This window comes from Nicotiana sylvestris, chromosome 5 (genome assembly GCF_000393655.2).
Source record: "Nicotiana sylvestris chromosome 5, ASM39365v2, whole genome shotgun sequence".
Taxonomy (NCBI): domain Eukaryota; kingdom Viridiplantae; phylum Streptophyta; class Magnoliopsida; order Solanales; family Solanaceae; genus Nicotiana; species Nicotiana sylvestris.
In genome coordinates, this window is record NC_091061.1 from 71,878,369 (window position 1) to 71,950,457 (window position 72,089).

The 72,089-nt window shown below is 39.5% G+C and overlaps 4 protein-coding genes across 4 annotated transcripts; 1 reads left to right on the plus strand and 3 right to left on the minus strand.

The window, feature by feature from the left end:
* Nucleotides 1–5,429: 5,429 nt before the first annotated feature.
* On the minus strand, nt 5,430–5,945 carry LOC138868813 (uncharacterized). The gene has a single exon (XM_070146384.1). The coding sequence runs from the start codon at nt 5,943–5,945 to the stop codon at nt 5,430–5,432; it is 516 nt and encodes a 171-aa protein (XP_070002485.1).
* A 7,386-nt stretch (nt 5,946–13,331) lies between these two features.
* On the plus strand, nt 13,332–17,941 carry LOC104231997 (uncharacterized). Its single transcript, XM_009785089.2, has 3 exons — nt 13,332–14,095; nt 16,058–16,304; nt 17,313–17,941. The coding sequence occupies exons 1-3, from the start codon at nt 13,757–13,759 to the stop codon at nt 17,690–17,692; spliced, it is 966 nt and encodes a 321-aa protein (XP_009783391.1). The 5' UTR covers nt 13,332–13,756; the 3' UTR covers nt 17,693–17,941.
* Nucleotides 17,942–36,684: 18,743 nt separating this feature from the next.
* LOC104231996 (glucan endo-1,3-beta-glucosidase 8-like) lies at nt 36,685–38,498 on the minus strand. The gene has a single exon (XM_009785088.2). It carries the CDS (start codon nt 38,268–38,270, stop codon nt 36,828–36,830), a length of 1,443 nt encoding a protein of 480 aa, XP_009783390.1. The 5' UTR covers nt 38,271–38,498; the 3' UTR covers nt 36,685–36,827.
* A 2,702-nt stretch (nt 38,499–41,200) lies between these two features.
* Nucleotides 41,201–58,061, minus strand: LOC104231995 (tRNA (guanine(37)-N1)-methyltransferase 2). Its single transcript, XM_009785084.2, has 11 exons — nt 57,704–58,061; nt 57,076–57,173; nt 55,885–55,989; nt 50,808–50,870; nt 50,566–50,639; nt 49,597–50,095; nt 49,414–49,533; nt 49,065–49,229; nt 48,213–48,319; nt 41,767–41,841; nt 41,201–41,652 (listed from the first exon to the last, which is right to left on the minus strand). Exons 1-11 carry the CDS (start codon nt 57,802–57,804, stop codon nt 41,599–41,601), a joined length of 1,461 nt encoding a protein of 486 aa, XP_009783386.1. The 5' UTR covers nt 57,805–58,061; the 3' UTR covers nt 41,201–41,598.
* Nucleotides 58,062–72,089: the final 14,028 nt, after the last annotated feature.

Consider the following 72,089-nt stretch of genomic DNA (forward strand, 5'->3'; position numbering starts at 1 on the left):
TTGCGCGGTCCGCACTAGGCCTTCTTTTCTTAAATTTCTTGGTCTTTGATACTTGAGCAGGTTTCCCTCTTTTTTTAGCCGATCTTTGACATTTTGTCACTTTGTCGATCAAACCTGCGATCAAGCACAACTTGTGAGCCTTTTAGGACTAGTTTGTAATAATATATGATCAAAGCATAGGCAAGTAGGGGCATAAAACATGTTAAAATCCTAACTTATCAACTCCCCCAAACTTAAACCTTTGCTTGTCCTCAAGCAAACAAAATAAGACCCACCCCTTAAAGAAAAATCCAAGTAATTCCAGCTGTCCTAAAGTAACCTCAACAAGCATCAATTGGGACTAACAATTGCCCTCAATACGAATGGATTGTTAACAAAATTTAAACTTTGAAAAACTATGGATCAAGTGTGACACAAGAGCATTAAGAATTGACTCATTAAATCAAAGAACTCTCTCAATTACTTTGGTCGTTGTGGACCCCAAACTCACACATCTTCAACTCTCCCTAAGCAAACCTCACATTTTTAGAGTATAAGCACGCAAACCAAGGTTAATGGGAAGTCACTCGTTTCTCTCAAGGAAAGGTCACAAGTGTGGCTCTAAGTACCATTAGCTTGACCCTCATATAAGTATCCACTAATGCGAGCGTCATCCAACTCAAGATCATATAAGGCTTTTGTGGAGTCAATGTGAAGGCTTTTGGTTCAGGATAGGAAAAGTTGTTGGTCTATATGGGTTTCATCTTCCCTTAAGCACTTTTTTTGATTCATTCTGGCACAATTCTCTTTGACTCTTTGAGTATTTCACTTCTTTTCAAGGGGTTAGAGAGACGCATTGTCACTCTTTCTTATGCAATTCAAAGCATTTCTCCTTTTTCTACTTTATTCCACACCTTTTTCACTTTTGTTTTTCTTGAATCCCGTTTTATTCTTTGTACATTGGGCTTTCTTTTTGTCTTTTTCTTTTCTTTCTTTTTCATCGCCTTCCCTTCCTTTTGCTTTTGTTCCTTTTACCACTTTGTTTCCTTTCTTGTCTCTCCCCCCAAACTTAGACTTTTTTAATTACTTAAGGGACGATTTGGGTGCCAAGAGAGGGTATAATTTAGAACGGGTATAGGCTTGTAGCATTGGTTCTTGAAAGAAAAAGATTTAAGGCTCAAAAGGGTTAGCTAAGGATTATATCATTGGTAGGCTATGGAATTGTTCGACTATTGTTTGGATCAAGGAGAGCCTATAATCACTTCTCAAATCGAATTTCACTCAAAATTTCGCCTCAACAAACATTCAGGGCAAGTTCTAGACCATTGGCTCGGGACTTGGACTCACAATTCGATTTCTCACCACACACACTCAAGGATTGCGAAAGACATAGAGTCGGAGGCCCACAACAACCTTAGACACGATTGAGTACACAATAGTCCCGAAAGACCACATGATGTTTGTTTGGTCAAAACAAGAGTCTCAAGGTCACTACTTTTACCATCCTAAACACAACCCCTTGTCTTTGACTATGGGATCAAAGGCAAATGTGTTAGGCCCAAGTGAAGCTTTGCTTGAGGTACCCTTAACTTTAAACTACTAAAAACAAGAGAAAAATCAAAAACGGACTCAAACCCTTAAGAAGGTTGTCACATCATCCATCATCGGGAAGAGCCACCCGGTTCGCATAATACTCCACCCTTGGAAAGAACCGTGGCATTAAGAAAACCAAGGGTTTATTGAAAGCGCCAAAACTAAAACAAAAAGGCTGCGAGCCTATCTACTAAGCTAAGAATGAAAAATTTGTAGGAAAATAGAAAATAGAATGAATATTTACAATAGGGGATTAGAATATACAACGGGGGATGAATATATATATATAAAAATGCAACTTTATATACAGACCAAAGAGAAGATAAAAAGTGCGATAAAAATAACTAAATGTAAAGTTATATACAGACCAAATAAAAAAGTTCAACAGAAACATAAACTAAGTCAACTAATATATACAATCATCCGGATAAAAAGTAGGGCGCACCCCCACAAATAAAAGCTGGCATTGTCCCCAATGCCAACTAAACAAATAAGCATCAAAAAATCAAGAGGAAAGGATATAAGAGCTCCCTAAGCCTCGTCCGTCTGCATGGGAACATGAATGATCCCCTGGTCCTCTGTATGTACGGGACTCAGACTGGTTCCCGATCTCCTGCTGCTCAGTTGCTGGGACTGGGTCCTGGACCTGTACAGGCTGAATATCAGGAACATTCTATGGCTGACTGGAGGAAGCCTCTGGTGGGTCCGCTAACTGGATGATCACCTCATCTGCATTAGGGAGCTTCATCTTCTTCTTTGGAAGCTGTTGTGTCTCTGCTACTTGTGATGCTACTGGGGCTGGATCCTCAAATAGCAAGTCTAAAGGCAGCTGGTCTGCCTTCAGTTTGTCAACATCCTCCCTCAGCGCCTTCACAGACTCCTTGGAAGCCCATGTTTTGCGCAGTTTCTTGTGCTCCCTGGCAAGCTCCTTCAGGGCCTTGCCATGTTAATCCTTGATAGACTAGGGCACCTACACTGGTTGTGGTACCGACTGAGCCGCAATGGTAGAAGTCGAGGTGGACAACTTGGATGAAGCAGTCGCCATCCAGTTGTTCAAGCTATGAAGTGTGTGGCTCAGCTGGTGGGCGGTGATAGGATGGGCCCGGGAAGATAGAATCCCCGGGCCAGCTGAAGTAGAGGGACCAGCAGTAGTGGAAGGTTCGGGAGGCATGTCAGCAACTGTGGAAGTAGGCTCAGTGGAGGGCTCTACCGCAACATGCTCTTCAGACTGGCAGGTTGGGGCAGAAGCAGGCGGCTTGTAATTTTTGTCCTTGGGGTTGTCTAACCCCTTCAAAATGTACCATGAGAACGGAGCCACAGGTTTGACCTTTATGTCAAAACGTCTCTTCTCCACCTCCAGGTCCTGGAAATATATAGTGAGGGTGCTGGGAAAAGGGTAGTTCCGGTCATGCTCAACCCCCACTGCAGAAATGATGCGGGACATCACATTGCCCACGTTGATAAGATATCCTGCCATAATAGAAGCAACAAGAACAACCCGGGCAAGCGGAATAGTCTGATCATGTTTTGTGGGGTCGAGCCGACTACACACAAAAGTATCTAGCCTCAAAGTTGAAAGTTCTCCGAAGTATTTTGGCCCCTGCTTGCAACCACTCTGGAACCGTACCCGGGATTGCCAGGTATGAAGCTAACCACGGACGAACCTCCTCGCCCGTTGCCAATTTTTCATTGTAAAGGGACTCATCTTCATCATAACCCCAGGTATTCATTTAGTGCCTTCCCAGTGAATACCACATTTTTGTTTCTCACTTTAGTCAGCTTAGTGGCCTTCAAGATGTGGGTCACATTGCTATAGAACTCCTTGACCATATGCTCATTCGCCTTCACACAATTATATTTAAAGAACTCCCAACCCACTTGAGCCTGAAACTGTCTATGTACATTGGGGTGTAGGGGTAGGAGGTCTCTGTCAATGAAACTCCGCTCAAGAATCAATTCCCGTACCGGCTACCATTCCCTAAACTTGTGGAACGCCACCTGGCTGATGAATCTATCCTCTCAAATAGCGGGATTCCTAGTCCGGTCAATACCCCCAACCTGCGGCACACCACCCCTCGGTAACTCCCTATCTCCCTCATCACCTCTAGCACCCTCTCCAGATATTGATGTTGTGGGAGAGGTAGAGCATTCATCCCCACTACCTGCCGCTGAGCCCTCAGACGACCCAGAAGAAATGTTGATTGAGGCTCGAGCATCGGGGGAAGATGGGGGAGTGTCTCTACGTATGGCATTCTCCGGATATGGGATGTATAGAGGGACTGAATCTGAAGAGATCTCCCAGGAGGGCTGGTACTCACTCCCCGAGGTGTCAAGGGCTCTATCAGCTGCTTTGATTGCTTTGCTCATGTCCTTTATGTTTTGTCTCGCCTGGGGAGTGAGTTTTACCATTCGTTGCTTCCCTCCCCGGGAGGAATTATCTCGGTCGGGTTGTTTGGCACCTTTACCTCATTGTTTGACCATTATCTGCAAGCATACACATCTAACATGGTTAGTATCAGCACAGGCAGTGAAACAAGTCTTGAAATTGAATTGCAGACAGCAGGTTAAATGTTGCAGAAACAGCTACAGAACATGGCACTGCGGCTCGCACAAACATGAGTGTGGCCGCACTGGGGGCACCGCGAACCGCGTAAAGGCGACTGTGGTCCGCATTGGGACAAGGCCCTGAACAATATCTCTCTGATTCTCCCCACCGTGGCTCACACAAAAAGTAGTGCGTCCGCATCGGGCACCGCGGACCGCATAAAAGTGACAGCGGTCCGCACTGATGTAAGGACTATAACACCACCTCTCTGAATCCAACCACTATGGCCCGCACAAAGTAGCACCGCGGCCGCGGTGGGCCAGCGTGGACCGCATAAAGTGCAATGCAGTCGTGCTAGGCATAGGTTCAATTTCAATTACATGGGCACCGCGGTCCGCGCAAAATGGTAATGCGGACCGCGTCAGGGCACTGCGGACCGCACAAAAGCGACCGCGGGCTGCGAAAAGTACTTTGAACAGGCACTAAGTTAGGGTTTAAGTTTTTGCTATTTTTGTTCAAGTTTTCCACCTAACATGTCCCTACTCATTTTACCCAGCTCACAAAGGTCTCTAAACACACAATATCCAACCATTACACTTTTCTAGGCTAACAAATGAAATAAAAACGAGAAGAAGAAGAGACTCTAGCTACTGAGCATGAAAAACAAAATGAAATTATAATATAAAACAAAGAAAGATGATGAAATGTTACCAGATTGTGATGATGAGATGCAATTAATCAGGCTAAGCAAGAATTACTATCAGAAGAGAGAGTGAACAGTAGCTTTTAGGTATTTAAGTGTTAAGATTTCAAAAAGTGTAAGTTGTGACCCTTGGGCTCTATTTATAGAAAAACAGTGGGACCCAGCTTTAACTACCAGCGCGGCCGCACAAAACCGACCGCGGACCGCGCTGGGTGTGTTCAAAATGAAGCTTGAGCAGGCAACCTTTGTGGTCCGCACAAAATAGACCGCGGCCGCGGAGGTCCACCGCGGTCCGCACTAAATGGAATGCGGCCACGGTGGCAAACTTCAGAGAGTACCACTTTTCACCATCACCAGTGCGGACCGCACAAAGTGCACTGCGGCCGCACTAGCAATCTTTAGAGACTGTTCAACCCTTTTTTCAAACTATTTTGCATTGCATCAACTCAATCCCTGCAACATCTCACAATCAGTTAGCTCAAAAATCAAACCTACACTACCAAGAAAACACAAAAAACAACAAAAAGGAAAAAGAAAAAAAAAAGACATGGGTTACCTCCCAAGCAGCGCCTGATTTAACGTTGCGGCACGACGCATGTTACCATCACATCACTTTAGATGGAGAAGTGCCACCACGTGGCTATCATCAAATTTCTCCAGATAATGTTTGACCCGATGTCCATTGACTCTGAATACTTCACCATTCTTGTTCCTTATATCAAGAGCACCAAATGGGGTCACGAACACAACTTCGAACGGTCCACTCCACTTTGACTTGAGCTTACCCGGAAACAGACGTAACCGGGAATTGAACAAGAGGACCATATCTCCAACCTTGAACTCCTTACCCCGAGCATATTTTTCGTGAAGGTACTTCATTTTGTCCTTGTACAAGGACGAGCTAGAGTAGGTATGGAATCTAAACTTATCAAGCTCATTAAGTTCTTCAACCAGCAGATTTGCCGCAACATCCCATTCTAAGTTCAACTTCCTCAAAGCCCACATGGCCTTGTGCTCTAATTCCACCGGAAGATGACAAGCTTTCCCAAACACTAACTGGTACAGTGACATACCAATCAGAGTTTTGTAGGCCGTCTGATAAGCCCAAAGAGCGTCATCCAACATTTTTGACCAATCGGTCCTATTAGCATTGACAGTTTTAGACAAGATACTCTTAATTTCTCTGTTGGAGACTTCTGCTTGGCCACTAGCTTGAGGATGATAGGGGGTCGAAACCTTATGAGTACAGTGACATACCAATCGGAGTTTTGTAGGCCATCTAATAAGCCCAAAGAGCGTCATCCAACGTTTTTGACCAATCGGTCCTATTAGCATTGACAGTTTTAGACAAGATACTCTTAATTTCTCTGTTGGAGACTTCTGCTTGGCCACTAGCTTGAGGATGATAGGGGGTCGAAACCTTATGATTGACACTGTACTTAGAAAGCAACGTGTCGAAAGCCTTGTTGCAAAAGTGAGACCCCCATCACTAATGATAGCACGAGGAGTGCCAAACCTTGTGAAGATACTCTTTTTCAAAATGCCACAACACTCCGGGCTTCATTGTTGGGCAAAGCCATGGATTCAACCCATTTTGAGACATAGTCCACTGCCACGAGAATGTAAGTGTTCCCACAAGAGCTCACAAAAGGACCCATGAAATCGATGCCCCAAACATCAAAAATATCCACTTCGAGAAATGTATTAAGGGGCATCTCATCCCTTTTAGAAATTCCACCGGCTCTTTGGCACTCATCACATCTCTTCACCAAATCGCCTGCATCTTTAAACAAGGTAGGCCAATAAAATCCACAACTAAGCACTTTAGAAGCCGTTCTCGCCCCGCCATGATGGCCACCATAGGGAGAGGAATGGCAAGCCTCCAAAATACCCAATTGTTCCTCCTCCGGGACACATCGTCGAATCACACCATCCGTGCAAATCTTGAACAAGTATGGCTCATCCCAATAGAAATCCAAACTATCCCGCTTGAGCTTCTTCCTTTGGTTAGAAGAGAGCTCACATGGGATTATTCCGGTCACAAAGTAATTGGCAACATCGGCAAACCATGGCATGTCCTTCATTGACACCGCAAGAAGTTGTTCGTCGGAAAATGAATCATTGATCTCAAGGTCATCACAAGGCCTCCCCTCCTCCTCCAAACGGGACAAGTGGTCCGCCACTTGATTCTCACTACCCTTCCGGTCAACAATTTCTAGATCAAACTCTTGAAGAAGTAACATCCATCTGATCAATCTCGCCTTGGAGTCTTTCTTGGTCATCAAATACCTAAAGGCGGCATGATCGGTGTGCACTATAACTTTGGCCCCCATAAGGTAAGGTTGAAACTTTTCCATAGCAAACACAATAGCCAACAATTCTTTCTTGGTGACTGTATAGTTTCTTTGAGCCTCATTCATGGTCTTGCTTGCGTAGTACACCGGATGAAATATCTTGTTGATTCTTTGGCCCAAAACAGCCCCAACCGCAACATCACTAGCATCACACATGAGCTCAAAAGGCAAGCTCCAACTTGGTGCGTTAATGATGGGGGTAGAAGTCAACTTGAGCTTAAGAAGCTCGAATGCGTGCATACAACTCTCATCGAACAAGAACTTTGCATCTTTCTCTAGCAACTTGCACAACGGATGTACCACTTTAGAAAAATCTTTTATGAACCTCCGGTAGAAACCTGTGTGTCCAAGGAAACTCCTCACCCCTTTGACAGAAGTAGGGGGAGGGAGCCTCGAAATAACCTCAATCTTGGCCTTATCAACTTCAATTCCTCGCTTCGAGATTTTGTGACCCAACACTATACCTTCTTCTACCATAAAATGGTACTTTCCCCATTGAGAACAAGGTTGGTGTCTTCACATCGGGCCAACACTCTATCCAAGTTTACCAAACACTCCTCAAAATAATCCCCAACCACGCTGAAATCATCGATGAAGACCTCCAAGATATCCTCCACCATGTCGGTGAAAATAGTCATCATGCAACGTTGGAAGGTCGCCGGAGCATTACACAATCCAAATGGCATTCTAGAGAAAGTGAATGTGCCATAAGGACATGTAAAGGTGGTCTTCTCTTGGTCCTCCGGGGCAATTAGAATTTGATTGTACCCCGAGTAACCATACAGAAAACAATAGAAAGCCCGGCCCGCAAGACGATCAAGCATTTGGTCAAGGAATGGCAATGAGAAATGATCTTTTCTAGTCACCTTATTCAGCTTCCGGTAATCCATACAAACTCTCCACCCGGTGACCGTTCTAGTAGGAATGAGCTCATTGTTGTCATTGGTCACCACGGTCATACCACCCTTTTTCGGCACACATTGCACCAGAAAAGTCCACGAACTGTCAGAAATAGGATAAACCACCCCAGCATCTAACCACTTGATAACCTCTTTCTTCACCACCTCTTGCATCGCCTCATTTTGTCTTCTTTGATGCTCCAAGGAAGGCTTTGCATCCTCCTCCAAGATGATTTTATGCATGCAAAATGCGGGGTTTATTCCCCGAATATCAGCTAGAGTCCATCCGATTGCCCTTTTCCGCTTTTGAAGAACCGCCAAGGTGGCCTCAACCTGCATGTTAGTAAGGCAAGAAGAAAGAATAACATGTAAAGTAGAATTTGAACCCAAGAATTCATACATGAGGTGTGGAGAAAGTGGCTTCAACTCCAACACCAATGGCTCCTCAATCGATGGCTTTGTTGGTGGAGTTTTGCGGTTTTCAAGATCCAAGGATAGCCTCCTAGGCTCATATGAATATGAACCCATACCATGCAATGCATTCACGCACTCCACTCTACTAGCATCATCATTGACATCCATATTAAGAAGCACGGCCTCAAGGGGATCTTCAACATGGATCATGGAACTTGTGTCATCCACTATCACAACTGTGACAATGTCTACAAATGAACACACCTCCGTGCTATTGGGTTGTTTTATTGATTTGCAAACATGGAATACCACCTTCTCATCCCCCACTCGGAAAGTCAACTCACCCGCTTCAACATCAACCAATGCCTTCCCCGTAGCTAGGAAAGGCCTACCAAGAATAATCGGCACTTCAAAGTCCACCTCACAATCCAATATGACAAAGTCGACCGACAATATAAACTTATCCACCCGGACAAGTACATCATCGATTATGCCCAAAGGTCGCTTCATCGATCGATCCACCATTTGAAGTCTCATTGAGGTGGGTCAAGGTTGTCCAATTCCCAAAGTCTTGAAGACCGAGTACGGCATCAAATTGCGCAGCTCTCTACTGATGTATCTAATTACCTAAAAAATGGTAAAATATTCTATTTATACTAGGCTGGAAAAATTAGACAAAAATACCCTTATGGGGTCAGTGCGGGCCGCATTAAATGGACCGTGGCCGCACTGGCTTACTTCTGCTTCTCTAAACTTGGACTCCGCGGACCGCGTAGAACGGATCGCGGCCGTGGAAGGTGCTAGCGCGGTCCATGCAACCACGACCACAGACCGCATGGCACTGGCTTTGCAAACTTCATCTCTCTGAATCTCATGACCGCGGACCGCACAAAAGAGTAGTGCGGCCGTGCAGCCTTCACCGCGGACCGCGAGATGTGTACCGCGGACCGCGAGATGTGTACCGCGGTCGCGCTTCTTCTAGCCTGATTCACCAACTTTCTGAACCACCTAGTGCGGCCGCATTCCACTTTGCGCGGTCTGCACTAGGCCTTCGTTTCTTAAATTTCTTGGTCTTTGATATTTGAGCAAGTTTCACACCTTTTTGAGCCGATCTTTGACATTTCGTCACTTTGTCGATCAAACCTGCGATCAAGCACAACTTGTGAGCCTTTTAGGACTAGTTTGTAACAATATATGATCAAAGCATAGGTAAGTAGGAGCATAAAACATGTTAAAATCCTAACTTATCACAGAGTCATTTATTAAACGCCTACAATTGATAGCAAGACTACTACTTGTGAAAACAACATTGCTCACTACTGTTTGGTGCCATGCTATCTTGCATGCAGCATCACTTATCCGTCTTAGACCGACACATTATGATAAATATTCTATGTCACAATTAGTTTTTGGTCATGAACCAAATATTGTCCATCTACGAATTTTCGGATGTGTTGTATATGTGCTAGTAGCATCACCATAGTGCAGTAAGATGGGACCACAGAGAAGGATAGGAATATATGTTGGGTTTGAATCACCCTCTATTATTCGCTATCTTGAACCATTGACAGGAGATTTATTTACTGCTCGATTTGTAGATTTTCGGTTTGATGAAACACATTTCCCACAATTAGGGGAGAGAAAATGGAAATCAAAAGAGAAATTGTGTGGAAAGTTTCATCATTATCTCACTTTGATCCCCGTACCCCTATATGTAGTTAGGAGGTCCAGAAGATCATTCATTTACAGAATATAGCAAATCAAATGCCAGACACATTTTACTGATTTGAAAAGGATAACTAAGTCACATATCCCAGCAGAGAATATGTCTATCTGAATTGATGTCCCAGTAGGACCATCTACTAGCATGAGAGCTAGTGAACCTAAAGCACGGCTGAAGCGTGGTAGGCCTTTGGTTTCTAAGGATTGAAATCCTCGAAAAAGAAAATCGACAAATGATCAAAACGATACTATGAAGGGATCTTTTGAAGAGACCCAAGATTTGATTACTTCTGAGATTCCTGAAGAAACCGGTGATGGGATTAATTTAAATCGATCTGAAATAGTGGTGGATAATATTTTTGCATATAATGTTGCACTTAATATTATGCAAGATAGTGACGATCTTGAACCTCGATCTGTCGAAGAATGTCGACAAAGATCAGATTGGCCAAAATGGCAAGAGGCAATTTAATCGGAATTAAAGTCACTTGCTAAAAGAGAGGTCTTTGGACCAGTAGTCCAAACACCTGCCGGTATAAAACCAGTTGGTCATAAATGGAGTTTTGTGTGAAAAAGGAATGATAAAAATGAAGTTGAAAGATACAAAGCTCGCCTTGTTGCACAAGGATTCTCACAACGACCTGGAGTCGATTTTGATTAAACATATTCACCTGTTATGGATGCCATAACATTTCGATATCTCATCAGTTTAGCACTGCATGAAAAGTTTGAAATACATCTAGTGGATGTAGTTACACCTTATTTGTACGGTTCACTTGATAATGAAATTTATATGAAAATTTAAAATGCCTGAAGCAAATTTTAAATCTCAGGAAATGTATTCAATCAGATTACGAAGATCTTTGTACGGTTTAAAGCAATCTGGGCGCATGTGAATCGCCTTAGTGAATATTTGCTGAAAGAAGGTTACATAAATGATGTTATTTGTCCATGAAATGGCATCAGAATTTGTTATACTTACTGTTTATGTTGATGACATAAATCTTGTTGGAACTCCAGAAGAGCTCCAAAAGGCAATTGAATATCTTAAGAAAGAATTTGTGATGAAAGATCTTGGAAAGACAAAACTTTATCTTGGTCTGCAAATTGAACATTTAGCAAACATGATCTTTATCCATCAATCTGCCTATAAAGAAAGGGTCTTAAAACGCTTTTACATGGACAACGCGCACCCATTGAGTACACCAATGATTGTTCGATCACTTGAAGTGAATAAGGATTTGTTCTGACCTCCAGAAGAGGACGAGGAACTCCTTGGTCCCGAAGTACCCTATCTTAGTGCAATTGGTGCACTAATGTATCTTGTTAATGCTACAAGGCCTGACATATCATTTTCTGTTAATTTACTAGCAAGATATAGTTCTTCTCCTACACGGAGACATTGAAACGGGATTAAGCATATATTGCAATATTTAAAGGGAACTATTAATATGGGTTTGTTTTATGCTAACAAAGATAGTGCAGATCTTGTTAGTTATGTAGATGCAGGTTATTTATCTGATCCACATAAAGCTCGATCTCAAACCGGGTACGTATTTACATATGGAGGTACTATCATATCATGACGCTCCACAAAGCAATTTATTGTTGTTACTTCTTCAAATCACGCTGAGATAATAGCTATTCATGAAGCAAGTAGGGAATGCATATGGTTGAGATCAATAATTCATTTTATTCGAGAAAAATGTGGTTTGGAATGTGAGAAAAGACCCAAAATTTTATACGAAAATAATGCTGCATGCATAGCCCAATTGAAGGGATGATTTATAAAAGGAGATAGAAAGAAGCACATTTCACCAAAATTATTCTACACACACGATCTTCAGAAAAGTGGTGACATTGATGTGCAACAAATCCGTTCAAGTGATAATCCAGCAGTTTTATTCAATAAATCTTTGCCAACTTCAACTTTTGAGAAGATGGTATACAAGATTGGAATGCGGAGACTCAAATATTTAAAATAAGGTTTTCATCAGGGGGAGTAAAATACGCGATGCACTCTTTTTTCCTTACTAAGGTTTTTTCCCATGAGGTTTTCCTTATAAGGTTTTTAATGAGGCACATAGCGATGCGTATTACTAAATATGTGTACTATTTTTCCTTCACTAGAATTTTTTCCTACGTGATTTTTCCTAGTAAGGTTTTAATGAGGCATATTATCTTTTAATGAACATCCAAGGGGGAGTATTATAATTATATTATGAATATTCATTTAATACTCCATTGTAAATAAGTATCCTGAAGAAGCTTATCCATATGGGAATCCGCTGTAAATATGTTTATCTATTTAGTACTCTATTGGAAATAAACCTCCTGAAGAAGCTTATCACTTCGGTACCTGATTATGGATAAACATTACCCCGGTAGAAGATTATCCATATCGGATACAATGAGCTTATCCTTTCAGTACTCCGTTATGGACAATCATTACCCCTAGTAGAAGATTATCCATATTTGGTATACTAGCAGCTTACACAGTAGCTTGTAGTAACAACTTACACAATAGCTTGCAGTAGCAACTTACACAACAACTTCTTTTTTTCTATAAATAGAAGTATCAGCACAACCGACCACATGTGCTGGTAAGTGTCTAGACTTCGGACCGCAGCGAGATTGTTGTTTCTTGTTCATCAGGCGACCCCAGGTAGTCCTGCAGGCGTCCGCAGGCCTTGGCGTTTCCTTCTATCTACTATTCCTATTTCTTTCATGTATTTCCAGAGACGGTGTTGTATTTATTTCTTTTAGACCTTTATTTGTAGTACTCCTAGATAGTCTGTGAAGTTGTGACACCAGTCTTGGGTAGATTTGTTATGGATTGGTATTAGCAGTATTATTAAATCTTTACAATGCAATCCTCCGCTTATTCAATTCTGTTGTTATCTAATTGTTGGCTCTTAACCGTTATCGGATTAAAAATAGAAATAAGGTAAATAGTTTAATTGGTCGGCTTGCCTAGCTTTCACTAGTATGCGCCATCACGATTCCCGAGAATAGAAAATCCGGGTCGTAACAAATACATTATATACGTCAATTTGAATTCGAATAATATATCAGTTTACTTTACCGTCTTTATTTGATAACATTTGTAATAATCTTCCACTGCTATATTTTATTAGTTATCAAACACAATCCTTAGTCCTCCCCTCTCTTGTTAGGTTCAGCCACACCCTTATGCTCTCAGCCAAACCCTAAATTAACCTTAACCGACCATCCCCTATAAATTTTGTTGGATCCACCATCTTCTCCAGAAAATCATTCTCGGAAAATTATCTTTAACCCGATCAGATCATATAAATCTTATCGATTTTTCGAAAATCCATCTGGGTCTTTTCTTAAATTTTCCCAAGAACCATCGATTTTAGTCGATCTTATCTGTCTGAAAGAACCTAGATATTTTTGCAATCTTCAGCATTTTATCTTCGCCCGATTTTGTGTATACATAGAGTGATAAACTTTTGGAACATAGCGACAAACGTACGTTGTTGGGTTTTTGCTTGTTTTTGAAATTGGAAGGAAAAAAAAAAAGATGGTGGGAGGTGGAAACAGGAAGGACGAACAGTTGGTGATAAGCAACAATAACGTATTTGCGGCACTTGGAACCCTAAGGAAGAAGAAGAAGTCTGATAAGGGGAAGAGCACTGAGGGTTCATCTTCCAAAAATGTGAAGAAGCAGGCTGATAAGGAATCTGAGGCCGTTTTCTGGGCTCCGGCACCATTGACTGTGAAATCATGGGCAGATGTTGATGATGAAGACGATGATGATTATTACGCTACTACGGCCCCTCCCCAGGCTGTTTGGGGAGCGGATTCTGCTGCTAACGAACAGCATGACAAGCCAAAGGAAACTGTAACTCTTGATGTGGAGGTGTGAATTCTTTGATCCACCCTTTTTGGTTTAAAGCTTTATCGTGTAAATATTTTATTGTTAGTGTTTTTTCTTATTTTAGAGTTATATGGTGCTTTCGGTGACTGTATGCTGGTAGTATTGAGTTGATTTGAACATTCTAATTTGCCCACATGGTCGTATAATTTGTATGCGTCTTGTGTATGAATTTATGTTTGTGTACACGATGGTTGTGCCTCAGATGGCTTTGGGAGTGTTCAGCTGCATGTATGAAGTCAAAATTATTTCCCTTGTCAGTAAGGTCAACTGGAATCACTGAAGGATAATGGCTTAGCTCTACTCATTTTCTTTTTTGTTTGGTATAGAGATGTTTACTGGCTTTGAATGCATTATTGATATTCCTCAATGCAGTTAATTTCATATCTCTTATCTTTTAGTTTTCTTTTACTCTATCTTAGTTTGTATGTTCGTTGCTAATGGTCCATGGACACTTTTTTCTTGTTCCTGCATTTATCTCTGGTGTATAATATTATCTTGTACTTTTTGATTTCACAGTTATCTTTCTTAGATCCACATTATGGAGTGTCTTCGGTCAATTTTACTTGTATCAGATGTGGTACCTATATCTCTCTGTATTCTGGTTTTTTCATTAATTATTTCTTGATAAGGTTAGATTCTTTAGCTGTATATCCAGATTATCGGCCTTAACTCGTCAGTTGAGATGGCAGTTACCCGTAAATCACAGGAAACAACTAGAAGCAGATGTTGGACAATAGGGCTTTTATGATGTTAACAATTGTACACTGATAACATGATGTTGACTGAAGACGATTTCAAGTCCAATTGTAATTTATGTTATACACCAATTACAAAAATGTATATGCACTAGTAACTATTTGAAAGCTATGTATTGTAATCTTGACTTGCAAACCAATATAACCCAGTGGGGTTGGATAGTTTCCACTGTACGGTGCTGAATATTAATAGCGTTTTCCTTATTAAAAAAAAAGCAGTTTCCACATTTCAATGTCACTTTCTTGGTTATATAGGCAATATATGATGGCCTTGAAAAAAAAAATCTAAAATCCATTTTCATTTGAAAGTCTGGTCAAGTTATCCTTCACCTAGAATATCTTTTATTTTCTCAATAATATAAATTGGATTTTATGGTACCCAAGGGTACGACCTAGCTGTCAAAGAAGGGGCTTCAAACCTTGGATATCAGGGTTCAGATCCCAGAAGTGACAAAAAACGCTGGGTTATTTGGTACTGTGCTAGTGCAAGGTAGCAGTTACTCTGTTGAATAGTCGAGGTGCAAGCAAGCTGGCTCGCTATCATCATTATAAAAAATTGGATTTTCTGTGTACAATTTTTGGAGCGTACTCTAGGCTTTTTGTGGGGGCCCAAGGATTTATGATTTTTGCCTCCATTCTTTTTCCTTGTCTTTCTTTCCTGTTGCTGTCTCCCTCACTCTTTGTTGCTCCTATTCTGTTCTTTTGATGGATTATTACTTCATATTATGTTTCCAAACGAGCTTTTGATTGATAAATTACTTTTCGTTGTATTTGCATTTTTGAATAAAATTCTTGTTCTTGCCTTATTCTTTCATGTTGCCAGTGGTTCATTTCCGGCTGAGACATTTTTGAAGGATTATCAATAACTAGTTAGTGTTTCTTTAACTGAAATATATTCCCTGACATCTCTTTAAAGATGGCCACACTTAGTTCTGCAGTTGCTTCACAAAACCAATTTCATGTCTTGCTTATTTTGTTATGTGTTTGGAACAACGAAAGAGTTTGGTATAACAGAACTTTTCTGCTCTCTCCCTATATGCTATTTTCCCTCTTTCTTTCTAAAAAAATATATTTTTATTTGTTGATGATCAAATTATAGTGTCTTAGAAATGTAGATTTATTTTTCATTCTTTTGTTTCACTAGTTTAACAGTTTATCTGCATTAAGTCTTGTAATCTGTTCATATCAGGAAAGTGAAAGTGAAGACGAAGGCGTCGATGAAGCAGATGATGATAATGAGGAAGAACATGAGCAAGAACCTGATGTTCCAGAGGAGAAAGAGCCAATTGTTAAGAAGCCTGCTGAAATAGTGGCACCCAAAGAGTCGGAAAGGCAGCTTTCAAAGAAGGAACTTAAGAAAAAGGAACTTGCTGAGCTTGAAGCTATGCTTGCTGAATTTGGATTAAACAAAACTGAGAGCAATGATGATTCACAAGGTAATTTGTTTATGTATATGCAACTAGAACTTTGCCTGTTTCACCAAAAGGGAAAGCTAGAGAGGCCATTGCATAGCAATTATTTTTCCATGAGAAATTCGTACAATTTCGTGAACTGCCTATATTTCTCTTTGTACTGTTATCCCTTCATGCTTTGCTTCCGCAAGAAAATCCGCACAATTTATCCACTTCTGATTTGTATTCATTGTACTGCTGTCTTTCCTGCATCTAAATTTATTAATAGTGAAATTACTATTATGTGTAGGAAGAACTGAGAGACATCTCTAGTGCTTTGACTCGTGTTTCCTGAAAAGTGGATCCTCTTCGGTTGAATTAAATATTAAATGCGAGCATTGTTATAAAAAGAGGAAAAAAAAATTAAATACGTGCATTAAGATATGAGAACAGAAAGGGATGGCATGAAAGTAAAGGGTATCCTTATTCTCGCAAATGGATTTGCAAGAAGCAAGTATAGTATGTGTTGTTCGACTTGTGTCCAATTAGGAGCTCATTTACAAAGCTCTGACTGTTCCAAAAAGATAGCAAAGGATGGACCTATATTTAAGGCTACTTGTATTTTCCTTTTCGCCTTCAAATATGCTGAGTTTTCTTTCAATGCATACAGCCAACCCTGTTCCAACTTTCTCCAATGTGGCTTGTGGCATTGCCCAGCAAATACCCTCTAGCCCCTGCATTAATTCCCCCTTTCATTTTTAAAAAATAATACAAGAAGGACTTGTTTTGTCCATGGTGAGCTTTATCGATTAAGTCATCTGGCGTTTGTTCTTTTCCTTCTCTCGTTCTTGCTTCCAACTCCCTGAATCAAAGAATGTTTATCTTCTGCTGAGCCTGAAAGTTGGAACTCTAATATTGTGGCAAATTTTCTATCTTAATAAAAATATATTATGGATTGGAATGTGTCTGTGTTTAGCTTTCGCTATTTCTCTACGCAGTTTGCATTATGCATTGACTATTCCAATGTGACTTGGTGCTCCATTCCACTTGCAGGTGCTGCACAGGATAAGAAGGTGGAAAAACCCAATGGGGAGATGGCTAAGAAGGATGATAATACTCCCGGGGAGAGCAAGAGTGCAAAGAAGAAGAAGAAGAAGGATAAATCATCAAAGGAGTCTAAGGAGCAACATGATCAACCCAATGGTGTTGAGGCTGGAAATGGGACCAATGAGACCGAGAAGGGAGAAGATGCATCTACTTCTCTTGTGAAGGACAAGATAAAGAAAGTGGCATCTCTCAAGAAGAAAAAATCAAGCAAGGAGGTAGATGCTGCCGCCAAAGCTGCGGCTAGTGAGGCTGCAGCAAGGAATGCAAGGCTGGCTGCTGCAAAGAAAAAGGAGAAGAGCCATTACAACCAGCAGCCCCTGCGGTGAAATGTTTCTCGAATTGGAAGTGAGCATGTATGTTCTTGTTCATTTGTTAAATGCGCAATAAACATCAGAATCTGGTTCAACGGAGATCGATTATTGGCATACTACTTTTTGTTTTACCAAAAAATAGGTCGTTAATCTCAAAATTTAGGTTTATTGAATGGTGATGGTCCTCTTTTATATGCTGCTACCGGATGGACAGTTTTTGTGATGTTGCTATCCAATAGAAATGAACCAAACTCAATTGTCTCCCGATAATTTTGCCAATGAGTTCAAATTCTACTGGAGCTTTGACGCAAGACGATAGCATTTCTGCAGGCCCATTTCAGTGTCCGTGTTTCAAAACGAATTTAAAAAAATGTCTATTCAAACTTCAAAAAAGCTACTAGCTGCAAATAAATGGTATGACACCAACACATGCTTCATAAACCAAAGCCCGTGGTTGCATTTGTATTAGCCAACAGAGATACTTGTGTCAAAAAGAATTCAATATTGCTATTTATAATCATGAATAAGTACGCTTTCAACTACCTCACCAACAAAAATTCTGAAAACTTCTCATGGTCTTTGCCTTGATATTTTCATGGCCATATCCCATAGTTTCTGATATTTTTACTGAATTTTCAGCAGATCCTCATGGAGTGCTAAGCTCATGGTTCCTAAACGTACTTTTACCGATCACAGGTGTCATGACGCAAAATTCCACAAATGTTGTGATGGAACCTAATCCAACTCGATAGGTAAGCCAAATAGCATATAACACAACTCGAGAGGAAAATCATCAAATGGATAATGAAAATAAGAATGCAAAAATCATTACAACTAATATTTAGATTCACAATGTTCGTACGAAGAAAATACAATATCTGTTTAGATATGCACAAATAGAAGTACAAGTCCTAAACTACCATGAACAGAATGGTAGCTTGCAACTGGAACACTGGTACATCTTAAAAGCTAGACTTCGTCTTCCACAACAACTCAGTTCCAAAATCTGCACGCAAGGTGCAGAAGTATAATATGACTACAACCGACCCGATTTTCTCAGTAAGTATCAACACTAACCTCAACGAAGTAGCGACGAGGTTTAGTCAAAAGATACACACTTTATATGACATGTATAGCTCGATAGCATGTATAATAACAGAGGAATATCCATGAAACAAACAAAGAAACAACGATTATCAATAATAACGTGCACAAATTGAGGAGAAGGCAATAGGCATGCTTTCAAATAACCAAATCAAGCATGTACAAATGCACCAAATCCACATATTAATACAATTTGCATCACGTAGCTTTTATTCAAGTACTTCTACATATATACGGTCAAATTGGGCTTGCCCTTTCCGTGTGATTGATCAATATTGGAGCGCAATAAGCCAAGGATCGACCTCGTATTATATCGAAATATGGTTCAAAGTTAAGTTGTCAAGCTCAAGGCCCTAAGACCGATGAAGGTTGAGATCGTCCAAGATCGAGATCGCCCAAGATCGAGACCGAGTAAGATGGAGATCGAGGGAAGCTTACTGAGTCGAATAACAGAAAGACAAAATATCCGCAATCGGGCGAGGATCACGACGCAAATCCCGGCACGTATCAAGAAGAGGCCGATTAATTAGCCAATCATGGGTTTTCTTACTGTATTTAGAATTGTATCAAGAATAGGACTCCCCTACTATATAAAGGGGGTCTGATCATTTGTAAACATCATCTATTCACGCAATACAAAGCAATATACTGCCTTTCTCTAGTTAACATTGTCTGGTTATTCTGTTCTTAATTCAATTGATACATATTCGGTTCAAGGGTGACCAAACTCGAGGGCCAAGACTGTTCAATTTGTGTGGTTTAAATTTATTCTTTAATTGTCTATTTCAATACTATCTTATTGTTCTTAATTTGTGCCAAGTTATATCACGTATTCTTAAAACGACATATAAATTCAATTATTATTCGATTTTAGGGTAAATACTTTGGCGCCCATCGTGGGGCTAAGGATAATAGTGGTTACATGGTACAACTTTTTATAACACATACTATTTTACACTTGATCTTTGAAATATCTTTGATTACAGAATTAAAAAATGTCAAACTCTCAGTCAGTACCTCAACACATTGACAATGATCTCGGCCACCACAGCGAAAATGAGGACATTACACCAGGAAACGTTGTACCCCCTGCTGGCCTCGATGGACTTCCAGCTATAGATCCAATCGACGTCAGTTCACATGTAGCCATCAATGGGAATTTGGTCGTTGATCTCGAAAGCAGCATCCACGGGGATGCCCGATTAGCTACTCAGAGCACATGTAACACCCCAGACTATAGACAGAGTCCCACATCGGCAAAACACAAGAGGGATGCTGGGTATATAAGTCAACAAGCCTTAGACCATAACGACACATTTTAAATCTGTGAGGGCCTAGGCCCTGAGTGGACAATATCACTAGCGGGCTGGGCTGTTACAGATGGTATCAGAGCCCTCTTGCTTCAGCCTTGCCGATGGTGGGTCAGTGTTCAACTGAGTTTAAGCAAATCCCGGTTAGGTGGGGCAAACCTCAGTGCTGAGTCTAGGCAAATTCCATGCGGTGGGGCAAACCTAAGCGAAGACGATGAGTCCATAAGAGGGTGTATGTAACACCCTAGACTATAGACAGAGTCTCACATCGGCAAAACACGAGAGGGATGCTGGGTATATAAGTTAACAAGCCTTAGACCCTAGTGACACGTTTTAAATCCGTGAGGGCCTAGGCCCTGAGCGGACAATATCACTAGCGGGCTGAGTTGTTATAGCACACATGGTGGTAAAGATGGTGGGATCAGCCAGCGGGTGATCTTCGAAATGTTGCAGGCTCAACAGGCAGCAACAACCCAGCTCCAAAATCAAAACCACACACCAAGCAGGTTCGAACCCGAGCCATCCCATAAAATCGTACATGGGGTCGAAACGGTTTTGAAGAGGTCGAACGAGAAGGAATCGAAGACTGACCCTGCTATTATAAAGATGCTCGAAAAACTAACAAAGCGAATCGAAACAGGCAAAAAGAAGATCGAGGAAAATGACAAGAAGGTGGAAACCTATAATTCCAGGGTCGATCAAATCCCGGGGGCACCACCAATATTGAAAGGACTAGATTCCAAAAAGTTTGTACAAAAACCTTCCCCCCCCCCCGAGTGCGGCTCCGAATCCAATCCTTAAGAAGTTCCGTATGCTCGAGATTCCTAAATATAATGGGACGACTGATCCAAACAATCACGTCACCTCCTACTCGTGTGCTATCAAAGGAAATGACTTGGAAGATGACGAGATCGAATCCGTGTTGCTGAAGAAATTCGGGAAGACTCTATCGAAGGGTGTTATGATATGGTATCATAATTTACCGCCTAATTCTATTGACTCGTTTGCCATGCTTGCAGATTCTTTCATAAAGGCACACGCCGGGGCCATTAAGATTGTAACCAGGAAGTCGGAGCTTTTCAAGGTAAGACAGTAGGACAACGAGATGCTTAGAGAATTCATATCTCTATTCCAAATGGAACGAATGGATTTGACACCGGTTACCGACGATTGGGCTGTTCAAGCTTTCACTTAAGGTCTCAACGTTCGAAGTTCTGTGGCTTCACAACAGTTGGAGCAGAATTTGATCGAATACTCAGCTATCACATGGGCCGATGTGCACAATCGGTATTAGTCGAAGATCAGGGTCGAGGATGATCAACTGGGGGCTCCTTCTGGGTCCATTTATCATGTCAGACTCGTAGATAGAATCAAGAGGGATATCAACCGAGAACCAAGATTGAATAGAGATCGATATCAACCGTATAATAGATACCGTAGAGGCAGTAGATCCGGGGAAAATTCTACACGGAATGAGAGGAGAAATGATCGAGGTCAAAGTTTATGAGGACTTATGAGTAAAAATGGATTCGATAGATCTATCGGTCCCAAAGAGGCACCACGATTGTCGGAGTACAACTTTAGTGTAGACGCAGTTGCAATCGTATCGGCCATTGGACGCATCAAGATACCAAGTGGCCTCGACCTTTGCAAACTGATCCAGCAGAAAGGGACCCTAACCAAATATGCAAATATCATGGCACATATAGCATGGGATGGAGGATTGTCGGCAACTGAGGGAGGAAGTAGCTTGTTTGTTCAACAACAGTCATCTTTGAGAATTCTTGAGTGACCGAGCTAAGAACCACTTAAGAAACAGAGATTCCAACAGGCAAAACGTGCAAGACGAACCCCAGCACATCATCTATATGATCATTGGACGGGTCGATGTTCCCCAAGGTCCGATGATGAAACGCACCAACATGTCAATCACAAGAGAAAAATATTCTCAAGATTACTTACTAGAAGGGACTCTATCTTTCAACGACGAGGACGTGGAAGGAATCATGTAGCCTCATAATGATGCACTGGTAATCTCTGTACTTATGAATAAAACTAAAGATAAGTGTGTGCTAATTGATCCAGGTAGCTCGGCCAACATATTACGATCGAGGGTCGTAGAACAACTCGGCCTGCAAGACCAGACCGTACTAGCAGCCCGAGTACTGAATGGATTCAACATGACTTGCGAAACTACTAAGAGAGAAATAACATTGCCGGTAAACGTTGCCAGTACTATACAGAAAACCAAGTTCTATGTAATCGAGGGGGACATGCGATACAACCCCTGTTCGGGAGACTATGGATCCACAAATGAGGGCAGTACCTTCGACCCTCCACCAGGTATAAAAATTTCCAACACCGGAGGGGAAAAGACGGTTTACGGGGAACAACCCGCTGCTGAGATGCTTGCGATCGATGAAGTAATTCCGATATCAACACTCTCATTAATTAAGGACTCAGGTTCAAAAGCGAAACAGGGAACCAAATAGCAATTATTGGTTCCACCTTCGACCCAATCAGATAAGCAAGGGATTGACGAAGATGATGACTTAGGGGTTCCTCGATCTTTTATTGCCCACGATGATTCCGATGCTACCAAGTCAACGATCAAAGAACTGGAGCAGGTTGTGCTGATCAAACATCTGCCTGATCGGAAAGTATATCTAGGCACGGGGTTAACTCCCGAGCTCAGGAAAAAACTTATTCAATTTCTTATAGCTAATATGGATTGTTTTGCTTGGTCCCATCTCGATATGACAGGGATCCCACCGGAGATCACTACTCGCAAATTGAGCTTGGACCCGAAGTTTTGCCCGGTGAAACAAAAAAGGAGACCCTAGTCCGAGATCAAACATGCCTTCGTCAAGGACGAGGTAACTAAGTTCTTTAAAATAGGGTCCATCTGGGAGGTCAAATACCCGAAATGGTTAGCGAACGTAGTCGTGGTTCTTAAGAAAGGGAAAAAACTAAGAATGTGTGGAGATTATAAAGACCTAAATAAAGCATGCCCCAAAGATTTTTTTCCCTTTGCCTAGCATCGATCGCATGATCGATGCCACGGCTGGCCACGAGACTCTAAATTTTCTCGCTGGCCATTACGGGTACAACCAAATACGGATAAACTCGGGCGACCAAGAAAAAACCTCTTTCATCACTAAATATGGCATGTACTACTATAACGTAATGCCATACGGATTAAAAAATGCCGGTGCTTCTTACCAACGACTAGTAAACCAAATGTTCGAAGAACAAATAGGAAAAACTATGGAAGTTTATATTGACGATATGCTAGTTAAGTCCCTACAAGCAGAGGACTATTTAAAGCATTTGCAGGGAACCTTCAGTATATTGAAGAAGTATAACATGAAGCTGAATCCAGAAAAATATGTATTCGAGGTCGGGTCCGGCAAGTTTCTCGGATTCATGGTGTCCAATCGGAAAATCGAGATCAACCCCAATAAGATCAAAGCTATCGAGGATATCACGGTACTAGATAATGTGAAGGGTGTACGAAGGCTAACCGAGCGTATTGCAGCCTTTGGTCGATTCATCTCGAGGTCATCCGATAGAAGTCATCGATTCTTCTTGTTGCTGAAAAAGAAGAACAATTTCAAATTGACCCCAGAATGTCAACGAGATTTAGAGGAACTTAAGTGATACTTATCGAGCCCACCATTGCTTCACACGCCTAGGGCGGATGAACGACTATACTTGTACCTAGCGGTATCGGAAGTAGCGGTAAATGGAGTCCTAGTCCGAGAAGAACAAGGTATGCAATTTTTGATTTATTATGTCAGTAGGACCTTAGGTGAGGCCGAAACTAAATATCCTCACCTAGAAAAGTTGGCACTCGCCTTGCTAAGTGCATAGGAAACTAAAATCATATTTTTAGTGCTATCATATATGTGTTGTGACAACCTACCCTTTACGAAATATAATGCATAAACCTAAACTCTCGGGAAGATTGGCCAAATGGGTCATCGAAATCAGCGAATACGATATCAAATATCAACCCTGAACGACCATTAAATTCCAAATATTGGCAAGCTCCGTAGCCGACTTTACACCGGCCCTAATACCCGAAGTCGAAAAGGAGTTGTTGGTAAACTCAAGAACATCTTCGAGAATCTGGCCCCTCTTTACGGATGGTGCCTCGAACGTAAAAGGGTCCAAACTTGGCATCGTACTAAAGCCTCCCACGGGCAATATAGTTAGACAATCTATTAGAACTGTAAAATTGACTAGTAACGAAGCCGAGTATTAGGCCATAATTGCAGGTCTCGAACTAGCCAAAGTCTTGGGAATGGAGGTGATCGAGGCAAAATGTGACTCCTGCCTGGTAGTAAACCAACTAAATGGAACATTCAAAGTTAGGGATGAACGAATGCATAGGTACTTGGGCAAGCTAAAAGTAACGTTGCATCGTTTCAAAAAATGGACTTTGCAGCACGTGCCCCGAGATCAAAATAGTAAAGTTGATGCCCTCACAAACTTAGGGTCGTCGGTCGAAGACAACAATCTCAACTTGGGGGAGATCGTACAGCTTATGAGGTCGGTAGTAGAAGAAGGTCACGCCGAAATAAACTCCACACGCTTGACTTGGTATTGGAGAAATAAAACATAGAATATTTGAAGACCGGAAAACTTCCCTTAAATCCAAAGGAATCGAGGGCTCTGTGCACAAAGGCAGCCCGATTTAGCTTGTCCGAAGATGGAACCTTACTCAGGAGGACATTCGACGGTCCGCTAGCGATATGCCTGGGACCGGGAGATACCGAGTATGTTTTGAGGGAAGTCCATGAAGACACATGCGGGAACCACTCAGGCGCCAAATCATTGGTTCGGATGTTACACCCCATGTTTTTGCACATGAAAGTACGCCATAAGTAAATTGATATAAGCTCGGAAATGAGATGTTACATCCCGCATTTTTGTATGTTGAAGTTTTGTCCTAAGTTAACCGACGTAAGTTCGGGAATGAGATTATTTTGAGATTATAAGCACTATGCTATTTTAAAAAAGCGATAAGTAAATTCATGAAGGTGAGAGGGTAAGCGAATCGAAGAAAATAAGTTTCGTCGAGGTTTGATATTTTGAGATAAAATACGGTCTGAGTTATAATACCTGATATTTATGGACTAGTGTCATACAAGATACCACATGACCATAATAGTAAGGTGTGCAAAGTGTGTAAAAGTGAATAGTATTTTAAGTAATTTGAGATAATTCCTAATTATGTGGATAATTATGGATTAATGGGGGATTAACAAATCAATTAAGGAATTAAGTGGATAGTTATTTGGATAAGTTTGATTAAGCTCCCACACGTGGTAGCCCACTATGCCATATAGTGACTCTTGAATTAAATGGAAAGGTGGCACATTTTAAAGAAGGTATGTGACACCAAGTCTTGATTGGTGGGGCCCACACCACCAAGACTTAAAATCCATCTCTAAATTTAAAATAAAGATGTATTACATCTATGTGAAAGGCTTCAACAAGGTGAACTTCATTAGCAATGTGAGTTGCTTCAATCTCTCACTCAAATGAGACTTTGTAATGTTATAGCAGCGAGATTTTACGATTCTAAGGGAGTACGGTGCAATCATTCTCAAGAATATTATACGAATTTTTCCCTACTTCGATTCGTCGTTACATGATTTGTCATAATTGACGTGTGTTAAAGGGATCGTCAAGAGAATCGGCTCAGGTATGTTAAGGTTATCCCTTTTTTCCTTTTGGTATGATCTATACGACACAAACGAAATGATCAAATGCACAACTTCCATCAATGACTCTATTCATAGAAGTATAAGAGGTGCCTATATTCTTGAATTCTCATGTGTCTTATTATTACATCTTCTGTTCATGGGTCTCAAAAAAATACGTAAGTTGAAAAAAGTTTAATTCATGATATTAATCAAAGGCATAATGGTCTTATGATACTCCGAAAGATTTTTTGACGTACTTCTCATCCATTGTATTCATTTACATTGACCCATGACCAGATGGTATTATATACGCGTATATATGTATGTATGTATATATATATATATATATATATATATATATATATATATGGGATATGGGAAAAGGTTACGGCATTATATACGCACCACCACCTAATCAGCTGGTATACTTTGATGATTTGCCCACAGTAGCCGAGATGATATGATGGGATGCCCTCAGAGGCTTGATGATGTTATGAACACATATACCTATGCATGGTATGACATTTACATGCATATGAATGACATTACAAGTATTAAATGAGTCATAGAGCTATTCAGACTTACATTCGAGTCTTTTACTCCATGTTTCTCTTATGTCTATTATTTATTGATTTTCATTCCTTACATATTCGGTACATTATTTGTACTAACGTCCCTTTGCCTAGGGACGCTGTGTTTCATGCCTGCAGGTCCCGATAGACAGGTTGAGAGTCCTCCAAGTAGGCTATCAGCTCAGCAGAAGATATTGGTGCGCTCCATTTGCTCCGGAGTTGCTTATTTGGTCAGTTTGATTTGGACGTGTATTGTTTAGTATAGCAGGCCCTATCCTGGCCTTTATGATACTTATATACTCTTAGAGGCTTGTAGACATATGTCATGTACATAAAATATTGTATGGCCTTGTTGGCCTATATTTAGTGTACGAGTGATCATTTTTGTCTTATAGGCCCGTATGTCTTATGTATAAGTTGGTATTACATATTTTATTCTAGTTATCCCATGGAAACCTTTCTATCTTATTTACCTATGATAGCATGATACAAAAATATTCGTTATGTTGGTACTCGGTTAAGTAAGGTACTAGGTGCCCATCGCGGCCTATCGGTTTGGGTTGTGACAGAAAGTTAATCAGAGCCGGTTATTACTGGGTCGATATGGAAAAAGATGCGAAAGAGTTGGTCAAAAATTTGATAAATCTCAAAGACATGCTCCAATGATTCATCAACCTGGGGATCTGCTGCATTCGGTTTTATCGCCATGGCCGTTCATAAAGTGGGGATGGACATCGTCGGCCCTCTTCCATCGGCACTGGGTAAGGCTCAATTTGTTTTATTTATGACTAACTATTTCTCTAAATGGGTTGAAGCACAGGCCTACCAAAAGATCAGGGAGAAGAAAGTCATTAACTTCATTTGGGACCACATCATATGTCGATTTGGAATACCATCTGAATTGCATGTGACAACGAAAAACAGTTTATCGATAGCAGGGTGACCAAATTTCTCGAAGACCATAAGATCAAAAGGATCTTATCAACACCTTATCACCCTAGTGGGAATGGGCAAGCCGAATCGACCAACAAAACCATAATCCAAAACCTCAAGAAAAGGTTGACCGATGCCAAGGGAAAATAGAGATAGATCTTGCCCGAAGTCCTTTAGGTGCATCACACAACTTCGAAGTCCAGTACCAAGGCCATCTCGTTCTCTTTGGTTTATAATGACGAAGCTTTAATACCGGTCGAAGTCGGGGAGCCGAGCACTAGATTTCGATATGAGACGAAGGAATCGAATGACAAGGCCATGAATACAAGCCTGGAGCTATTAAATGAACGACGTGAAGCTGCCTTTGTTCGATTGGGTGCCCAAAAGCAACGGATAGAACGGTATTACAATCGAAGGTCCAATCTTCGATATTTTAATATCGAGGACTTAGTACTGAGGAATATCACATTAAACACCCAAAATCCAAATAAAGGGAAATTGGGTTTGAGCTGGGAAGGGCCGTACCAGATTCTCGAGATCACAGGGAAAGGGTCCTATAAGCTCGAAATGATGGACAGAGAACAACTACCGAACAATTAGAATGTAACTTATCTCAAACGATATTACTGTTGAGGTATGACCGACCATTTCAATTTTTCTATTCTTTGACTATCACATGCAGGCTATCGACAAGGAGCGGCACGAAGCCTTTAGGTTTGAAAGCACGTGTTGCACTCTTTTTCCCTTGAACTATTTTTGTCCCAATTGGGTTTTTCAGCAAGGTTTTTAACAAGGCAACAGAGGATCGTGCTAGCTTAAAATCGAAGGTTGATCATGAATCGGTGTCAAATACAACACTAACAGTATCTGAGGTTCCTCTACAATCAACCTCGAATACTGAGGGGGCATTGCCCTTGGATGTCAACTTTGTTAAGAGGAAATTACTTCATAATAGAGGGGTCTCGATAGGTGAGATTTGTAAGGGCCAAACGGTCAAATGAACTGTGCCCACATAGGTTTCTCGAGTCCTGGCACAAAACATGTATGCACGTGTAATCATTTTTCACAAGAATAAAGAGAAGTATTTTTCCTTGCAATTATCTCATGTCTTAGAAAAAGTTTTTCTACTTTTCATTTTCGTACTTTCGATCTATTATGGAAACTAGCTCAAAGGCCGATCATAACTAGAGTTCAGATAATCACTCCCGCACTCGGGGACTGCCATCCGAAAAATAAATTCGAACAGATCGAACTATCGAGCATCGAGGGTATAAGACCGTTTAGGTAACCCTTTAATTTAAAGGTCACAGCCATACCCACTCGGGGACTGTAATCTTAGGCAAGCCTGGATAATTCGAGAAAGCAATCTCACTAGGCTACACCTGAATTAAAAGGCAACGGCCAATTTAACACGGTTTGGAGACGTCCAAAATCCGTATCAAAAATAGGCCTTCGAAAAAGAAAAAATAAAATTCTTTCTCAACCGATTTTAAAGGCTACCCTCGGAAGACCCTCAAACTTAAGATATTTTCGGGAGAAAACTTTGGTAAAATCGAACCCCGATAACGCCTCAACCCAGAAAGGCAATAAAAGCAAGGTATGTTCGAACCCTCGAACACAACCTCATTGTTTCATGCTAAGGCATTCCAACCTTTGTGAACACAAATGATAAAGCAAAGGAAAAAATTTGAGATCCAAAAAAGAATGAAAAGCCTTATATTTATATACAATAAATTTTTACAAAGGCCAAATCGGCCTAATACAAAATATACAATGGCCGAAATGGCCTCTGAAATATGCAAAAGAAAAACAAAAAACCTAAAGGCCTAAGAGGCCTGGTCTGCATCAGAGGCAGCATCTTCATCCCCAAGATCTTTCCCGCCTTCAGACTCACATAAAGTATCTGAGTCCTCCTCGGGAAAGGCTAGCTTTTGAGCCCTAACTTCTTCTGTTTTGGCGTTCTCGAGTGCAGCCTGTATAACGAAGCCCTGAGCATGGATTTCATCGAGGGCTTCCCTTCGAGCTCGCCATTTTGCATGATCCACCATGCTTTTGGCCTACGCCTGGATAGCCCCGACATCGACCTTATACTAGGTCGTAGTAGCAGTGGTGGTCGTGGCAACCTCAGATTTGGCCGCCTCGAGCTCATTAGCCAAGTTAGCTAACTGGGACTGAAGCTCCTCAATTTTATTTGCTTGCACCGAAGCTTTCTCTCTTGCAACCCGAAGCTGGGACTCGATCGACTCCAACTCTGCTTGGACGGCCTCCTTTTCGAGGCTAAGATATCCATATTCTTCTTGAATTCTTCAGCCTCGGCTTAAATTGTATCTATTTGTTTCTGAAGATCCTCGATCTGTTCGAGCCTCTGTTGGAACTGCAAAACTGGATCATTAGTCATTATCTCCAATTGGTCTTCACTATCGTGAAGCCCTCGAAATACCTGTTCGGCCATCTCAGCATGCACATCCCGGGCCGTCACTAGATCTGCCTGAAGCTTCTCATTAAGAAGTTTGTAGGTGTCATTCTTCTTAGTGAGGTCCCGAACCTCAGCCTCGCGCTCCTCCCGGATTCGAAGGAAAGCCTCGTGATGCAACAACAAAGCCTACAAGCAAGGAAGAAAATGTTAGAATTACCTATGACTCCAAGTTTAAAATAGATAATGGAATGACCCTCAAAGTTACCCAATTCAGAGCATGTTGTGCCTCGTTGAACAGACAAGCGACTCCCACCACATTTATCATATCTTGGTCTTCGTCGATCACCAAGAACCTCATATAGATCGCAATCCCCACGGGGGGAGAGAAGACCCAGGCATCCTGTGCTACGAAAAAAACTATATTCTGCCTACGGTCGGGGTTAACACTTGGGGCCGGGAACCGGTCCCCTAGTTTTGGGATCGACGAAGACCTAGTAGCACCCGGAGATGATTTTCTTTGGCACCGGTAAGTCACCATGCCCGATGACATCTCCGAAAGCACTGAACTCAACTCCATCCAAGAAGCCATGAATATCGACCGCCTCCTGAGGGCCCTCGCAAGAACGACCCTCCAACATATTGGCCTCATGGATCATGACATCCAAAAATTAAGGGGATTCGGATATATGAATCATTCCAAGATTGTCCCTCAAGACATCTTCAGATGCTCGGGAAACTTCGCCCCCGGTTTCTCCTTCGACCATCTCGGCTTGGGATGGAGTGGCCTCAACTTTTTCTAGTTCATGAACTTTGGCCGAGGCTCCCTCATCAACCCCCTCCAGTTCGGCGGACTTTTGTATCAAAAAACCAGCCCGCACACGGGCTACCAAACTTGACTCCTCTTCGTCTTCATCTTCGGGATCATTTCTTAACGGACTGAGTCCAAAGATAGAGCGATGATGCTCCTCTTGGGTTTACGAGCTTGTCTTTTCTTTGGCTTTTGCTTTTCCGAGTTCGGGGAAATCGGAGCCCCTTTTCTCTTCTTCTCTTTGGCCTGCTTCGGAGCAGGTAGTTGGGAAAGGATTTCTTCTTCAGTTGGGGGCATCATTTCCACATCTTTCTCGAGGCCTACAAAAGAAAGAAGATGAGTAAGCTTGAGAAAGTGTCCCAAATGAAAACCATTCAAAGAAATAAGCTTACCATGATTGCAGGCCTCCCATTAACCCTTTGACAATTCCATCCAAGCATGCTCGGAGTAAGGTCTCTATGATACTACGCTCTCGACCCCGCTTGAGATCGAGGATTACCCCCATGCGCCTGGGTTATATCTATAACATCAAAAAATATAGATAAGGAAAGGAGATAAGAGGTAAAACAAAAAAAATTAGAGAGACAAAATACTACTCACGGTGCATGTTCCATTTCTCCGAAAATGGCATCTTTTCAGCAGGAATTGGGTTTGAAGTCCTTACTCGGACAAATCGGCCCATCCAACCTCGGTCACGAGAGTCATCTATGCTTGAAAATGGGGCATTGACGCCCGGCGAGCGAGCTTGATCAGCCCTCCTCGATAAAGTCTGGGACTATAAAGGCGCATAAGGTGATCGAGGGTGAAAGGACATCGCTCGATTTTACTTGTGAAGAAACAAAGGAGAATGACTATTCTCCAGAATGAATGTTGGATGTGGCTGAGGGTGACATCATACCACTTGCAAAAGGCGATGATGATGGGGTCTAAGGGACCCATCATGAAGGGATAAGTGTAAACGCTTAGATACCCCTCCACGCGAGTGGTGATTGATTCCTTAAGAGAAGAAACTACTATATCCTAGTTCACCCAGTTACACTCCTCTTTAACCTTTTCGAGGATGTCTTCGATTATCGTGCATATATACCTCGAGACCCGTTCATAATGACCAGGTACTGAGGAGGTGTTTTCAATCCTAAAATAGGCGACAGTAGGGCACCTTCCCGGAACAAAATCCTCAAGGGGGTTCCGCTGTAGCTCCGTCACCGGTGGGCCGTGAAGAGGAGGCGGTCTCCCTTTGCGGTACGATTTTAGAAGTTTTTGCCATTATAAGGTTGAAGAAAAGGAATTAAGGTGATTTGCTTGAGATTCAAGAAATTTGGGAGCAAGAGTTGCAAAGCAAAGAGATTTTTTGTAGAGAAGCAGTAATGAAGGAAATTTTGAGCGTAAAAGTTTAAGAGGAAGAAGGTGGCGGTACTTATAACTTGCTGGTGGCGGTTCAGATCCGATGGTGGCTGACCAGCAACTGACAGGCTTTTAATGCCTTGGTAACCAAATCGACGGGACATTTCAATACCTACTGTCGCTGACATCATAATCGGGTTTGTCTCTTACGTCACGACACATCGAGACAGGATTGGAAAAATTCATGTCGTTTCTCGTTGTCTTCTCTCCGAGAAACGAGGGGACTATTTGTATATGGTCAAATTTGGGATTGCCCTTAGTGACTGATCGAGACTGGAGCGCGATAAGCCAAGAATCAGCCTCATATTATATCGAACTATGGTGCAAAGTTAGGTTGCCGAGCTCGAGGCCCTGAGACCGATTAAGGTTGAGATCGACCAAAATCGAGATCGTCCAAGATCGAGACCAAATAAGATGGAGATCGAGGGAAGCTTACTGAGTCGAATAACAGAAAGATGAAATATCTGCAATCGGGTGAAGATCACGGCGCGAATCCCGACACATATCAAGAAGAGGCCGATTAATTAGCCAATCATGGGGTTTCCTACTGTATTTTGAATTGTATCAAGAATAGGATCCCCTACTATATAAAGTGGGTCTGATAATTTGTAAACATCATCTATTCACGCAATACAAAGCAATATACTGCCTTTCTCTAGTTACCACTGTCTTTTTATTATGTTCTTAATTCAATTGATACATATTTGGTTCAAGGGCGACCGAACTCGAGGGCCAAGACTGTTCAATTTGTGTGGTTTGAATTTATTCTTTAATTGTCTATTTCAATACTATTTTATTCTTCTTAATCTGTGCCAAGTTATATCACATATCCTTAAAACCACGTATACTGTTATCCGATTTTAGGGTAAACACTACATGATCACAAAAGGGACTATGCATAATAGAGATTCATTTTCTCACAAATTTTCAAATAGCATATACTAATGCTCTATAATGCTTTATCATGAGTCTAAGTGTCAATTCATGATAAAGTCTCAATATGTACATCAAACCAGACTCTCTCTAAGTGCCCAACAATCTGCTAACAATTCCTACGCATACGAAGATGCGTGAATGTACATATGTCAACGATATATATGAATATTTCTACACGAGTCTAGGATGTCAATACATGCTCAAGACTATATCCTTTCCACAGAATCAACACCAATATTGACACACACACACACACACTGCGCTTATAGGGCCCAAATTACAATAGGTGATCACCTGACTCCGAAGAGACGGATTCATATCCTAGTGTTGCTTGGACAACTCACGTGCTACACGAACAAATCACGTGCCAATAATAATATCACTGGCACAGACAACTCACGTGCCTTAATAATACCAATCTACACGAATAGCTCACGTGTCGTACTCAATATTAATATCACAATAATCGTACAACAGAAACATTGTGCCATAATCATCTCAATTGTACGGATTATTGACGTACCATAGTCTCGGTCCATATAAGTGGACCATATGCAGGGATGCATACAAGTATATAATAAATGATCTCTAGGCATGATGTATGCCTATGTGTAATGTATACTACGATCCCAACATTTAATCCATCATCCAGTTAATCATCATGTCAAAATAAGGATTAAAAGTCTAAACATGATATCTAACACAAATAAGAAAGCTCAAATAGTTATACAATAGTTTAAGGCATATCACAACAATAACATGTGTGTTTGTGTGTTCATAATATAACATGTGACTGTGGCCAAATCAAGTACATCAACAAGCTCAAAAATAGTCCATTAATGTAATAACTTGGCCGGTCGTTTTGGGTATAAGCTCTGTTCCCCTATTTGATAATTTTTGTATGTATGTTTGTTGTCTCGTGACTTGCGGGGATGGTTGGTTTGGTCTCCGCAAGGGTTGAAAGTGATTTGAGACACTTAATCTCATTTTGAAAGTTTAAGTTGTTTGAGTTGACCAAGATTTGAATTTTGTGTAAATGACCTCGGATTGGTGATTTGATGGTTCCAATAGGTTCGTATGGCTATTTTGGACTTAGGTGTATATTCGAATTTGGATTCAGAGGTTCCTAGAAGGTTTTGGCTCTATTTATCGAAAGTGGACAATTTGAAGGTTTGGAGAGTTTATAAGTTTGATCGTTAGTTGACTTTGATGATATCAGACTGATTATTATTCTAAAATTGGAAATAGGTTAATTTTGTTTTTTGAAACTTATGTGCAAAGTTTGTTTGTGATTCGGATTGTTTATGCTTGAATCGGATGCTTGGTTGGAAGCTTGAGAGTTCTTATACTTTAAGAGATGTGCAACTTGTGTTTTGATCTTCGATTCGTGTAAAGTTATCGTATATGTTTATAAGCTTTGGATAGGTTCGGTTAGTATTTATGGACTTGTTGGTATGAGTGAATGGGGTCTCGAGTAGCTCGGATGAGGTTTGAACCACCCTGAGCATTTTGGTGTAGCAGATTTTTGCTGGTGTCAGGCCCTTCATCGCAAGCGTGGAGTGCAATTTGGGCTGGAGCAGTTTCTCTTTGTTTTCATGGAAGGAGTCCCGCATTCACAAAGAAGGATGATGGAAGCTAGAGGAAACCTTCGCATTGGCGTAAGGCATGTAGCGTTCACGGAGTGGCTGGTCATGTAATTCTTTGCGTTCGCATGTGTAATGCCGTGTTCGTGAAGGAGGTTGTAAGGAAGGCTTCACGTGACAACATCTTGGTCCATATCAGGGAACCATATGCAAGGAGGTATGCATATGAATAAGAGATAAACTCTATGCACGATATATGAATATGTGTAACATGTGACTGCATCACCAACATTGTAATACATCCTCCAAATAATTATTATGTCAAATTAAGCATCAAAAACATAAACATAATCTCTAACATAAATAAGGAAGCTCAAGTAGTCATATAACAGTTTAAGACATATCACAAGAATAACAAGTGCAGATGTATATTCACAATATAACGTGTGACTTCAGCCAATTTAGTATACCAACAAGTCCCAAGAATAATCTATCGGGCTCAAATAAGATGTCATAAGCTAACATGGCCTCTAGCATGAATAAGTGTGCAATGTAGGCATGAGAATAAAATAGAGCATAATTCAAGAAGAACACACATTATATCAAGGCATAAAGAAGCCTAGAATCTACCCCAAATATGGTAGAACCTCGGTATTCGCATATACGTTCGTCACCTCACATATACATTACCCTCGAAACACATAGCGCGTAGAAAATAATTTTGCTTTTCGAAAAATATTCCCTCAAGTCGAGGTTAAGCAAGATACTTGCTTTAACAAGCCATATTAACCCTCTAAAACCGTCTTTTTTTTGGAAATCACCTCCAACCTGCTCAAGTCAAACCAAATAATACTCAATAAGGTCAAATAAAATTATAGGAATCTATTCTATATAATAAAGCTTCAGTCTTTAATTATTTCTCAAAAGTCTATAAAAGTTAACAAATAAAATTGCTCTGCTCTATCACCATTCAATTAAACGACCATAACTTCATGCTCACATGTCGGAATAATGAACTACTTAAACCACAAGAAACTAGACTCAAATGAATACAATCCTATTAAACCCTCATCCCAAAATTCTTTTATATATTGGGAGAAAGGATCTTTGAAGTCAGTTCATCTGCAGAACAACCTTGTTTCAGCAACTCAATTCTTTCGGAACTTGCTCCAAATGTACCGAAACTCACTTGAGCCCCTCAAGACCCTATCCAACCATTCCTACAATTTAAAATACCTATATGGACTTGTCTAAAGACTCAAACTACCCACGGGAACATCATAACAATGAACTAAGGCTCAAATCGAATAGAGCTTCTCTTAAGTTCTTAAATCTTCATTCTTTCGAAAGACTTTCTGAATCACACTTAGACAATTCGGATTATTTTCAAACTTTGCACAAGTTCAATTCAACTATATAGACCTAATAGCATCAAAGTCATCTTTTGGTCAAACTTATGAATTCTTAAGTTCTTCAAATTGAAAACTTTCGACACACAGCGTCGAATTCTTTTAGGAACCTCCAAAACCAAATTCGAATATACGTACAAGTCCAAAATCATTTTACAAATCTACTAGAACCATCACAACCCGATTCCGAGTTTGTTTACCCAAAAGTCAAACCTTGGCCAACTCTTCCAACTTAAACCTTCCATGTAGGAACTAAGTGTTCCAAGCACTTTGAGACCAAAATTACTCCCACCTGCGAGTCATAAAACATCAAATGGACAAACGAGAAGGCTCAAAGCACGGAACGAGATGCTAGAACTCAAAACGACCAATTGGGTTGATACATTAACAATAGTGAATGCGTCACTATTTAGCAATTGTTAGGTTCTGACTAGCAAGTATGGTTGATGGCTATGTTGATTTTCCATGGTTTGAATAGTAACATTCATGAGTTATAGACTTGCGTTAGGTAGTGCACAATTTGGTTTTTGTCTATCCAATTTGTAATTAATTAAGGATGACCAATCCATGTTTTTATATATAATTTTTGTTAATGTATAAGAGGTTCTTTTTGTTTTTATGCAATTTAATCTCCAATGAGTAATCGTGTTTTAGAAGGTTCATGTAATATATATTATCCCATCTTAGTTCCAATGACAGAATTACTAGAATGCTTTTATTGATTGATGCTAACTTCTTTAATTTTGATTTCTCATTTATGTTTTGTTTGTTAAGTGAAATGAAATTAAAAATAGAATCTCTGTTTGTTGCCCGCTGCAGAGAGTAAAATTTGCGATTTATCAAAGAATATCAGAAGTTAAGTGGGGTACAAAACAAAGGAAATGATGTCTTGTGAGTTGTGAATTTCAACATCAGCTGCTTTGCCAGTTTCCAATATTCAAGGAAGCATTCCCTCTCTAGTCTAGGAAACAAGCAGCAAAATGACTAGAAATCCCTGGAGAAAAGCAAGTATGATATACACAAAATTCTTGTGCAACAGCATTACTCTACGACCATCAGCAATCATCAAGGGAAAGTGGCACTTATCATCAGATGGATCGTTATGAGTTAACGTAGCCAAGCCATGGAAGTCACAGTCCCCACTGTTCTGACTTTTGAATTGATAATACATATTAAAAGCATAGGAAGCATTCCCTTGTGCAGTGAGATGATTGCAGGAAGAACCATAGCCCAAAGCAGTGCAATCTGAAAGACTGCACGCGTAATCTATACTCTTTGCCAACAAGTCTTGTGCATCTTTTAGGTGGTGATGAGGCTTTAGTATACACCACCTTTTATGCATATAATTCACACCTTCTACTGCAGCTAGTCTTTTAATATCGTCGAGCTCGTATTTTGGCTTTCCATCAAACTCAAAAATTCCCCAATGCCTCTCAAAGCTACCAGGGGCAATGCTTTTCGTATTCTCATCAATCAGGCTGAACAAGTAAACGTCTATTTTCCCCTTTCTCACAGGGGTTCCTTCTCCACTTAGAGCATGCTGAATCAGCCCTTGGTTAAATCTCTTGGCATTTTCAATATTTGCATATTTATCGCCGTCTGTTGGCCATCCTACTTCTCCAACTATGATTTTCATGTCAGGAAAGCCAGCTTTTTTCAAAGACCAGGCAAGAGTATCAAAATTGGCATCAAACACATTAGTATAAAGATGATCACCATCCTTAATATATATATTTGATCCATTAAAGAAGGCATATTCTAATGGAAAGTAATCGTTATCGTCGAGACTAAGGAAAGGATAGATGTTAACGACAAAGGGTGCATCATTTGAGTAGAGATATTGGACAATTTGAATGGCTAAATCGCGTACTTGTGGCCTGAAATCACCAGCTGAAGGGACAGGATTCGAGTCAGGGGAGTAGTAAATGTCAGCATTTAGGGGGACGGTTGCTTTAACCTCAGGACCTAGTCCAGCATGGTTGATGGCTTCTTGAACATTTCTGAGAGCTGGTAAGGTGTAGTGGAGATAAGTGCCGTTGTATGTTTGAAGGAAGGGCTCATTCCCTACAGCGACATACCTGATTTTGACACCGCGAGTGTAAGAATAAGTAGAGACATTGGCATCAATCCAAGCAGCAGCAACACCAGGGTCAGTGCTCATCTGTTGCAACATGTAGTTAGGAATTGCAAGCATGACTTCAATATCACTACCAATCAAAGCACTCATAATCTTGTCATCTGGCTCAAACAGTTTTACTTTATCAAAACCGTTTTCTTTAATCATCTTCACCACACTCTCTGCTGCCAATTGATGTGATGCCATAGTACCCCAGTTCACTCCCACGCTCAAACATTTCCACACCATCGTCATAAACACTACAATTCCCACGCTCAACAAACTCATCGTTTTATGGATATATCTCTCCTTAATTCTTTTTGAAGAAACCTCACATAAGCAAGATGAAGAAAAAGAAATCGATAAGAGAATATAAAGAAATCAATTTAAATTAATAACGAGCAGGGAAAAGCCACTATATATGCACTTCCTAAAGCTACCCATTGAAAATATCTTTTAGTATTTTTGTTTTCTTTCTTTTCGGGAGAGGTAAAGGGAAGAATTTCATGAGAATCCAACTTTCCATCGATGAAGATATCGGTACGTAGTAGCTCGGTTAACTATAAAAGTTGTTACTCTTTGCTTATCTACTTTGTTTATTTTTCTCTTTATTATTATTTCTCCTTCCTTTACTTTCTTTTTTCTCCTTCCTTTTGACTCTTCTTGTCTACTCCAACCACTCACAGTTGGGATCCACGTAAACATTTACTATTTGAAACCTAATCTTCCAAGTTACAAAGAAGAAACCGGACGAGGAGATTAGAAATACTTATTTTTTTCTTTTAAAAAATAAAATAAAATATTTGGTCAGCAAATGACCTAAATAATTTGTTCATCACTTGCAAATTTCAATATTAGGGTGCTTTTAATAGGAGACTTTTTCGTTTATGTACTAAATTATAAAGTTATTTACCGTAAATATCTAAAGTTTGGTACTATTTATTAAAATTGACTGGATTTTTTTTTCACAAATTATATACATACATGCATGATTATTTTCTCTCTATCTCTTCCATCTTTCTTTCTCTCTTCTCTTTCCCTATTTTCCGTCGCCTCCCTCCTAATTCATATCGTCAATGGAAAACAACCAATTACATCTCTGAAACAAATCCCAGTACAAATAAATGACTATAGTCATCTTCAAATCAGATTCAATTACCTCCAAACTTCGGATTCAACTTTGTATTAGTATTTCCAACAAGATTCTATGCTACCCAGTTAATTTCTCACACAAAATTCAAATCTAGAACCCAGTTTCTCCGAAGTGCAATCCTGCTTTTAATGTGAAACTCGAAATTTATTCACCCAAATCATTCAGTTCCCATCAATATTTTATTTTCAGTTAAAACAAACATGAATCAATGCAAATGAGCCGATTTTGAATTCATTCTCTACTTTTCTTTCTTTAATAAATTGAGTAAGAAAAGAATAATGTATGGTACAACAACATACTCACAATTTAAAAATAAATTTCGTACAAATTTGTTTCATACAACTAATTATACAGTATACAGCTTATCTACAACTTTCGTACAACATTCTTACCACGTTAAATACAACTACAACATCATACAACTTAAATGCAATTATCATACAAAATTTGTATAATATATCTTTTCTATGTATTCTGTATATAATATGTATATATTTTGTATGTGGTGTGTTCTTATTCCTCTCTGAAATTCCAATCAGAATTTTGTCTCTTAATGCAATTTTGATACATATTAATAACTTTATGTGAAAAGAGAGTATTTAAAACTTAAATAAAAAATTTCATAAAATGATGCATATAGTATACAACTAATTTTCAACTTTCATACGACATTCAAATAAAAAAATATATAACTACAACAAAATACAACTTAAATATAATTTATATACAACTATAATACAAATTGTATGTATATTGTATGTCATGTGTTCTTCTTCTTCTTCAAGTTTTAATATGATACTTCAGCCAAATTTAAATCTAATCTTCACCAAACACCCTCAAAATTGAGGTATAAATTTCAAAAAATATTATCAATCGTTTGCAACAGCACCCTTCAAACAAATAATATTTCATTCGAATTAAAAGTTTCGAAGCTTTTTAATGGTTGTCAATGATGGAGAGTCAAACGTCTTCAAAATCTATTGATTGATAATTTCAGTTCGATCACCAACTGTGCAACATGAAAGAAAATTGTTAAGTTAAGACTACATAGTCAACGATTGACATCCATCGATGAATTTCTTGAAGAAAAAAGAATAAAGGAGATGAGAAAAGAGAAAGAAACAGAGATTATCGAAGGAAGAAAACTGAAGAAATGATAGAGATGGAGATAGAGAGAGAATGAGAGAGAGCAACGAGGAGAGAATGAAAAATTGGATACGCTACTTGATCCCTATTAAATTCCTAATATCAAGGAATATTCATTTTTACTTATTCGTATATAATTGGTAAATTGTATATTAATTTTTAAGTAAATTAAAACTTTATTGTGAAAATAATAAGTTTAAAAGTAGTATAGCTAAGTAAAATCTCTTTTGGTTGTTTGGAATTTAGCATGCTTGAGTCATAAGAAAGTGTTAACAAAAAGGACTAGGATCTTTCAGGTAACCGAAGAACTAAAAGTCGACTTTAGTAGTCCTTTCGTCACTTCCATTTTCTTCTGTAATTTCTCACTATATCAGTTTCTTTCCTTTTCTTTTTATTTTCCGGCACCAACTCCCTTTTTTCCTTTACTATAGAATAATAATTTAAATCTCATGACAAATGTGACTCGGTGGGGCAAATAAAATAAAGTAAAAGAAAAGATCTGGGCCCAGAAAAGTTGAAGAGCTTGTCACTTTCTGGTTAGTAGATGGGTGATCGACTCTTTTATGCAAGGATAGTGAAAAGAATCCTCGACAGTGCCCCACTTTCCAACCAAAATCGACGTGTTTTAAAGGCTCGTGCAATCCTTCTTATTGTTGTTTACACTTCTTTTTTCATCAAAGTTTTAAGCTTTTTGTAGCTTTTGATTTTCAGGAAAAAGTGGCTCGACACTCTGGTGCCATTCCTATTCAAGAAGATATACATCCTCCAAAAGATAATTCCATCAACTTCCACAAGTATACATCAAGGAGAAGGGGCTTAGGGGATATGTTTGCCGATAAGTGAACGTCATAAACGTGGCAATGGGGACCTGCATTCGCACAGCCCCTATTGCAGGGTAAAAAAAAAGATGGAATTCATATGAAAAGAATGTCACTTTAAAAAGTATTTCATTTACTCCTGGAGTAAAATATGCATCAACTCAATCAATACAGAGGAAAAACTAAAACGTCAAGCATTTCGCAAATAAATGCTATAATAGTATTTCCTGTTTCCTGCTCCGCTTTATGTTGTGTGAGAGGAAGCGGATAAGACAAAATGGTAGACGGCACAACATCGGATGTCGGTAGATGCTTGTTGTCAAAGTTTTATCTCATTTCTCTTTCTGCTGGACAGGATTCTTTTGGCTAGCGCACTCCAATACACGCATCAAGACAGTATAGAGTAATTAGTGCCATTTCTTCCGACCTTGAAATCCAGCTACAAAGTGCATTCTGTTTTTTTACGATTCTTTCCCTGAGAGAGTATCATGGTTTACCCTTAATCATCAATGCACGTTTCTTCGGGTAATCTGAAGCTTAAACAAAACATAGCCTGCAAAACAAAAGGAAAACAACAGCTTCAGGGGCATAAAGATAGAATAATACCCGTGAATCAAAACAATATGAATGCTGTGCTCCAAAGAAGTTGAGTCTATTGAGCTTGTACCTTATTTGGAGCAACATCTCTAACCCTGTGAAATACAGAGCTTTGTATTCTGGCTCCCAGGGCAGACTCTGCAACCTGCAAATCAACAAATTGAGATCACCAGAGACATACAAGCAAATGTAGACTAGCTGAACTAAAGGCTAAAGGATGAAAATAAGTACATTGTAAAGGTAGATCTCCGTAGCACTATAAGGAGAAAACAGACTAGTAAGTATTAACTGAGAGCAGTTTAACCAGCTTGACCTGTGATATACTATCCAGATATCGAATACTATGCAAGCTACAACATGATTCATAGATTTAGTCAATCTAGTTATTCAAGGACTTGGTAAACATGAAACAAAGTGTGTTAATCAACTACCATTTTGTATTAAGTGCATCTGTAATTTATTAACCCATTGAGATTCCCCAAGAACTTTCCTGTTTCAGTTTTGCTACTAAAGATGCAAATCGTTTCATGTCATGCACGTGTTCCATTTTATTATGATCCAAGTACATTTCAAATAATCTTGTGCGCAGCAATTATTGAGGAAATGTATAAAGCTTTACTGCAAACCTGCACGTTAGCCCATACACTATTACCAATCTTTGGTATAGTAGTCTCGCAGTGGATTATTCTTATCAAATTCACACTTAAGAAATCTCGAGGGCCTTACCCTGTAACAACTTACTTAAATTAAGTAAAAGAAAACCAAATGTTGATTGTTAAACCAAATACAAAGTATTCACATCACAGCTAATTGATATGCTTATCCTCATTTGTTTTTTTTAAGATTAAGACGTCTGAATCTGAATACACATCTGAATATATTAAGATGTGTATTAAGATTAAGACATCTGAATCTGAATACACATCTGAATATATTAAGATGTGTATTAAGATCTGAATAGAAATAATTAAAACTGTTTGATTTTTAACATCTGAATGTATAAAATTTATCTTTATTTGAAAATTAATAAACATAAAATTCATCTGAAATACTAACTAATCTGATATTCTATCAATAAAATATATAGTTTTTAAAAATATGATAGTTGCTGGTGGTGATGGCTAACGGGTGAATGCCGACTAGAGGCGGTGGTTGGTGGTATTTTTGGTTGATGATGGTGGTTCATGCTAGTAGCTAGTAGTGATTGGTAGTGGTGGCGATAATGATTGAGAATGGTGGTGGTGAGTGGTGATAGTTAATAATGGCTGGTGGTGATAGTAATTAGGGGTGTCAATGATTCGGTTCGGCCGGTTATTTTATAAAATTTGTACCATACCAATTTTTCGGTTATTCTATTATATATAACCACAATTAGACTTTTCGAAACCGTCCCAATCATGTCGGTTTCTCTTCGGTATCGGTATGGTCCGGTTAATTTTCGGTATTTATTTTAAATGTCATGTAAAATTCATCAATAGAAGTAGAATGCAATAACATACATTATTTTACGGACTTAGAAAACTCTCTAGATATTTTTAATGTTTAAAGGGTGATGAAATTAAAAAAAAAAATGAAAGATAGAGTATAGATCAGTATTGTCAAATGCACGCTTAAGCCCTGAAGCGAGGCTCAAAACATGTTGAGCGCTTTGCCTCGCTTTGTGGGCGCTTTAGTATCGCATCAAGGCTTTAAGGCATACTATTCCTTGCCAATGAGTGTAATCATGAAAAAGCGACATTAAACAATTGATATTTCACTTTATCGTAAATTTTTTTCAATTTTTTTGTCCATATATTTGTTATTCATGCTTATAATTATTAGTCTTGGACTATATATACATATTTTTACTTTTTTTCCAGTTGCGCCTTTTTTCATTAAAGCTCACGCTTTATTTGCGCTTTTAGCACCAACGGACCTAAGAGTTTTTTTGTGTTTTTCGCCTTTGATAATATTGGTATAGATCCATCAACTATTCTACAACAACGTAAAAGAAACCAAGCAAAAGCAAAGAAAATATAAATCACACGAGTAAAAGGAAACATATTCAATAAATTGTAGTTTACTACTCATAATTACTAGACTACTTTGTGTCTTTCTAATAAAGATACTTGAAATAACTTAGTTTAAGTAGAAGTAGCATAATAGGATTAAAGAATTAGTATTTTGAGCTTAATTACTTGTTGGCTTGCCATAGTTTTCATAATTCCAAGGCCCAAAGAAAAATTTAATGCATTATTATTTTTAAACTTACTACATAAATATATTTTTCACATGTAGAATTTATTCGGTACGGTTCGGTATTTTTACGGTTTATTTTTATAAAATAAAAAACCTACCCTAATTATCGGTGCGGTTATAGATTTATATAAAAATCTACGGTTTCTTAAAAAGAAACTTAAAAATCGGTTCAGTACGGTTCGGTAGGTTTAGTCGGTTTTTAAATATCCATTGACACCCTACTAGTAGTTGTGACTCTGGAAGGTGGTGGATGGGTGGTGGTAGGTTATAATGATGGGCAGTGCCGGCTGTGGTTGTTGATGGTAATGGGGTGGTCAGTTGTGGTAGTTGAGGTGGATGATTGTTGATTGTGGGTGAGAATGATATATGGTGGTCGGAGTGGTGGGGATAGTGGGTGGTGATAATGGTGGCGGCTATGATTGAGGATGGTGGTGGCATGATAGTGGGGGTGGTAGTGGTGGTGGCATGGTGGTAGTTGATAATGGTAGGCGGTGGTGGCAATTAATAATGAATATGTGATAGCATCTTAATGAAATTAGGTCATGTTATAGATCTTAATCATACAGACCTATTCAGACTCATTAAGTAGTTGTGAAGTAAAACAAACAAACACACTTAATGATTAAGCTCTGAATAATTAAGATTCAGACTTTAAAAATAACGCACTTAATGTTTAAGATTTGAATGATTAAGATTCAGACCTCCATTAAGTGCAAACAAATGAGGCCTAAGACGGTTTGTTTTTTAACATTTGAATATATAAAATTTATATTTATCTGAAAATTAATAAACATAAAATTCAAATAAAATATTAATTAATTTAATATTCTATTAATAATATATATATATGGTATTTGGTGGTGGTGATGGCCAACGGTGGTGCTTGTGAATGCCGACTAGAGGCGGTGGTTGGTGGTGGTTTTGGTTAATGGTGGTAGTTATGGGTAGTAGTTAGTGGTGACTAGTAGTGATGTCGATTATAGTTGAGGATGATGGTGGTGGTGTTGATTGTGATTGAGGAAGGTGATGGTGGATGGTGGTAGTTTATAATGGTGGACAGTGCCGGCCGGTTGTTGATGGTGATAGAGTGATTAGTTGCGGTAGTTTAGTTGAGGTGGATAAGTATGTGTTTGTGGTTGAGAATGGTGGTGGTGGGAGTGGTGATGGGGTGGGTGGCATGATAGTAGTTGATAATGGTACGCAGTAATGGCAATTAATAATGAATGTGGATAATAGCATCTTAATGAAATTAAGTCTGTTTTAGATCTTAATCATACAGACATGTTCAGACACATTAAGTGGTTGTGTAAAACAAACACGCTTAATGATTAAGATCTAAATTATTAAGATTCAGATTTTAAAAATAAATACACTTAATGTTTGAAATTTGAAGTGCAACAAATGAGGCCTTATGAGACAATAAAATAGCAGACAAACACACAACCGATTTCTGAATTTCAAGATGTTGCTCAGGGATCATAAAATGTAACGACCCGGTCGGTCGTTTTAAGATTTAATGCCCCGATCCACTATTAACTGTGTTCCTCGTGTTTGTTTCTGCTATATAGATTTGTCGGGATGGTTCGTTTTGAGTTTCGGAGTGTTTGGGACACTTAGTCCCTAAATGAGAGTTTAAACTTTAGAATTTAGACCGTAGTCAGAGCAGTGTGAAGACGACCTCGGAATGGAATTCCGTCGATTCTATTAGCTTTGTTGAGTGATTTCGGGCTTAGAGGCGTGTTCGGATCGTGTTTTGGAGGTCCGTAGCTTATTTAGGCTTGAAATGCCAAAAGTTGAATTTTTTAAGTTTCCAGATTGATAGTGAGATTTTGATATCGGGGTCGTAATCCGATTCCGAAAGTTGGAATAGCTTCGTAGTGTTGAATGTGACTTGTGTGCAAAATTTGGGGTCAATCGGAGGAGGTTTGGTTGGTTTCAGCATCGGTTGTCGAATTAGGAAGTTTCAAGTTCATTAAGTTTGGATTGCAAGGTGATTTGTGTTTTTAGCGTTGTTTGATGTGATTCAAGGGTTGGAATAAGTTCATATGGTGTTTTAGGACTTGTTGGTATGTTTGGTTGAGGTCCCGGGGGCATCGGGTTGATTTCGGATGATTAACGAACCTTTAGACTTAAGAAGAAAATTACAGAAATTGCACAAGTCTCCAGTTCCGGTTTCCTTTTACGCGTTCGCGAATGGGAGCTGGGGAAGGTGAAATTTAACGCTTCGCGTTCCCGATGTCGGTCCCGCATTCGCGAAGCTGAGAGGTCATATGCCTACGCGTCCACGAAGAGGGTCCCGCGTTCGCGTAGGGGTGAGAGAGTTGCTATCGCGTTCGCGATGAAGGAATTCTGGGCCAAGTCTAGTTGTGCTTCGCGAACGCGAGGGGCCTTCTGCGTTCGCGGAGAAGGAATTACCTACGCAAATTATAAAGTTCCAAAATCGAGGATTAGCCATTTTTATCAAAACTAGAGTTTGGGAGCTCGGATTTGGACGAGGTTTTGAGGGATTTTCAGAGATAACAATTGGGTAATGATTCTACACTTGATTTTGGTTATATCCCACTAATCTATCATTAATTTTATCATTTAATTTCGGATTTGAGGTGAAAAGTTGGGAAAAATGGAATAGAGTTCTTCAACTAAGATTTTGAGTTTTGATTGGGATTTTGACATCGAATTTGGATAATTTTGGTACGAGTGAACTCGTGAGTGAATGGGGGTTCATAATCCGTAAGTTTTACCCATTTTCGAGACGTGGACCCGGGGAGGATTTTTGGGCATTTTTCTATTTTCTTGTCTTAGCTTCGATTTCATTAGCTAAATTAGTTGTTTGTAGTTGTATTTACGTTATAATATTAATTTGATTAGATTTGGGCCACCCGGAGTTGGATACTCGTGGCAAGAGCGTGATTTCGGATTGATTTTAAGCCGATTCGAGGTAAGTGGCTTGTCTAACCTTGTGTGGGGAACTCACCTTAGGATTTGGTATTGTTGTTATATGAGTGTCGTGTACGTGAGGTGACGAGTGCGTAAACGTGCCGATTGTTGAAAAATATCGTTTTCATTAAGTAAATATATGTTTTCTTGTAATTGAGCAATATTTGTACTTGACGCCTATTGCTTAGTTTAGGAAAAGCATGCTTACGTGATTTAATTGTCTTACCTGCCTTAATTGCCTACTTGTACTTTATGCAGCATGCTAGAGTAGAATTTCCTGTTTAATTCTCGAATAGAACTGTAAATTCTTCTGAGATTATTATGTGTTTACTTTGGGACTACGGGACGATATCCCGGGAGATCCCCTGTATGTTTACTTTACGGATCGGTATTCCGGTAGATCCCCCGCACATTATGTTTGGGACTACGGGACAACACCCAATAGACTTCCCGTATTACTTTGGGACTTCGGATTGGTATTCTAGGAGTTTCTCCCTGCATAATTATGATTCGGACTATGGGACGATATCCCGGGAAATCCTCTGTGTATTTACGTTTGGGACTACGGGACGATATCCTGGGAGATCCCCTGTTGCTATCTCTATGTACTGAGTATATTCTGTCTGTGATTTACACTTATTCAACTGTTAGTGTCTTTAATTATATTGTCGCACTTCTTACTATTTTACCTCGTTTCATATATATATATAACCAGTAGGGCTCTGACCTTCCTCGTCACTACTCGACCGAGATTAGGCTTGGCACTTACTGGGTACCGTTGTAGTGTACTCATGCCCTTTCCTACACATGTTTTTCGTGTGCAGATCCAGGTTCTTCGGCTCAACCATACTATCAATGAGGCGAGGCGATCTTCAGAGACTTCGAGGTATATCTGCCGCGTCTGCAGACCGGGGAGCCCCTCTCTATTCCTTCTTTTAGCTATAGCCCTTCTGTATTTTCCTTTGGTTAGACATTCTGGAGTTAGAACACTATGTAGTATCCACAGCTTGTGATTTCATGAGATCCGGGTTTTGGGGGTTGATTCAGTTTGAGTGTGTATTTGTATATGCCGAGCGGCATCTTAAATGTTTTTATTATGTTTGATCCGCAATTTTTGCTAGTTTTATCTATCGTTCCTTTTTTCGCAAATTGTTAGGTTTACCTAGTTGTAGAGACTAGGTGCCGTCACGATAGTTCACAGAGGGCGAACTTTGGTCATGACATAAAAGCACGACAAAATAACTGGAGAGTGAGCAAGTCTTGTTTGCAAATTGAAATGCAAAATCAAAGTACAACAAATTAATCAAAGTAGAACAAATTAACTTTTAAACTAGGAATTACCGAAATTATGTAGTCTTCTGTTTCGCTTGCCCGCATGAAGCAATAGCAATGAATCCAGGGTAAAGATCCCTTCCAATATCTCCTTCTGATAAGGCCTCTAAAGGCATCTAAGGAACAGAAAGCAATTATTAATTGCCTTCATGTTATAATACATTAGCAAATATCATTGTCTGACGACAAGCCAACACATTTTCTGTTTAACCGCAGGTTGTAGAAAACAGAAGGTAATTTCCAGGAAAATGCACCCACAAAACACAGCTATAACCTGCTGGCTTAGAGTAATATCAGTTCTATTTTTATCACAGAAGGAGGTGCCTTTGTTGAACAAGAGAATGCTAAATACAACAAATGGACTTGACCTGAACAGTTTATTGCATCAAAAACTAGATAACCTGAAAATGTGGTTAATTTAATACATCATAACATGAACTGATGACCAGCAAACATATATGGTTTGAAACACATTTACTTTTCCCTTTTGTTTCAGAGGACAAGATTGGTTCTGACTCTTGGGCACCAGTCCATTAATGTATCTCCAAAAGATATACATGTTTCGGGGCTTTGACCCAATGTAGGTGCTGCTGGAAGCCATGGGCAAGCTTCTCACATTTCCCTCCTTATGGCAGTTTGTAAATTGGTTGGATTCTAAAATTAAGACACAAAATTAAAACATTTCCACTGATGCTTAAAACACCATCAGAATTATCCCCGTCAGATTCTTGCATGATAATCTACATATGGTATTCGAAAGAGACATTCAGAAACATGGACAGAGACAGCTAACAAGCAAATAACTGTTGACCACAGTTAAAAGATATGCATGTTTGGAGGGAGAAATCATAGTAGATTTACCAAGAAACTCCAGAGCAGAAGCTGGTAGGTTCATGATCACATGATCCACATGCTCCCAGGGCTTCGTATTCAATGACTCAGAACCCTTCATTCTCTTATTTGGTCCTCTTTTTTTCCTACCAGTAACAGAAACACCATCATTGACAGCAGATCTGCCTTCTCCCTCTAGTGCACCAAATGAGCAAATTTAGTTATTTGTGTTCAAAGTATCTCAAAAGCATGGTATTCACACATACACTGGGTTCAGCATTTTGGACAGGAATAAAACAGAAAACTAACTCTTAAATATGCACATAATTGATTATAACAAAGCACAGTAGAGCATTTATCATTTCTTTGCCAGCCCCACCTTCTTGAGAACTCTCAGAACGTCTTTTCACAGAAGTTACACTCACAGCTGCCACCATAGATGAATCATCAGGTCCTGCAATGTTGCATGAAGTTTTCTCTTGTACTTCTTTGACCTCATCTGCAGGGGTAGTCCAGATTAACAAATGAAATGCTTTTGGGGGTAAGATAATAATTCACGTACAGTCTTTAGATAGTGTCTCCCCATCTGCTTGGCCACTGGGTCTCTCAGAGAAATCAGCTTTGGCATTGCTTCCGTTACAGGGTACGGCCATGAGTTGAGAAATAAATTTCCTTGCATCCATATTGTATGGGTAGACTAGATGATCAACCTTGTTGATTTCGGCATTAATTTTCAGATAACAAATGCTATCTGGGTTCAAATCATTTGCATACACTACGCATTCTTTCTGCGCTGCTGGTATAGCAAAAGGACCAATGCCAGCAAACATATCACATATGGTCTCCCCTGCCTGGAACTGTGAGACAAGCCTTAAATGCTCATGTTCCAATCTAGAATTCCAATACACCAAGCTATAATCAAGCTTGAAAGTTGAACCATATTGCTTCACTTCTGTGACCATATCATCTTTCCCAGCCAGTATCTCAAATTTTGGCACACGAAATTCATTGGTAATTGTTCCAACTTTATTCACAACTGTCTGGATCCTGGGGTAGTTTTTCTGGAAGGATCAGGAATGAATAACTTGATCAAATTAAGAAAAAGATCGGTGACTTGGGAAAGGCAGAAACAGGGTAGAATTCTCTCATTAAATGAAACTGAAACCATGATAGAAATATTATCACATAGATGCCTGGAGATAAAGTGAAGGAGATGGAAGGGAGCAGCTTGGCCCTAATGCAGATGAGGTAAAATCAAGTGTCTGGCACCAAATCTTAGGTTAAGGAAAAGCAATTTCTTAAGAAGGAAAGATCTTTGTTTAGGGAGAAAAAACAAGTATCTCATTCTTATCAATTAGTTCCATCAAAAATATTAAGGAGACGAAATTAAATCTGATGCAAAACATTTACATTGCACTATAGCAGAGATTCATGCATAAGAGGGGAAAACCAAGTGTATGTTGATTCCTTTTTTCATGGACATAGCTAAATGGAAGACACATTCATTAAGGCCATAAATTAGAAAACATACATCATAAATAACTTTGCCGATTATGTCCTTGTAAGGAAGAAGCTCATCAGTTATATTTAAATGAGCAATGTGACCTGCAGAAATATCACCTCAATTATTTAGGGACCTCAGTTGGAGGACAGAATATTGAAATTTCTGACTTCGAATTAAAGGAAGAGAGATGTACAATGAAGATTCTCTAAAACCTATAAAGAAAGTATAGAAAAGATAAAGAGAGAAAAATGTTGCATTGAAATACTTAACTATTGTCTCAAATGATGATGGTACTTCAAGGCCAGGGGGAAGAATCTGCTTTAATATATGGTCTGCAATGTAGCAATTGGTGAAAATAAGGCAACTAGTCATGTGAATCTCAATTATTGGATTTGAAACCAATATAACCTATCTGTAATGGTCATAAAATTTATAACTTTGTATTGCATGTCTTCTTAGGTGAGTTAGTTATATTCTAAAGGACAAGAAAATTGCATATTTTGTGTAATAATGACACGACATTGATGGAGGTGTAAATGGATGCCAAAACTATAAGTATCAGGTATACATATACATATATATATCATATTAATAAGAGGGAGTTGGAGGAGCTTGAGGTCAACATGTATGCTTCACCTGTTAGCTTAAAGGTTTTTTTTGAAATTTCACCGTTTACTTGCTTTCAAGCTATTGTACTTCATAGCTTTATCACCTATACATGCTTATTACTTTGCTCAAATAGTAGGGTCCACCTCATTTTACAAGCCACACGTTCACTCAGCTTTTTGAAGCTATCACTTCCTCATCCCGTGGACCCCGCATTGGGTCTTTCAATGTCACACCTAGAGGTCTAGCTCCCCTTTTAATGGGTTTGGCTATTGCACTTCTTTGTATTTTCCATATTTTAATTTGCCATATAAAATTTTAACTTTTTTCCGGTAGAATTAAAAGGAAAATGATGATTTAGTTGGAACTGAAAGGCTATTAAGATTTTTTAAAAAAAAGGTACTATAAAATTGAACGCTACACCTTTACTTGAAGATCAAAATGAATTGATTTTAAATTTTCTAATTTTTAAATGATAAATGAAGATGTTAAAATTATACGAGGTAGTCAAAATGTACTATTTTCATTCTCGAGAAATAAAATTTTGGTTGCTTAGTCAGAATAGAATTAATGCTTAATATGCGACGATTTAATGATCCCCTTATATAAGTTGGAGCTACGAGGAAGTTTGTTAGCTTACTAGAGGCTAATCCACCAACTGGTGGCTAAAAGACCAAAATCGCTTTTGCCAATCAAAACCCTAAAAGTGGTAAGTAGATTTAAATCACTTCTAAATTTCATCAAATTGATTCTATTCCCTCCGGTCACTTTTACTTGGCATGTATACTAAAAATAGTTGTTCACTTTTACTTGGCACTTTACGCATATCAATAGAAGATAACAATTTTTTTACTATTTTACCCATAGTATTTATTACTCATTTCAAATCATTTTCTCAAATCCAATAAAATATGCATCAATTAATATGGGTATCATGGTAAATTACACACTTCATTTATTATTTCTTAAGGGGCGTGAAAAGTCAAAAGATGCCAAGTAAAAGTGACCTGAGGGAGTACTATTTTATTTCAATTTTATTTAATAATTGAATATATAAATTATCTTTAAAAATGAGTCGATCCTTAACAAATCTTGTACGATATCAGAAATACTAAGATAGCATACATAGGTAAACAAGGAGATAGAAATTCTTTGTTTTCACATTTGAAGTTAATAATACATATAGACAGAATTGCAGAATGCTCACCAATTTACTGAAAAATATGGCCAACTTGTTACAAATAGCTCACAACGGCATTAATTTACCACCATAGCCAAAGCCAGCACAGCGGATTCAAATGCAAAAGTGAGTCACATCTGAAAATAATACAAACAACACCACCAAATAGTTGTTGGGCCCGGGCTTAGCTCGGGCAGACCCTCACTAGTATATCATATATGGTACGCTTAACATGACTTTTATGCACATGAATATAAGATGATGAACAAAGAAATGGTGATGGTAAATAAAAGAAAGGCATGAGTAAGGATCACAAATGAGAGCACTATTGTATTTTAGATTATTTACTTCTTAGTTCACCTATTGCAAGTCCCCCACACCTCTCCTCCCTTTTTCAAGTTCAGTTTGTTTAGATTAACAAAGGACACAAGAATATAGGAAGGGTCAAAAGTAGATGCCTCTACAACCATGTTAAAGGGTAAAAATGATGAGAGACACAATTTCACTTAAATGCCTACTTTAAAAAAGATATTTTTGGCAGGTTATGAAATATTTAAAATAAGGTCTATATAAACAGAGTTGCTAACCTAACAAATAAAACAACTTACCAAACTACTACAAGAAATATAATGTAGGAGGTTATTAACTATAGCTCACACCAACTCGCAATAAGGCTATAGACAACACAATCTTACAGTTTAGAGAGTTAGGAGGCTGAAGTTTTACCACCGTAAAGTTATCAAAACAAAAATACTTTGCCACCGTCAGAAATCATTTCACCGATAGCATCAAACGATAACTAAAAATTGCGATTAAGGGTATAGTTATTTCCTTTCTCAGTATAACAAATTTTACTGGTTTTGAACTGCTAAACACAACAACAACAACAACAACAACAACAACAACAACAACAACAACAACAACAAACCTAGTGAGTTCCCACGAGTGGGGTGTGGGAAGGGTAGTATGTATGCAGACTTTACTCCTAGGGACCATACCCTAGGAGGGCAGAGCAGTTGTTTCTGATAGCCCCTCAGCTAAAGACAAGATGCAAAGAAGCAATGGTAACCTATGTTGCTCAGACTCTCTGAAAATGTCTCGGGGTACGTGTCGCATTCTCCAAAGATAGTGTATTTTTGGAGGATCCGACACAGGTGTTGCAGCATTTTGGAGAGTCCGCGCAACATAGATGGTAACGAGTGGTAACAACAGCAAGATATTAAGAAAACCGAAGCGAAAGAATGCAATCAAAGGTAGTACCAACAATCCAAGAATAAAGATACCCCGCTAATACTAATGCTACTGGTCTGAGAAAGAAAAAGAGAAACGCTCGACTGCTTACTAACCTTCCATCCTAATTCTCGACCTCCACACCCTCTTATCAAGGGTCATGTTCTCGGTAAGCTCCAACTACGTCATGTCCTACCTAATCACCTCTCCTAATACTTTTTTGGCCTACCTCTATCCCTTCTCGTACCCACCAAGGTCAACCTGCCACACCTCCTAACTGGGGCATCTGTGCTTTTCCTCTTTACATGCCCCCATCATCTCAGCCTCGCCTCACGCATCTTATCCTCCACGGGGCAACTCCTACCTTTTCCCGAATAACTTCATTCTTAATCTTATCTAACCTGGTATGGCCGCATATCCATCTCAACATCCTCATTTCAGCTACTTTCATCTCTTGAATATAAGAGTTCTTGATTGTCCAACACTCCGCCCCATATAACAAAGTTGGTTCTAACCATCACTTTGTAGAACTTACCTTTAAGTTTTAGTGGCACGCTCTTATCACACAAGACCTTGCATCGAGGGTCTATCAGAAATAGTCTCTCTATCTCTATAAAGTAGGGGTAAGGTCTGTGTACAGCCGTACACACTACCCTCCCCAAACCCCATTTATAGGAATACACTAGGTTTTTTGTTGTTATTGTTGTTGTTGTTGTATTCTTATCACACAAAACACCGAAAGCGAGACTCCATTTCATCCACCCTGCTCCAATACGATGTGGGATATCCTCATCAATCTCCCAATTTCCCTATATTACTAATCCAAAGTACTTGAAACTATCTCTCTTAGGGATGACATGTGTATCAAGCCTCACATCCATGTTTGCTTCCTAGGTTACGTCGATGAACTTACCCTCCAAGTATTTTGTCTTGATCCTTCTTAACTTGAAACCTTTAGACTTTAGGGTCTATCGCCATACCTCCAGCCGCTCGTTAACACCACCTCGCGTCTAGTCAATTGGAACTATGTCATCTACAAATAATATACACCATAGCACCTCCACTTGAATGTGTCGTGTCAGTGCGCCAATTGCCAAGGAAAGCAAAAATGGACTAAGGGCCGATCCCTGGTGCAACCCTATCACAACGAGGAGGTGTTCTGAGTCTCCTCCCATTGTCCTTACTCGAGTCTTAACTCCATCATACATGTCCTTAATCACCCTAATGTAGGCTACAACCACACCTTTAGCCTTTAAACATCTCCAAAGAACCTCTCTCGGGACTTTGTCGTATGCTTTCTCTAGGTCAATGAACACCACATGCAAGTCCTTCATTTCCCTATACTGCTCCACCACTTACTAGGTGAATGGCTTCCGTAGTCGAACGACCTGGCATGAAATCAAATTGGTTCTTAGAAATGGACAACACTCCTCCTCAACCTTTCTTCTACCACCCTCTCCCAAACATTCGTATAGTTTAACAGCTTGATACGCCTATAGTTGTTGCAATTTTGGATATCACCCTCGTTCTTGTACAACAAAATCAACGTACTCCACCTCACTTCTTCGAGCATCTTCTTCGTTCTAAAAATGACGTTAAACAACCCAACGAGTCACTCCAAGCCTGCCCTACCCGCACTTTTTCTAGAATTCCACAAGAATTTTGTCTAGCCCGGTCGCTCTAACCCAGCTCATCCAACGTATAGCCCCCTCGACCTCCTCAACTCTTATGCGCCTACAAAATCTAAAATCTCGACGACTCTTGGAGTGCTCCAAATCACCTAGCACAATGTTCATATCCCCATCTTCACTCAAGAGTTTATGGAAGTACAATTGCCATCTTCGCCTAATATGTGTCTCTTCCATCAAAACTCTGCTCTCTCGTCTTTGATGCACTTCATTTTGATGCATTTCACTCGACATAGAATACATAATTTTAGTGGCTTTCTATTTTCGCAAGATACACAACTTTCAGCGCCTTTCTACAATTTCCTTTTATTAAGGTGAGCTACATTTTGCAATAGTAACGGAATATGCAAGATGTTCCCAAACGAAGCTTTGAAATCATTCTTGTTCTACTAACATTATTGATAATTTGTATCCACTATGATTTTGTTTAAAATGAATATCACCTCAGAAAAGTTTACATAATTTCAAAAAGAATATACAGAATGAATGTGAGAGAAAAGAAGAGACAATTATTTAAGCTAGAATCCGGACTATTCCAGTCAAATGGACTGCAGTATTGCAAAAGAAAATGTACAATATCAGGAACTATCAAAAGCTAATAGGACTCATAGTTCAACTTATAGTGGAGGACTAATTGCTTACCTGCACTCCAATAAGAATAACCAAGTGTCAGCAAATAGGGAGCAACTTCAAACTGACACAGGCCTTTTAGTTCAGCAAGCTTTTGAGCAGGAATATCAGATAAGTCTGTATCATAATTGGCCAAAAAATAGGCATGTTAGCAATAAGATGTTGATGACAGTGGTCAAAATGTACCAGTGTTCAATATAAATTTGAATCTCAGACATCCAAAGTTAGTAACAGCGGCTCCCAGGATGAGACTAGACAGAAAATGAATAGAAGCCACAAGTAACATAAACGGATGACGAGTCCTCTTAATGAACTAGTTACTGAGTCACAAAGTTGCTTAAGAATAATGTATGAAAAAAAATTCATACAGCCAATACTTGGTTGAGAACAATATATGACACAGAAATATGAACACACAACCTTGTTTTATTTAGAAAAGGAAGGCTATTGCAAGCAGAGAGTTGCCATCGGAAGTATTACACTATATATCAGAAATTCCTATAGCCAGAGCCCATGACCTATCTTGAATTGTCTGAATAGGAACTAAAGCATTAGTATATACTCCTTAACGCAAAATGATACCAACAATCACCTTCAAAAGAAAAGGAAGAAAACAATAATAAAACTGATAAAAAGAAATGTCTGTCCCAAGAGCTTTCTGCTTTCTTATTGTTTTCGTGGATGAAGTAGGAAAAAAACATGATAGGCAAAGAAAAGTCAATTCCGAAGATCACATCTGATCAAGAATGGGAAGAGGCAGAAATGAGCTTCCTGTCTAGCTTTCTAAATCAAGGAATGGAATGAACTATAAACCCACATTATCTTGCCCAAGCTGGTAAAAATGCGATAAATTTAAGCTTTATTTGAGCCAACAGCAATCCAGTCAACCAGCAAGATGCAAAACTTTCATCAAAGTGAATCAAGATATTCTGATTCGTTGCTTTATGTTTGACAACTCTTTAGTTGTTTCTCTTTTCTTCTTTATGGGTATGCATAGAAGAATACATACTATTGCAAGGTTGTCCCCGTAGCAGATCTTGTTTTCCAAGTCATGACATAAAATGAGAAAGCTCATGCTCCGGTTTTTCATGCATGAAAGAGGTCAGTTATCTCAAATCTCAACAGACAAGAAATTTCCATTTACAGCAGAATCAGGGGGATATGTTCCTAGACTATCTGTCATAAAGTAACATATTCATTTACCTGGTCTTTTGACTTTTTCAGAGAAAATCATGAACCGGGTTTTTTCATTTGTTGGATCCTCAGTGATAGGCTTTAAGCGTGGCCTGTCAAATAAATGCCTACAAGAAATGATCTTTCATCACCAGCAGCGGAAAATAGAGTTAAAAAGGTAAATGAGACACTCAACAAAGGAGATACCAACAAAAGATTTGATGTTTAGCATTTTTTGTAGAAGGTGTGGTGCTCTAGAGCAGTAAATATAACAATAAATACAGTTGCGAGCCAAAAAGTGATCTTTCAAACAACATCTAATATGAGTTTCAGATATGTGACTTTTCATTCACAAATAGATAGGAGAAAAGCGAGTTCCACATATGAGTCCGTGTACATTAAGGCTTTTCAATTAATTAAATTGGAATATAGAGAAGATATGAACTGTGGGATTTACTCACAAAAATCAAGCATCTAACATAAGGCATGTTCTAACTTGTTAGTAAATTTAGCAGAGAAATATCATCAAACGCCTACACAGTTATCAAGGATCACCCTCATGTCATATACTTTACTTTTATTTTGACAAGGAAAACAATTGTTTATACGATAATTTGTCTAGTAAAAAAGTTAATCTAAAAGGAAGGATAATCCATACCCATGGAGTATTCTCATGGCAGCCTTGCAATGCTCCCGAGGAATCCTAAGTGCCCATAGTTTCAGGTGCATGTCGAACTTGCTCTTCTCCAATTCCACCATTTTGCGCGATAATTATTAGTGATACTAGTGGAGGTCCACACAAACAGAAGTGGTGAAAGTGCTTTTAGGAACAAATTAACCAACACTAGGATGAATTCAAGATCGATTTGGGGTTTTAGGGTTTTGTATTGAGCAGAAATGGAGATGAAAGTGGAGGGAACAAATAGGCCGGAAAAGCAGGTCGGCGCGGTCATTTGGATGTATATGGGCTAACGTTTTAACTTCCCTCCTTTGAGGCCAAACTACTTTTTTGCATAACTTAAGGCTCAAGGAGCAAAGTCAATCTATCACAACCCCAATACTCAATGGTAATGGCGCCTATCATATTACTAGGCAAGCCAACCCAAACCATTAACCACAACAAGTTCCTTTTATAAAACTATTTTCTAACACACGCTTAGATACCAAATTTTCATAATAAGTGTTTAAAATACAATTACATACGCGAAAGTCAAATAAACATAAAAACAACACAGCCCCCAAATATCTGGTGTCACGAGTCTAGAGCCTCTACTACACAACTGACTGTCTCATACAACAAAAGTCTAGAAAAAAATGCGGAAAAAAACAAGATAAGAAGGAGAAAACAGGGATGCGGACGTCATGCAGCTACCTTGAAATCTCTGGCAACCTCTGGATCAGCTAAGGACCCTCACTCTGCCACTCGGGCACCTGGATCTGCACCTTGTGTGCAGGGAGTAATGTAAGTACACCAACTCAGTAAGTAACTAAAGTAAATGAGGTCTGAAAGCAGTGACGAGCAGTTAAAAATCATATAACTGAATAAACAACAGGAAAGCAAGTCCATTTCACAAATTAAAACCAGTTTCGTCATAAAATTATCAACTTCAGTTTAAACACTTGAAATCATATACTTGGCAATTTTTCAACGGAGGCTTATTTTAAAAGAAGAGCGAAATCATTGAAAACATCATAACTGGGCCCCTCGGGTAAGGTATCACTCAGAACATGGCCTCTCGGGCAGCCTCTCAGTCACTCGTGACTCACTCTCGTCACTTAGTACTCACTCTCAGCACTCAGGCTCATTAATATCTCATAATAATAGAAATCATAGTAACCGCTGCGGCGTACAGCCCGATCCGTAATTTATAGTCGACTACGCTCACTTGGGGTGTACAGACTCCGGGGGGCTCCTACAGCCCAAGCGTCATATCACTGCGGCACGCAGCCCGATCCAATATACATATCGATGTCGCGTGCAGCCCGATCTAATATATATATATCGCTACGGCGTGCAGCCCAATCCATATAAGTATCATTGCGGCGTGCAGCCCGATCTATAATATATACATATAATATCCTCACTATTAGGTTCTCGACCTCTCTCAGTCATTAATCTCACAGCCTCTCAGGCACAACAATAGAAATTAGGGAACTCAACCCAAATAGTCCTCACATTTAAAAGTAGAGTGATAAAACCAGTTTTAAACAGGTAAAACATGACTAAGGATATGCTTTCAACAAGTAGAGTAAGGAAAAATAGTAAAAATGCCCCTAGGGGTCTCAACAGGTCGGCACAAGGCCCGAAACATGACATACAACTCATAATATAGTGTAAGTACCTAAAGTACGGAATATCATAAGGTTCTAAATCAAATACGCGGCTTAATAGTCGCTACGGGACGGATCAAGTCACAATCCCTATCGGTGCACGCCCATACGCTCGTCACCTAGCATGTGTGTCACCGCATTTATCAACACAAGTCAAATACCGGAATTTGTACCCTCAGTTCTAGATTTACAATGATTACTTACCTCAAACCAGTGGAAATACTACTCCGCGATGCATTTGCCCCTCGAATCGGCCTCCACTCGCATCGAATCTATCCAAAATCAGAATCACAGCGTCAAAATATGCTAAGGGAATAAAGCTCAAGCGAAAACAATCAAATAATACCAAAAATTCCGAAATTGGCCAAACTCGACCCCCGGGCCCATGCCTCGAAATTCGATAATTTTTACATCAATAGATTCCTCATCTCCCCATGAGTTCATACATATCAAAAGTTCTGAAATCCGACCTCAAATGGTCCTTCAAATTCTCAAGCAATTGTCTAAGTTTTCAAGCCCTAGTTTCCCCAATTTTAGCCCTTAAATCCCATTAATCATCTCTCTAATCCGTGAAATAATAGCATAGGAACGAGTTTTAGGTCCAAATTACTTACCTCAATGAAGTTCCCTTGAAATACCTCTTTTAAATCGTCCAAAAAGCTCTAAAGCCGAGATAGGAATGGTAAAAATAGCTCAAAATCGCGAAGGGCGCAATTTATACCTTCTGCCTAGACATTTTTGCATCTGCGGCCCCTTTACCCACTTCTGCGGTATCGCATTTACGGTCATTCATCCACTTCTGCGGAAATCACTTACCCGGTCAAAACTCGCATCTGCGATTAACCTTCCGCACCTGCGCCTTCGCAGGTGTGGTCCCACAATCGCATTTGTGGTCCCTGTCAACATCTCTAGATTTCGCTTTTATGGCCTCCCTTATCGCACCTGCGGCATCGCACCTACAGTCCCCAATCCGCATGTGCGGAAATACCAGAAGCAGCAAATTCAGCAGCTGCAACAAAGTTTCAAACTCCACGTCAACCATCTGAAATCACCCCGAGGCCCCAAGGACCTCAACCAAAGGCACCAACATATCCCAAAACCTTATTCAAACTTGTACCAATCTTCCAAACACCTCAAACAACACCAAATTAATCAAAACACATCGGATTCAAACCTAAGTTTCCAAAATCTTCCGAATTTTGCTTTTGATAAAAAACTCAACCAAACCATGTCCGAATGACCTGAAATTTTGCACACACGTCTCAAATGACACAACGGGACAACTGCAACTCTCGAAAATCCATTTTGACCCTTATATCAAAATCTCGCCTACCAACCGGAAATCGCCAAAATATCAACTTCGCCAATTCAAGCCTTAATCTACTCCAAACCTCCAAAACTCATTCTGATCGTGCTCCTAAGTCCCAAATCACCTCCCGAAGCTAACCGAACCATCGGAACTCACATTTGAGCCCTCTAACATACAAGTCAACATTCGGTTGACTTTTCCAACTTAAATTCACTTTAAAGATACTAAGTGTCTCAAACCTTACCAAATCCTTTCCGAACTCAATCCGACCAACCCGATACTACATAACATGGATAACCAAAGCATAAAGAAGCAGAAATGGGGAAAATAGAGCAGTAACTCATTAGATAACTGGCCGGGTCGTCACATCCTCCCCAACTTAAACAAACGTTCGTCCTCGAACGTGTCAAGAAACATACCTGAAGTCTTAAACGGGTGAGGATATATGCTCCGCATCTTCCGCTCGGTCTCCCAGGTAGCCTCCTTTACGGGCCAACCTCCCCACTGCACTTTCACTGAAGCTATATCCTTTGACCTCAACTTTTGAACCTGATGACCCAAAATAGCTACTGGCTCCATATCATAAGTCAAATCATCATCCAACTGAACCATGCTGAAATCCAAAACATGAGAAGGATCCCCAATATATTTTCGGAGCATAGAAACATGAAATACCGGATGCACACTCGATAAGCTGGGTGGCAGAGCAAGCCATAAGCCACCTCCCCAATCCTCCGAAGGAACTCAAAAGGCCCAATGAACCGAGGACTCAATTTCCTTTTCTTCCCAAATCTCATAACATCCTTTATGGGGTGATACCTTCAACAAAACCTTCTCGCCAACCATGTAGGATACATCCTGAACCTTCCTATCAACATAGCTCTCCTGCCTCGACTGCGTTGTACGAAGCCTCTCATGAATTACCTTCACCTTTTCTAAAGCATCCTGCCCCAAGTCTGTACCCAATAACCTAGCCTCACCGGGCTCAAACCAACCAATTGGAGATCTACACCGCCTTCCATACAAAGCCTTATATGGAGCCATCTGAATACTCGATTGGTAGTTATTGTTATAAGCAAACTCTGCAAGCGGTAGAAATTGATCCCATGACCCTCCGAAATCAATGACACAGGCACGTAACATGTCCTCCAATATCTGAATAGTGCGCTCGGACTATCCGTCCGTCTAAGGATGAAAAGCTGTGCTTAACTCAACCTGAGTACCCAACTCTCGCTGCACAGACCTCCAAAACTGCGAAGTAAACTAAGTGTCTCTATCTGAAATGATGGAAACTGGGACACCATGCAAACGAACAATCTCCCGAATATAGATCTCTGCCAACCGCTCCGAAGAATAGGTAGTATACATAGGAATGAAGTGCGCGGACTTGGTCAGCCGATCCACAATCACCCAAATAGTATTGAACTTTCTCATAGTCCGTGGACGTCCAACAACAAAGTCTATAGTGATCATCTCCCACTTCCACTCTGGAATATCTATCCGCGGAAGCGAGCCACTCGGTTTTTGATGCTCATATTTCACCTGCTGACAATTGAGACACCGAGCTACAAATCTCACAATGTCTTTCTTCATTCTTCTCCACTAATAATGCTGCCTCAAATCCTGATACATCTTCGCGGCACCCGAATGAATGGAATACCGCGAGCTATGGGCCTCCTCTAGAATCAACTCCCAAAGCCCATCTACATTGGGCACACAGATCCGGCCCTGCATCCTCAACACCCCATCATCACCAATGGTCACATCTCTGGCATCATCATGCTGAACTCTGTCCTTAAGGACAAGCAAATGTGGATCATCATACTGGCGCTCTCTACTGCGATCATATAAGGAAGACCGAGAAACCACGCAAGCCAATACCCGACTGGGCTCTGAAACATCTAATCTCACGAGCTGATTGGCCAAGGCCTGAACACCAACTGCAAGAGGTCTCTTTCCAACTGGAATATATGCCAAAATCCCCATACTCACCGCCTTTCGGCTCAAAGCATCGGCCACCACGTTGGCCTTTCCCGGATGGTATAATATAGTAATATCATAATCCTTAAGCAACTCCAACCATCTCCTCTGCCTCAAATTGAGATCCTTCTGTTTGAATAAGTGTTGGAGGTTACGATGATTAGTAAACACCTCACAAGACACACCATACAAGTAATGCCTCTAAATTTCCAGTGCGTGCACTATGGCAGCCAACCCCAAATCATGAACGGGGTAGTTTTTCTCATGGGGCTTCAACTGACGAGAAGCATAAACAATAACTCTTCCCTCCTGCCAACCAATACCAACTTTAGAAGCATCACAATACACAGTATATGAAACTGAAGCTGATGGCAAAACTAACACTAGAGCTGTGGTCAAAACTGTCTTGAGCTTCCGAAAGCTCTCCTCGCACTCGTCCGACCATACAAATGAAGCACCCTTCTGAGTCAACTTGGTCAAGGGCGATGCGATAGATGAGAATCCCTGAACAAACTAGCGATAATAGCCTGCCAAACCAAGAAAGCTACGAATCTCTATGGCTGAGGACGGTCTGAGACCATCAACAAACCTCATAATCCTCTCTTTATCTGTCGGAACCAACCAGACCGCATGACGAGCTAACTTAGAGAACTGCATCTCATACTGCATCACCGTCATATCTCCCTGACGCAATTGCTCGAACTGCCTACGCAGCTCCTCTTAGCGAGACTGTGGCACATACTTCTCTAGAAAGAGAACAGAACTGCTGCCAAGTAAGGGGTGTTGCACCAACAGGCATACGCCCCTCATACGCCTCCCACCAAGTGAATGCAGCCCTAGAAAACTGAAAGGTGGTAAAAGTCACACCACTGGTCTCTAGAAGACTCGCTGTACGAAGTATCATTTGGCACTTATCCAAGAACCCCTGGGCATCCTCGCCCTCTGCACCGCTAAAAGTCAGAGGCTTGAGTCTACCAAACCTCTCTAGTCGACGCTACTCGTCATCCGGCATAACTGGTATCACAAACTCCTCAGCTGGTGCAACCAGCTGGGTTGGAGGTGACCCCGGTGTCTGGAGTCCCTGCACAACCTGCTCAGGTGTGCGAGCAATGAGAGTCTGGGTGCCTCCCCCGGCCTGAGAAGTAGTTGCGGCCGTAGTAACTGAAACCGCCTGAGCCAAACCGGTACACACTGATAAGATCTGAGCTAAAGCCTCCTGAAGGCCTAGAATCACAATGGGCACCGTTGGTGCTTGAGCTAGTGCTATTGTAGCATCCCCAACTAGGACTTGATCCTCAATTGGGCAGCTGGTGGATCTGCAGGTGCTTCCCTAGCTACTCTACCCTTACCACGGACTCAGCCACGCCCTCAGCCTCTGGTGGCCCCAACTGGTGGTACTAGTGGTCATCCACCCTGCCCGGTAGAACGTGTCCTCACCATCTGTGAGAATATGGAATAATATAAGTTTAGTATTCAGATCAACAGATTCACACGAGAAGAATTTCAAGAATATTAAGATTTTCCTAAAGGTTCTGCAGCCTCTCGAGGATAAATACAGACGTCTCCATACCGATCCGCGAGACTCTACTAAACTAACTCATGACTCGCGAGACCTATGTAATCTAGGCTCTGATACCAACTTGTCACGACCCCAATACCCGGTCGTGATGGCGCCTATCACATTACTAGGCAAGTAACCCAAACCATTAACCACAACAAGTTCCTTTTATAAAACCATTTTCTAACATAGGCTTAGATACCAAATTTTCATAATAAGTGTTTAAAACACAATTACATACGCGGAAGTCAAATAAACATAAAACCAACACAACCCCTAAATATCTGGTGTCACGAGTCTAGAGCCTCTACTACACAACTGACTGTCTCATACAACAAAAGTCTAGAAAAAAATGTGGAAAAGAACAAGATAAGAAGGAGAAAACAGGGATGCGGACGTCATGCAACTACCTTGAAATCTCCGGCAACCTCTAGATCAGCTGAGGACCCTCACTCTGCCACTCGGACACCTGGATCTGCACCTTGTGTGCAGGGAGTAATGTGAGTACACCAACTCAGTAAGTAACTAAAGTAAATGAGGTCTGAAAGCAGTGACGAGCTGTTAAAAATCTTATAACTGAATAAACAACAGGAAAGCAAGTCCATTTCACTGATTAAAACCAGTTTCGTCATAAAATTATCAACTTCAGTTTAAACACTTGAAATCATATACTTGGCAATTTTTCAACGGAGGCTTATTTTAAAAGAAGAGCGAAATCATTGAAAACATCATAACTGGGCCCCTCGGGCAAGGTATCACTCAGAACATGGCCTCTCGGGCAGCCTCTCAGTCACTCGTGACTCACTCTCGTCACTCAGTACTCACTCTCAGCACTCAGGCTCATTAATATCTCATAATAATAGAAATCATAGTAACCACTACGACGTGCAGCCCGATCCAATATAGATATCGCTGCGCGCGTATAGCCCGATCCAATATATATATCGCTGCGGCATGCAGCCCGATCCATATAAGTATCGTTGTGGCGTGCAGCCCGATCCATAATATATACATATAATATCCTCACTATTAGATTCTTAACCTCTCTCAATCATTAATCTCACAGCCTCTCGGGCATAACAATAGAAATTAGGGAACTCAGCCCAAACAGTCCTCACATTTAAAACTAGAGTGATAAAACCAGTTTTAAACATTTAAACAGGTAAAACAAGACTGAGGATATGCTTTCAACAAGTAGAGTGAGAAAAAACAGTAAAAATGCCCCCAAGGGTTTCAACAGGTCGGCACAAGGCCCCTAACATGACATACAACCCATAATATAGTATAAGTAGCTAAAGTACGGAATATCATAAGGTTCCAAATCAAATACGCGGCTTAATAGTCGCTACGGGACAGACCAAGTCACAATCTCTACCGGTGCACGCCCACACATTCGTCACCTAGCATGTGCGTCACCGCATTTATCAAAACAAGTCAAATACCGGGGTTTGTACCCTCAGTTCTAGATTTACAACGGTTACTTACCTCAAACCGGTGGAAATACTACTCTACAACGCCGTTGCCCCTCGAATCGGCCCCCACTCGCGTTGAATCTATCCGAAATCAGAATCACGGCATCAAAATATGCTAAGAGAACGAAGCCCAAGCGAAAACAATCAAATAATACCAAAAATCTCGAAATTGGCCAAACCCGACCCCCGGGCCCATACCTCAAAATTCGATAATCTTTACATCAATAGATTCCTCATCTCCCCATGAGTTCATACATATCAAAAGTTCTGAAATTCGACCTCAAATGGTCCTTCAAATCCTCAAGCAATGGTCTAAGTTTCCAAGCCTTAGTTTTCCCAATTTTAGCCCTTAAATCCCATTAATCATCGCTCTAATCCGTGAAATAATAGCATAGGAACGAGTTTTAGGTCCAAATTCCTTACCTCAATGAAGTTCCCTTGAAATCCCTCTTTCATATCGTCCAAAAAGCTCTAAAGCCGAGATAGAAATGGTAAAAATAGCTCAAAATCGCGAAGGGCGCAATTTATACCTTCTACCTAGACATTTTTGCATCTGCGGCCCCTTTACCCACTTCTGCGGTATCGCATTTACGGTCATTCATCCACTTCTGCGGAAATCACTTACCCGGTCAAAACTCGCATCTGCGATTAACCTTCCGCACCTGCGCCTTCGCAGGTGTGGTCCCACAATCGCATTTGTGGTCCCTGTCAACATCTCCAAATTTCACTTCTACGGCCTCCCTTATCGCACCTGCGGCATCGCACATGCGGTCCCAATCTGCAGGTGCGGAAATACCAGAAGTAGCAAATTCAGCAACTGCAACAAAGTTTCAAACTCCCCGTCAACCATCCAAAATCACCCCGAGGCCCTCGGGACCTCAACCAAAGGCACCAACATATCCTAAAACCTTATTCAAACTTGTCACAATCTTTCAAACACCTCAAACAATATCAAATCAATCAAAACACATCGGATTCAAGCCTAAGTTTCCAAAATCTTCTGAATTCCGCTTTTGATCAAAAACCCAACCAAACCACGTCCGAATGACCTGAAATTTTGCACACACGTCCCAAATGACACAACGGGACTATTGCAACTCTCGGAATTCCATTCCGACCCCTATATCAAAATCTCACCTACCAACCGGAAATCGCCAAAATATTAACTTCGCCAATTCAAGTCTAAATCTACTCCGAACCTCCAAAACTCATTCTGATCGTGCTCCTAAGTCCCAAATCACCTCCCAAAGCTAACCGAACCATCAGAACTCACATCCGATCCCTCTAACACACAAGTCAACATCCGATTGACTTTTCCAACTTAAACTCACTTTAAAGAGACTAAGTGTCTCAAACCTTACCAAATCCTTTCCGAACTCGATCTGACCAACCCGATACCACATTACACGGATAACCCAAGCATAAAGAAGCAGAAATAAGGAAAATGGAGCGGTAACTCATGAGACGACTGGCCGGGTCGTCGCACAATCACACAAAACTTCAGCATTCTAGTAGACGGGTCTGAAGTAGCAAGTGTGTTGAACCAAGTGTGCTGAAGTTTTTTGTTTCTAATTGCTGAACTTAAGCATAGTTGCTGAAGTTTTGTTCTCTATTTGCTAAAGTTTTTATTTGTAATTGCTGAACTTAAGCATAGTAACTGATGTTTTGTTCTCTATTTGCTGAAGTTTTTGTTTGTAATTGCACTAAATAAGCTGAAGTTTTTTTGTCATAGATTCATTAGTTTTGTCATTAAGCTTTTTCAAAAACTTCAGCAGAAGATGCTGAAGTTATTTAGTTTATTTATAAAAACTTCAGCACTGAATAAGCTAAAGTCTTTTTGTCTTGGATAAGCTTTTTCAAAAACTTCAGCAGAAGATGCTGAAGTTATTTAGTTCATTTGTAAAAACTTCAGCACTAAATAAGCTGAAATTTTTTTGTCCTGAATTCATTAGTTTTGTCATAAAGCTTTTTCAAAAACTTCAACAGAAGATGATGAAGTTATTTAGTTCATTTCTAAAAACTTCAGCACTATATAAGCTGAAGTTTTTGAAAAAGCTTTCTAACATACTAGATAAATAATTATATTGCCAACAATATCTAAATCATAAATTTTGGAAATAATAAACGTGAAAAAACAGAATTATCATGAAAAAAATCACTAAGTGTGACTTTCAACTTCCTGTACGTGAAAATATTCACAAATTATTGTCTACTAACTTACATAATTATTTATAATTTATTTTTCAATAATCTGATAAATATACTTATGACAATCATCTCATGAACTGAAGTTTCATAGCAGCACCAACAACAACAGAAGAAAGAAGAAAAAGAAGAAAAAGAAGAAGGAGAAGAAGAAGGATGAGGAGAAAGGGGGCTGAAGTTGTTTAAAAAGTGAGTACAAGTTAAAACTTTTAAAAAAATGGATATAGGTAAAATGGGGGTGACCAAATAAGGCGTCCCGTGCAATTTTTACGTCGGCTCGGCGCCTCGGCCCATTATTTTACTGCCTATTTGAGCCCATTAAATTTTCTCAAAAGGTTAGTTTTATAGCTGTACCCACAAAAACTAAACTAATTACCTTACCTACCCATTAATTTTTTTACCCACCAAACTAATTATTCTTCCTACCTATTGCAGCTTTTTTGGGTAATATTGTTAGTGAAAGGAGATAGGGGAATCGTGATTGTGGCTATGCTTTCATAAAGTTAAATGGAAAGTCATGAGAGGCTATTATTAAACTATGAGATTAAATTGTGCCCATAATTTATTCTTGACATATTACATAAGGAGGAGGAAAGCGAGAACCTGAGAAAGCCAACAAAAGGTGAAATCGTAGACTGTCCATAAAAGTTAAGTATCAAGAAGAGAGAAATAATTATTATTTCATCATCTACTTCTAATACAATAAACAACATCTCCATGGACTTCCATCTAACACCTTTTTTAACAAAAAAATTGTAAAAAGCATGATAAATTTGTTAAAACATTTAAAAAGGATCAAGCTAAAAAAAATTAAAAATTAAAAGATAATCCAATTATAACATCATATTGTATATTATAACAATATATTATTGTAGTAAACTATATACTATTGAATCATATATTTTATTCCGAAATAGCATATAATATATGAAAATGATATTTTGTGTTCTTCATGAAACATTATACTATTACATTAAAATAGTATACTAGTATGGTATGTTGTATGTTATTACAACATATTTTTGTAGTATATTGCACATTAATACAATATATCGGTAATATACTGTAATAGTATACAGTTGCATTATAGCTATATACTCCTACAATATATTGTATACCGTAGCAGTATATTATTAGGTAATTGTGTTCTTCTTCGATTTTCAGCTGAAAGATTCGATCTCAATCACCTCGAATCAACTTCAAATATGATCAAATATCAGTATGAACTTTCAGAATATACTATAAGCAATATTCAATAACACTCACTTTGAATCAAACAAGAAATCTTTAAAAATAAATGTTGAGCTTCAAGCCAACAATGATGAATATTCAAACACACATAAAAATTCAGATTTGGGAAGCCTACTCGAAGGTACTATGAGCAATATTTTATAATACCCACATCGAATTAAACAATAAATCTTCAAAATAAAATTTCAAATTCAGGAGCTTCAAGCTCAACAATGGTGGGTACTCATACACGCACAAAAATCATAAGGAAATGAGGTAGAGCAATAGCTTGGGTTGACCCTCTTAATGAAGATCAATCTGGCAGAGACGACGTAGATCCATTTAAGTCCAGTACTAGGTAAGCTTGAAAAAATGAAGTCGGATGTTTTTGACATTCTGTACTTCAAATGAGAAGGCAAATAACTAATGGATGGGCCGGGTAAATAATTTGGGCTGCATAGGTAGAAAAACTAAATAGTTTAGACTTGATTATTGAAGGGTAAATAGTTTGAACTTAATGGGTATAAAGTGAGATTTTCCCTAAAAAAATGTCCTTAAATCCCAAATGTTTTTTTTTTATTATTTTAGCAAACTTTCCATTAGAAATTCATATATACAAATCACAATGAATCACGATGCCAACTTCCTAAGGAAAACCCAAGAAAAATTGTGTACTAATTGTATATTAACACCCAAAATGTCGAAAAATTAATCCAAATAGCAAGCTGCTTATCCAACTACTTAAACTAAAAATAGCCGGTGGAATATAATATATGCATAATTTATGTATAATCAATGCATATAGTTAGAAAAAGTAAATAATAAATATGTCCGAGTATTTATGTAAATATTTCCAAAATGTATCGTGTTGAGACAAATAAATAAGGTCGAACAATAGAACTCAAAAAGTTTCAGACGGATTGTATAGCTTTGAAAGGGTTTAGAAGGAGTTCTGCCGAATAAAACTAAAACCCGAAATCCAAACCAAGATCCGAATTTTTTGCATTTTTTGTTTGTATTTCCGGATTATGGATTGGATCTCAGATTTAATATTTAAATTTTTTGGATATTAGATTTGAAACTTCAGAATTGTGGATATCCGAAAATCCAAATCTTTTATCTTTTATATTTAGTCCATTATTCATATGCTCAATAGTAATAAGTCTAATACCATAGCCATTAGATATTATCTCATATATTCAACACTAATTACTAAGTTACTATCAAAATATTTTCTATTTGGACATAGTTTTACTATTGTTACTTCTTATCGGCCTTATTAATGTCTTTAATGTATTTTCTTGGTAATGATTTTATTACTTGTATACTTTATTTGGATGATTGCAGTGAGAATGAGGAACTTTTTAGATAATTTAACCTGAATACTTTATTTGGATGTTCATTTTTATAAGAAGAAGAAACATCTAAACTTATAGGCTCAAAACCGATATATCCAAATCGATTAATCCAAAATCAAAATTAAAAATCCTATCTAATCCGAGCTTATTTGGATTGCCATTTATTTAATCCAAAGATCGAATATTCTAAACAAAATTTTAATATTCAATCCGAACTATCCGAACTCCCACCCCTAAATAAAACTTGGAATTCAATAATTAATGCCACAAAAGTGCAATTTGGGAACTTATAAGTTTTTAATTAATTTAACAAGTTTAAAATAAGAAAATCAAAATAAGAAAAATAATTGTAATATCTACACATGACGGAGGTTATTTGATATTCGGCATAATTAAGTATATTTTGGTTGTTCCCAACTCTAGTGCTTTCTAAGAGTTACAATCATGAAATATAATTAATTACGCTTAATTAATGATTTGTTTGTTTATAGGAAGCACAAGGTGAAAGAACGAATTGGATTGATCTTGGGAATGAAATGAAGAATTAGAGTAGACATCATGCGGCGCATGGTAGCCGTATCCAAAAAGATCGAGCGGAGAACTTGGCTGATATAGATTTCTTAAAGATTCATGCATATTGTATGCTAGTTTGGGGAATTTGACTAAGCGCCATGCTGAACATAACCACCGCGAGAAAGGACTTAAAAGAACTTGATATGTTCTTGTAATGACTCGATAGCTCGCTTTGAGTACTATATGATAACCCCTCATGTCACCATGCCATATATGTGCCATTTGGCATATATTAATGCCATGTGGAAGCTTACATAGGAGGGAAGCTAGCATTTGTGAGAAGATTCTATAGAAGTATGGACATTTCCTTTGGAATACCCTAGATCCTTATGGAATTGTTATGAAAGTCCTTGGAATCTTCTAGGCTTGTAGAAAATTCTAGAGGGTGTGCTTACTTGTAAATATGGAAGGACTTGTGGAACTATTATTATTTACACACTAGCCCCTATAGTATAAATAGGGGGCATTCATTTGTAATTCATCAAGTAAAACAATTCAAGTTCTCTCTAATACAAAAGCTTCCTTTGGCCATTCTCTTATGTTCTAACATTCTCTTAAGAGATCTTGAGTGTGATAAGGCTAACTTGGTATAGCAAGAACGTGAGCAAACTGTGCAAGATCGTGAGCGAGTTGCCAAGTGCCGCACGTGCGCTTAGTTCAAGACTAAGGACGTGACAGCGTAGTATCAGATCCAGGTAGCAACTAAGGGAATGAGAAATGACATAGAAATTAATACTTCCAACACCCAAGCCAACGTCATCCAGGATGCTGCTGGCAAGAGCGATCGTAACAAAAAGAGGAATGCCACCAATAAGAGCCAGGAGGTGCCACCCGAGGTTGTGTTAAACGAAGGGCTTACATCCGAAGAACCATCTGCCACTAGGGCGAGCGAGGATGAAGTGGAGGTCCTGCAGGAGGACGTCTCGCTCGGTAAAGAGTAGGTGATGAAGTTGAACAAGGAGATGGACGTCGTAGAGATCTTTGGCCAACGCTTGGGGAAGGTGGAAGGCACCCTTAGCGTTCTTGAG

Bases quoted from the DNA above. Each gene is read 5' to 3' on its own strand.
- LOC138868813 (XM_070146384.1), bottom strand. From the start codon at position 5,945: ATGTTGGATGACGCTCTTTGGGCTTATCAGACGGCCTACAAAACTCTG.
- LOC104231997 (XM_009785089.2), top strand. From the start codon at position 13,757: ATGGTGGGAGGTGGAAACAGGAAGGACGAACAGTTGGTGATAAGCAAC. The intron at 14,096-16,057 runs GTGTGAATTCTT...TGTTCATATCAG, and splicing joins CTGTAACTCTTGATGTGGAG to GAAAGTGAAAGTGAAGACGA. The intron at 16,305-17,312 runs GTAATTTGTTTA...TTCCACTTGCAG, and splicing joins GAGCAATGATGATTCACAAG to GTGCTGCACAGGATAAGAAG.
- LOC104231996 (XM_009785088.2), bottom strand. From the start codon at position 38,270: ATGAGTTTGTTGAGCGTGGGAATTGTAGTGTTTATGACGATGGTGTGG.
- LOC104231995 (XM_009785084.2), bottom strand. From the start codon at position 57,804: ATGGTGGAATTGGAGAAGAGCAAGTTCGACATGCACCTGAAACTATGG. The intron at 48,320-49,064 runs GTAAATCTACTA...TCTGTTCCTTAG, and splicing joins TTCTGCTCTGGAGTTTCTTG to ATGCCTTTAGAGGCCTTATC. The intron at 41,842-48,212 runs GTAATTCCTAGT...GTTGATTTGCAG, and splicing joins CAGAAGACTACATAATTTCG to GTTGCAGAGTCTGCCCTGGG.